Source organism: Melanotaenia boesemani, chromosome 12 (assembly GCF_017639745.1).
Source record: "Melanotaenia boesemani isolate fMelBoe1 chromosome 12, fMelBoe1.pri, whole genome shotgun sequence".
In the NCBI taxonomy this organism is placed as follows: domain Eukaryota; kingdom Metazoa; phylum Chordata; class Actinopteri; order Atheriniformes; family Melanotaeniidae; genus Melanotaenia; species Melanotaenia boesemani.
The window spans coordinates 34,502,229-34,574,317 of record NC_055693.1 but is presented as its reverse complement, the minus strand read 5'-3'; the positions used below and the strand labels follow the sequence as shown (position 1 = coordinate 34,574,317).

Sequence of the window (72,089 nt, the reverse complement as noted above, 5' to 3'; positions counted from 1 at the left end):
CCCAGACATGTTTAAGGACGTACTGGTACTGTGATGACAGTACTGGATCAGCATTTAGCGCGACAGCATTAATAAAAGTGTTTTTATTCCAGCTGTTATTTGTATTTGAGAGTGCAGTTTATCTCGGCTGCACGTGACCAGCAGGTGGCAGTAGAGGACCATGCATGAACGAGCTGTGGCTGAGTCACCCAGAGTTTACCATCTGTTGCTCTGCAAGAGTTCCCAGGAGACGCCAGACATGGGAGGTAGACCTAATGCTTTTACTTAGATTCATCCCAGTTTTTATTAATTTTATTACATTTATCTGCACAGTCCTCTCGTTCTCCTGGTCATATTTAAAGTTTATTTATTTATTTTTTTAACTAGGTCTAAGGCTAGCTGGGGCTGTCCAACCTCGTACAAAAGCATAAGTAAAAAAAACAAGAAAAAAATAAGAAGAAAAAAATAAAACTTTGCAGAATTATCTTTAAATAAATCAAATATATTATGAGCTTGAATCAAGCAAATGCATAAACCACTGGGTGCCAGAACAGTCTGCAGCTTGTTTTCTCACTTGGCACATCAAGTATTCACATAGGGTTGTTTTTACAGTAGCACAAACTGGAGGATGAGATGCATTCAGCTGCAGAAGCCAGAGAAACTTCCTGACCCCAATATGTGGTCGACTGATGAACAAGGTTGTAAAGATCTGAGATTAATGTTGACCCATTTCCCAAAGAGGGATTTTTCAGATTCATCAGCTCAGCTACATCATACATTTTTATGGTTATGGTAAAAAAAAAGGATAAATTCTTAGGAGGAAAAAGCAGAAGACATGTTGTATTGATGTTACATTAGAAAGATTATTTGTTAATCCAGTTTGCACCGGGTCAAGGCAAAAGTCAGTTTTGGTCAATTTCTTACTATAAATTTAAATTTAAATTTCATTAAATAAAGTTAAGGCAAAGATTACCTACAGGGAAAATGAATGTTAAAACTTAAAAAGAAAAATTTATAACTGAGGTTTTCTAATACAGCCATGCATATATGTCTGTCAGCTTGCATGTCAAAGCTCTGAGTTTTAGATATGATCAGGTGCACCACTTCAAGCTACTTTACATCTCACTAATGAATTAGTTCCTCCGGGATCCGCTGTTTGTCACACCACAACTCAGCCGGAGTGTTGACCTCGGAGGATGATCAGACTGAGGTGCTCTTCAGATGATAGTGAAATGGTGAAAGCAGTAACCCATCTGCAGCCCCCTCGGTGGGTGCTGTAATCTGTATGGATGACTGATCTCTATATGTGTATGAGAAAGTGTCACAGTGAGAGAATCCTTGGAGCAAAGGGAGGGAGGTGTATAATGAGAAAGAAGGAGCAGGTGGAGAAGCTCCAATCTTCCTCGCTGTGCAACTGAATGCACACTTTGGTGCCACTGAGGCCCCACTGGCTCATTCCCCTTCTTTGTCCTCATCGCTTCAGAGGTCAGCGGGGCTCCAGGAGGTGATGAGGTTCCTCTTTGGCCCGCTACACTGCCAGCCATGTTGGAATAAATCTGTCCTGGAGCTGTAAACATGATCTCCTGAGAGCTGTGCTGGCTTACTGAGCCGCCGCTCAGATGGGGACAACACAAGGTTAAGAATGGAGGGAAGGGCTGAGAAACTGATCCGGGATAGATTATGGAATTCTTTAACTGTTTGATAAAGTCGTGAAAGTAAATGAGAAGAGTGACGGAGCTAGACTTTTATACATGGATGAGGTAGTCTTTATCAGGGGGGTCATACAGTAAGGAAGGAAATGATTGTGTTTCTCTCTCCAACACTGCTGTGATGACCGTGGTCACATTACAGAGACATGAGAAATAAAACATCTTTACATTAATAATCTGGATCACCAAGTAGAAATATTTACAACAAGTTCAGAAAGGTCCATACGAAGGTAAGTTGGTTGTTTTGGGCGCAGTATGTGGATCTTGATGTGGTAGTAGGGGGATCGGTTCTGGTCTACTGTCTGGTGGTGGTGGTGGACTGGACCCTGATGTAGTAGTAGGGGGATCGGTTCTGGTCTACTGTCTGGTGGTGGTGGTGGACTGGGTCTTGGTGTGGCTAGCTCTACGGTGGGAGCTGTGGGGCTGCTCATACTGGGTCTGGGGTCCGTCTCTGACTGATCTGTGTCCTTCCTCTTTACTAAAAATCAGAAATAGCTCCTTCCTCTTCATTCTTATATCTTCCTCTACTGAACCAGACAGTTCCAGGATCTATTTCTCCACATTTTCATGCTGTAGCTACTTTAAAACCAGCTAGCAGCCTTGCTAGCCTCCTGTTAAAATGAAACTGATGTAGCGCTAGCTTAGCCAGCACTAAGTAATGTGGATACTGAGCTTCTCTTTGCGCATCTTTATAGTTTATTTTCAATTCCAATGTAAAAATCTTGATGAACTGAGTTGACGTGTAAATAAATACACACGCTGAAAACTAAACTAACAGCTAACTAACTAAACTAATATGTAGCTTCATGCTAACATCACGTTAATAGCCTTACATAACATTAGTAGTTGTAGCCGGACAGGGACGAAATCTCTTCCAGAAATGTACAGCCACATGTCAATATTTTCAAAGGAGGAATAATTAGGAAACTATTTTAACATTTACTTCAAACTGGTGTAGTGATACTGGTGATCCATATATAGCTCTGGAACGGTCTTTCTGTCCTCATTCTCATTGACCTACCTGAGGTGGCACCTGGGGTGTCCAGTCAGATTTCTAGCTCTGCACCTGCATGAGAAGACGTGTAATGGTGGAGAACAGAACTGAGATCAGGATGTATTTAGCCTAGCAAATGGTAGAAACCTACACAAGTTTGTCCCAGGCAGTTGAGAAGAGCAAGTTTGAGTTGCAGCCTGCTGTGTTTACATGTTATCAAGCTAGTTTTCCGATATATCTAGTCATGGAAGCAGTGCAACCTTTAAAATTGTTTAAAAAACCCACTTCAGACCCACGAGAGAGTGAAGTTGAGGCCGTTCAGGTTTACAGAATGCAGATAAATCAGTCATAAATCGGTCAAAACATTTACATCAAAAGTTTTGATGCAAACCCTTTAATCTTAAATCTTGCAGAGTTGTTGAATAAATGTTTGTATGTGGAGCCTGATGTGAAGCTTCCAAATGTCCCTGCAGGTCTGCAGTTTTAATGATTATAAAGCACACCGTTTATTTAGTTAAACCCTTAAACTTTGATTATTTTCCATCTGTAATCCTTCTTAATCAGCCTTAAAAAGCACTTGAGGTGTGTTGCGGATTTATCCAAAGAGACTTGTCCTTTGTTTCTCGGTCTGTCCTTCCGGGACATTTCTGGGTTGCAACCTTTGTCTTTAAACGTTTTAGGAGTGTATAAAAGGAGCAGTTGGTTGTCTCCTCCCACCGCTCTGCTCTGTCTGCCTAAATCTGGGCCACAAACACACATATATGAGCTCGTTCAGCAGAACTGGGACTATCAGCCTCTTCCCATTTAGACGTTGGTGTTTGGGGGGTTGTGAAATACAACGTGAAATACGTTGTGCAGACGTGTTTATTTGTGCTTTATTACCAAACCGCTGAGAAGCAGTCGGTTTGATTTCTTTGATTTAGTGCTTTGTTCTCAAAGGGATGCAGCCTTTTTTTTACTTTCTACCTGAAAACTGCTGCAGAGGAGAGATGAAATCTATAAGCTGGATGTGCTCATAGTAACCAATTAACGTGCTTAATGCTTAAACTGGACTTAACTGGGATTGAACTGGTGGGGACACTCATTCAGACTCGCTGCTCTTGACATTTCTGCATTATAATTGCACACATGCTGTTCCGAGACTTTGTGGTGGAGCAGCAGAAAGAATTCATCTGCAGGATTTTTGATTTTTAATTTAACTTTTAGTCCTTTCAAACCAACTCCAAACATTCCCTCATGTTTTTATTTCTTACCCATTAATGGTTTGGGGTTTGGAATTAAAAGTACACCGTTAGTGTCAAACATAATGTGCATGGTTTAGATGTTAAACATGTGGTGACGATTAGAAATGACACTGTTCTAAATATTTTAATATCATGGGCTGTGTTTCCTGGGCTGTTCTGTATAAACCAGCAGGCAGGTGGTTTGTTTCTATCTGATAAAAGAAAAACAAACAAACAAACAAAAAAAGAAAAACAAAAATGATCTTTTTCAAAATTTATTAAATTAAGAACAAAGGGATCGGAAAATAGATGTCAAACTTGTACTTATACAGCGCTTTTCCAGTCAGTTTGACCCCTCAAAGTGCTTTACACTACTTATCACATTCACCCATTCACACACACACACACACACACACACACACACACACACACACCCCCCGATAGGCACATCGGAAGGCAGCGTGGGGTTAAGTGTCTTGACACTTCGACATGTAGTCAGTGGAAGCCTGGAATCGATCCGCCTACTTTCCGATGAGAAGACGACTGCTCTTTCTCCTGAGCTACAGCCGTCCCTAAATATAAAACCTCTAATTTCTTTATTATACTTTATTAAGCCCAAGCTGGGAAATTCTTTCTCTGCATTTAACCCATCCTAGTTGCTGGGAGAAGTGGGCTGCCAGATTCCAGCGCCCGGGAAGCAGCTGGGGGTTAAGGGCCTCGCTCAGGGGTTTATTTATCCACCTCTGTAACCACTAGGCTACCGCAAACTTTTTTTTTTAAATTCTATAAAAACAGGTTAACAGAAATAATAAGAGCTAGTAAAAATATATTAGAGGAATATGTTATATGACAATAAGAATGATATAAAAGGTGTCTGGGACATATTAAACAAGCTAAAAAAAGGGGGGAAGAAGAAAATAATGCATCTGGAATATTTCACTGATAACCATAGTGAATCATTATGATATGAATACGGTAGTTAACAGAATGAATAACCTTTTTGTGAATGTGGGACTGTAGTTGGCAGCGACAACTTCAGGCCAAGGAAGAGACGCCATGTGTAGACACTGATGAAGAATAATTCTCCCTCCATCTTTCGCTCAGCAGTTGGAGGCTAAAACTGTAATAACAAATTCTCTATGGGCTGTGATGGTATTGATGTGGTGTTGGTTAAGAGAGTTATCGATGACATCTCATAACCATTAACATCTGCAATTTATCCTTCCAAATGGCTCATTTCCAGAGAAACTGAAAATAGTAAAAGTAATACCATTATTTAAGCAAGGTAATAAACTAACTACAGACCAGCGTCCCTCCTCCCACAAGTCAAAAATCCTGGAAAAACTTTTGACAACAGATTAGAAAACTTCCTAAATAAAAATTAAATGCTGAACCACAGTCAGTTTCGATTTAGAGCAAAAGGTACAGCATCACTGGGAATGATGGAGGTAACAGAAGAAATAATAAATGCATTAGATCAAGAAAAAGATGCAGCTGGTATGTTTATATAACTTTAAGAAAGCCTTCGATACACAAATCATTAAATACTCATTAAGGACCTGTACGGTATCAGGGTAGCAGCGCCGGACTGGATCACCAGTTATCGCTCTGTTTTATACACACACACACACACACACACACACACACACACACACACACACACACACATTTATATATATATATATATATATAAATATATATATATATATATATATATATATATATGTATATATAGATAAATGAGATATTTCAGGTTTCTAAATATCTGAAATTAATAAATTAATGCTGTTTGCTGATGATACTAATATATTTTATTCTAAAAAATGATTATAGTGACATAAGCAATATTATAAGTAGTGAATTAAATCAATTAAAATATCAATGATAGTAATAAATTATCGCTGAATATAAAGAATACAAAAGTAATAATATTTGGTCAATATAAAAAGGAAGATAATAAATACATGAAAACTTGAGAATGTAATTATTGAAAACGTAAAGGAAGGTAAAGTCCTGGGTGTGATACTAGATGATAAACTCGGGTGGAAGCACCACATCAGACATTAACAAAACATCGCAATCATAAATAAAATAAAGCAGCTTTTAGATTACAGTTCACCCCATGTTCTGTATTGCTGGTTAGTTCTTCTATATTTCACCAACTGTATAAAGATCTTGTAAAAAAAATACTCTTTTCTCACTGTCAGCATTGCAGAAAACGGCCGTCAGTTTCATACACAAAGTTGGGTTTCTTGACCAAATCCTCTGTTTTTTTTCTCTGTTTTTAAAGTGTAATATACACTTATTTAAATAATCATATAAGAACATGGTCACCAGAAAGAATAAAAATGAGGGGCAGTGATTTTCATTGGTCACATTATTATTATTATTATTATTATTATTATTATTATCATTATTGTTATTATTATTACTACTACATGTATTATTATGGCTGTTGGATACATTAAAATAAATAGTGTTCCTACCTTCATAGATCAACATGATGTATATCCACATGAAGGGAACCACAAAGTCAGCCTACTATCAGCTTAAGAACATGTCAAGGGTAAAAGATGTGATGTGTCAGCAGGACCTGGAAAAACTAGTCCAGCTTCCATCTTTAGTCGGCTTGATTATTGCAACTGTATTTTACAGGTTCTACCTAAAAAATCAATTAGACACCAGCAGCTGATCCAGAACTCTGCTGCTCCAGTTCTCACTAAGACCAAGAAAGTGAACCACATCAGTCCAGCTCTGAGGTCTTTACACTGGCTGCCTGTTTACCAGAAAATAGACTTTAAAGTTCTGCTGCTGGTCTAGAAAGCTCTGAATGGTTTAGGACCAACACACATCAGAGACCTCTTGACCCAGTATGAACCTACCAGAACCCTCAGGTCATCTGGATCCAGTTTCTTATCAGTTCCCAGAGTCAGAACCAGACATGGAGAAGCTGCATTCAGCTTCTTGTCACCCAAATGCAGACAGAATCATGCAGGAGGCAAAATCAGTGCAGGTAAAATAGTTTATTATCAAACACTGGACAGGGAACCACACATGACAGGGGGTGAACCACAGATAAGGATCTGACAAAGCAAACTGAAAACCATGGGGTATTTGTAGACAGGGGGAGTAATTAGGAGCAGGTGAAGAGAATGAGAAATCAAACCAGGTGAAAGAACGAGCCAGGAACAGAAAACTGAGGGAAAACAGGAAGGCTGAACTAAACATGACAAAACCAGAAACCAAACCATGATCTAAACAGAAACTAAACATGACAACCACCAGAACTAATAAACCAAGATCGAGGCATAACAAACCAGAACAGACAAAAACCAAACATACGAATCAGAAACCGCACCGTGAACCATGAAACTATGCTCCACATGTCTGGAACAAACTCCCAGAAAGCCTCAAATCAGCTGAAACATTCAGTTTATTTAGATCCAGGTTAAAGACCCACCTGTTCTCTGCTGCATGGGACTAGTTTTTATTTAGAGCCTAGATCTGCATCTGGTTCTGTTAAGCTTGAATTTATAACTTGATCATGTTTTAATACTGTTTTTATCCAGTGCTCTTTATGTGTCCTTTCTCTTTCATTTTTAATGTTAAATTATGCTTCTCGTATTATGTAAAGCTCTTTAAATCATCCTCTTGTTCCCTTGCCTTCCCTTCCTACCATTGATAAGGACATTATCATTGTAATTATTACTATTCATATGATACAAAGATCTTTTAATATTATATCAGTATATTATAAAATACATATGAGGCAGTCATCAGTGTGGGACTAGCTTCTTCCCACTCCCTTCGGACAAAGAATTATTTTACTTTTCCTTCTTTTGTATATTCCTTTTGTTCTACTGTTTTTTATTTGTCTTTTGTTTAAATCGATCAATCAATCAATCGATCAGATGTTTTTTAATGATGGATTAGGAGACTACCGCTGACGTTGTGGTGGGTAAAGCAGCTCATTGGTGGACCCTCCATGTGGTTGTGACATCACTGCAGAGGCTGAATGGATGTGGAAAGTACGGAAGCTGAGAGCGGCCATGTTAATGCCTTTATCTCAGGATGAGAAATAAATTATTCCAAATGCTACATTTTCACATGATAAGTTCATTTATGACATGATCTAATGTTATCAGTCCTTTGATTTCTCATGATCACAGTTCAGTCGAGTTAAGCTGAAAAACAAGTGTTTGGTGTGTTAGCGTCTACTTTGGTCTTCACCGTCTCAACTGTGATGAATCTATGGCGAAAGTTAAGACATGTATGTTATTATGTTGCTTTCCTGGTGATGGATTCTCTGAGCTCATGTTTTATTGTAAAAAAATAAAAACAGTAAAAAGTTCTTTTATTTGATCTACTGTTTCTTCCTGAAATCGCCTTGTAATCCTGCCCTCTGCTGGGATCAGGACAATCCTGTTTTCTTGGATCAATGGTATCCGGATCCTACTCAAAAGTTTTGAACAACTCAAACTCGGGGTTTTATCCAGATAAAACTAGGATTGGATTCGTGATCCAAGCCGATTTCAGAATCTGGATTTCCCTTTTGAGCAAGATTTGATCATATCTGAAAAGCGAATTCTGATCGGATTATGTTTGAACAACCGGCCCCACAATGTAGTTGTTAATGGATTAGTTTTATATTTGTTGTGGCTCTGATGAGAAGTCATAGTGGATATTCATGATTTCCTGTGTGTTGTTGCAAAGGGGAAACACTTAAAGTGACGCCATACCGGCTCTCCTGCCTGTTCTTCACATGGCCGGAAGCCCACACTGATTTACATGCTGGAAATTCAATTTTGGTGATTCTGTAAAATGGGATTCTGGATCAGGGTGATCCAATGTCACTTTGAACAACCGGAATTACGTGAACCTGAATAACGGGATTCCCAAATCTGGATAGCTTTTTTCCAGATTCAGCTTTTTGAACAACGGGCCCACAAAGTTTGGGAGTTTAACTTTGTGGTGGTAAAACGTGAATTTCTTTTTCAGACGGCCGCTGCAGGCAGGCAAACATGTTGATCTTTTATCCTGTTAATGGAGCTCAGATCGGGTATGTACCCTGTTGACGACCAAGCGCAGGTGATGGAATAGATTTGTTTAGCTGCTGCTTTTTGTGTCACTACTCGGCAGCAGATACTGTTCAGATGCAGCATGAAAGTTTGTTTCCTGCCCACAAAGAGACCAGTTTTACCCTCAGTCATGGCAGAACATTATCCACTTCATGATTTCTGGATGGCAGAGTTTGTCCTCCTGGTAATGTTTAATAGTGTTAGCTGACTGACAAGTGGTGGAGCCAAAAAAAGCCTGAAGGAGTAAGGCTGTTGGAGAAAGTGAGAGTTGAATCTGACAGAGACAGATGTTTAGAGAGCTGGAGAAATGAAAGAGTAATGGGTTAAATGAAAAGGACTGAGCAGGAGGTTTGCTCCCAGCTCTGTGGTTGCGGGTGTCTGTCCAGGCTCAGCAGCCTACAGATGAGAATAGACCACAGCCGCTGAGATGTGCTGCTAGCTTTGGCTGCCTCTTCTGGCCTGCCACCACCCTCCTCCTCTATAAAAGGAGAGCAGTGGCTAACGTCAATGTGGCTGGGCTTCTTATGGCCCAGAACAACCTCAGCCTCTCAGGAATCCTCATTCATCCCGATTTGACACTCAGAAAAAAACATGACTTTCTCATGATTTCATTTTCCTCTCAGAGACTTCCATCTCTTCCTTTCCATACTTTGAGTCAGGATCAGACACAGTTACGCATGAAGATTGATTATGTTGATGTGTTTTGATCTTGGTGTGTGGACAGTATTTTCTGTATGTGATGTTACAACATTCCTAACTCTAGGACACCCCACTCTGCCGCCTGGGCCACGGCTAAGTCTTGGATTCACTAACAGTGATCCAGTCAAAACTACAACTGTCCACATATGGCTGAAAGGTCAAACCTCAGCCAGCAAAACTCCAACTCAGCTTTGTTTTTCTTTGTCAAACAAAAACCCAGAACCAGAGTTAACAAAGCTGATTCTTAGGGTGCATTTACACCGTTTGTTTGGCCCGCTGTAAACACACTCTGGTCTACTTCCACGGAGAGTCTGGTTCAGCTGGAGCAGTGTGGACACTTATTCTCACTCTCGTGCAGAACGAAGAAGTGAATTCTTCGTGAAAATGTTGACCCCCTGTTTTCAAGTTGAAACAGGGGGTCATGAGGTTGATCATGATTTCATTTTCCTCTCAGAGACACTTACTTTCATCTCTTCCCTTTCATACTGTGAGTCAGGACTAACCACAGACCAACATGGTGGATACCTGGCTGCTCATACTGGACAGATTCTGCTGAAAACTGGATCTGGTTTGAACACCACAGTAAAAACAGAAACCAGACTGCAGAAATTTATTGTTGATCCATAGTTAATTAGCAGTGAACAAGAGGTTTTCAGTTCTGGATAATCAGTGAGCTGGATTTTCTTCTTCCTTCTGCTTTATCTTCTTGGTCAGTGGTCATTTTGAGGAATCCCCCCCCCCCCCCCCCCCCCGATGAACAGTTGATGTTCATTGTGGCGTGACGTGGTGGTTTGGTGTATTTGAGTGAAGTACAGCATGACAGCAAACCAAACCACAGGAAGGTGTGACTTCCCATCCTGAGAACCTTCCAGATCACGTCTGGCTGCCCTGAACCCGGGGTGGTGGGTCGGTGGCTTTCATCACTTTTCACCACTTTCCTTAAAAGTTATAATTTATTTAGAAAATTCAGAGCTTTCATTAAACAATGGAGTAAAATATTTTACTACTGCAAAGAATTTCTGTAAGAAGGTTTTTAGTGACATCATGTAGGGTCATTGACACCAGCTTCTTGCCTTCCTGACTGCTCTATGAACAGCTCATGACATTTCTTTTGGAGTATTTGGGATTAGCTCTTTTCTCCCGAGTGACTACATTGTCCTGATGTTTAAAAAAGCACCATTAAAAAAAAGCTAATTTATGCCTTTATGAACCAGGATTCCTGCTGACTCCTACTCATTATCTCTGTGTGCGCTGGACTGTGTTTTGTGTACTGGCTTGGTGAGGGGAGGGAGCTCACTGCTTGTAAAACTATGGACATTGGCAGACGATAAAGAAGAGGGTGTGGATTCACAGGCCTCCATACAAACCATGTGAAGAAGAAGAATTAGAATCCCTTCTGTCATTCAGCAGCCTCCCAGCGGTCTGCCGTTGCCATGACTCCTCCATCACTACCAGTAGGACTTTCTCTTTTGTTCTCTACCACCATCTCAGTCTGGTCCAAGACTTTCTGTGGCATGCTGGGATTTGTCATTATTCATTCTGTTAATATGTTTTCATCCACATATGTAAAAGTTAAGTCTTGTCTTTGTTCTAGAATCCAACCAGGCTGAATGAGCTCAGGTAAAAAGAGGCTGAGGGTTGATCGTGTCTGATGTGGTCAAATTCATTTACGCAGCACTTTACGCTACAGCTTGATGCTTAGCTGGGTCCCTGTTGGCTAAATGTTAGCATCGTGCTGCGAAGCACAGGCAGTCATGAATGAATGACAGCTTCTTGACGGCTTCATTAAAACCACAGATGGCGGGGGAAGTGAAGAGGAGCTGGAACAAATGCAAGGCTGCTGGTATGTGAGGAAGGCCGCGGGACCATTTCACAGTTAGCATGGCTGGCCCCACGCCCAAGCAGCCCGTCCTCTTTATCTGAGAGCTGGCTGCAGCTGAGGTAGTGGCGCTCCTGCAGGTGAGGTCTGATGCCATGGTGGTTGTTGTTGGGTCAATTCCACTTGCTGCCCCCTACAGACAAGGAGGAGCTATGAACAGTGGACAATGATGGTCTGTTCAGACATTGATCCAAAGAGTAAATATCGTTCATCTTATTTACTTTTTATTTCATTATGGCTTGTCTGAAAATGACAATGGAAGTTCTTGAATTTTTGCCTGTTATAGGATGAAATCATTGCATATGGTTTGTTTGAAATCATTTCTGATTATTAAAATATTGATAAGATGTTGATTAGGAAATTAATTCACATACACACACGCACACGGACACACACACACACACACACACACACACACACACACACACACACACACACACACACACACACACACACACACACAAATCTTGGAGCCTCCTGGTAATCTTTGACATATCCTAGGCTCTAATAACTGTGTCAGACCCCCCTCCCCCAAATTCTATATTTTTGTAAAATGATTAAGTTTTTGTTATTTTCTCTTTTATTGTAATAAATGATGCAATAATTCAAACGATTAAACTGGCATTTCAAGGGTTAAAATCCTAAAAATGACTGCTCAGTAGTTTAAATGATCCATATCCTGGATCATTTCCAGTCTGGATTTCGCAGGTCTCACTCCACTGAAACAGCCCTGCTCAGAGTCTCCAATGACATCCTGATGCAGAGCCATGCAGGTTACTGCTCTGTGTTATTGAAACTGGACCTGACCTCAGCTTTTAGATCATTGTGTCCTGCTTGATAGGCTGAAACACTGGGTTGAGTTTTGAGGGTCTGCTCTTAAATGGTTCTCATTATTAGATTAGTTTCTGTGGCTGCTGCAAAGTTAAATCCTCTTCTTCATCTGTGGATTTTGGTGTTCCACAGGGATCTGTTATGGGTCCTTCATTGTTTATTTTATATTTGCTGCCTCTGCAGCACATTATAGGTTCTTTTAATGGTATATCTTACCATTATTTTGCTGATGATATTCAGCTATTTATTTCTTTTAAACCTCAGGATGCTTTTAAGATTCAGAGCTTGCTTGGTTGTTTGGATGCTGTCAGGAGTTGGAAGAATAACTTTCTTCAAGTAAATGATGCAAAAACTGAAGTCCTTGTTTGTGCCCCTGATAGATTTCTCCCATCGATCGCTAAGAGTCTTTGCCCACTTGCCTCATGTATAAAGCCCTCGGTTAGGAACCTTGGTGAAACTCTTGACCCTGCATCGTCTTTAGATGCTCATTTAAAATCACTTGTTCGCTCTTGTTTTTTAATCATCTCAAAAACGTTGCCAAGCTGAGTCCAGTTGTTTCACCATCTGAGATGGAGATGATCGTCCATGCCTTCATCTCATCCAGAATAGATTATTGTAATTCCATCTTCACTTGCTTAAGCAAAAAGTCTCTCGACCGTCTCCAGATTGTTCAGAACGCTGCTGCAAGGCTGAAAACAAAATCCTCCAAATTTACTCATGTTACTCCATTACTAATCCAGCTGCACTGGCTTCCCATTCATCACAGAGTGCACTTTAAAATTCTGGTTTTAACTTATCGAGCCCTACATGCCCAGCACCTGAATATGTCAAAGACCTTCTACAGCCCTACATGCCCAGCAGGTCCCTGAGATCAAGTGATGAAGGTTTGCTGGTTGTTAAGCCAACATGGCTGAAAACCAAAGGCGACAGAACCTTCACAGCTGTGGCTCCTTCCCTCTGGACCTCCTTCTTCTCAGCCTGAGATCTGTGGACTCCATGATCTCTTTTAAAAAGCAGCTAAAACCACATCTTTTTAAACTTGCTTTTACTTAGTTTTATTTGTTTTTATGTTCTCTGTGTTATTGTGTTATTTTGTGTTCTGTTTTATTGTTAAGCACTTTGTGATTTTCATCTTGAAAGGTGCTACATAAATAAACATTTACTTACTTACTTACTTACTTTTGAGCAGGTCTAAAGGTGTAAAAGTGATATATGATAAAAAAAACAAAAAAACAAAAAAAAAAAACAAACAAACAAACAAAACGATTTTATGGCAGTTTCTTTGTATTTAAAAACCCATCTCTCTTTTTTTACTTAAACAATTAATAATCTCAAGATCAATTACTTAAAATACTAAACTTAAATACAAAATAACCTCTTCCATGAAAATGAAATTTATAATCTGTGGAGAAACAAATCAAATCTCAGTTAAGACACCATCAAAATCAAAATGTTGTTGTATTGTGAGCATTATCATCATTAAATCAGAAGCAAATGGTAAAATAAATGAGGTAGGCTCAGAAACAAAACATAGCGGGACTTCACATGGTATGTTATTTTATATGAACTGAATGTAAAACGGTCACAAGTAAACCACTGTGGAAATTTACAGCCAAACAACGGCTGGGAGCGTCTTTAAAGTTAAATAATCATATTTTAAAAGGTAGAACTTTGTGTAATAAGATATCAAGGAGAGGTAAATGTACACTATTGCTGAGTCAAGCTCTTACAGTCCCATTCACCATCACTGTCCTTACTCAGCTTTTTCAGCAAGAGCCCAGGAGTCTGGCAGCATCTGCTTCGGCTGCTCGTGTCAGTTTGGAACATGCGTGATTTCTTTTGGCAGAGCAGCTTAATTATCGTTTGCCTGCGTTGATTATTTGACTAAAACAACAGTGAAATGAATAAAATCAGAAATATGAGCTAATATGGAGCAAAGTGAGCTAGCTTATATGGACAAAGTTTAGAAGAGACAACAAGCTGATGTTCCACAACTTTCCATCAGACGAACTAACCGACCACCTCGCCTCTGAAAGAACTGGGTGACATACTGTCCACCCCTCTGTTCTCTCTCTAGTCTCAGCTTTTGTCTTTTCCTTTTAAACTTCCTGATTTTGAGGCATCCCGCCTTTTTAGCCTCCACTCACTGTCTATAGCACTGATGAAGCAGCTGATGGAGCAGCTGATGGAGCAGGTGGACTGAACCATTTAAGCGAAATATTGTGGGGGAGGGGGGTGTTCAGAAATGCTTCCAAAACAAAGAAACTTAGTGATACCAATGCATTGTAACTAAAATGTTTGCATGACTGTAAGTTTATCATTGAGTATTACATAATTTTGTTAGTATTACAGTTGCACTGAGGGCCTTTCTGGGCCCCTGTCAGCCATGGGCCCCTAGGATCCTTCTCCTTTACCCCCCTTTTCGGCACCCCAGTCTACAACATCAGCAAAATGAACAGTAATAACAAAAATGGTGACAGAAAATTGTTAAAAAATTCCAGAAGAAGGCAAAATTATTAAGTTAGTTGTGATATTGTCTCACATCGATCAACAGATCCTGAATCTAACTGAATCTTATTCGATTATAATTTTTGATATATCAGCAAACATCACATTATTATCCACGGAGTCGATGATCAGACTTGTGATTTAAGTCCCTAACCCTGTTACCACTGTTTCATTTACATTGTGTCCCAGGATTCACATTTAAGTCCACAAACTCCTTCAGGGTTGTTTCTGTTTCACAAATGGCTTTTAAGGAACTTATCTGTTGCTATGCTGCCATGTTAGCTGAGCTCCATTTAGGTTTTCTTATGAAAACAAAACAGAAGAAGCCAAGCTAATAAATACAGATGTTAATGAGCTCGCCATCAGAACTCATAGGACAGTGTTATCTTTTTGATCTGCATTGTGACTGCAGGCTAATGAGTCTGCAGTCACTAAGAGAGTAAATACAGGATGGGAGAAATGGCTTCTGGGGAATCGTGGATTTCGAATTTCCAGTTCGACCAAAACAGCCAAGCTGCAGACTGAGAACATACATCTGGAACATACATGATCCAACCAGGTGCTGCAGTGGCTTTGCTGAAAACTGAAGATGAAAAGAATGCATCAGACTATTCTAGGGTTACGTGTTGGGTTTGTTATGAGAAGACGACTTAAAAGGTACATAAAATGTGGATGGAAAGGTGTCACTGTTGTTATGGTCTATAGCATTCCCATGGATGCTCTTCAAGACTCGAAAAATTTAATCTTTAATGTGTTATATTCACCAAAATGATGATTTCTGGTGGTCTAGAAAATTAATGAAAAATTAAAATATTCATATTGATTTATTCATAAGTGTGACTTATTTATTTTTTCTGAGTTGATTAAATAAACTTTTTGTTTCTTTAGCCAGAACAACCCAACTAAAAGATTTTACAAAAACAAACAACACCAAGAAAGTATAAAAATGTATAAAAGTTTGATTGATTGAGGCATCTCCTATCATTCATCCCAGTCTGTGGGTGCTCCGGGTTTGGCCAAAGGTTTGCAGCTCCATCCTTCAGCTGGCATCCCACGACACCCTGCCTTGTAGTGAAGAAAGCACCACAACAGTCTGACGGGGGAGTGCTCCTTCACTCTATTCTGACAACTGAATCAGCTTCTACACAAACTGAATGTTTGTTTAATCCTGTTTAAGGTCTTGACATGGACTGTGTTGTAGAACGCCTTCGACAAAATGACAAAAAACGAGCTGCAGCTGTGCTCTCAGCAGATAAGGCTGAGCTCATCAGGACTGGGTCTGCTTATTTGCAGAAGCGTGCTGCTCACAGTGCTGGTAGGTTGTATTAGTTATTGTTGAAATGTACTGGTTGTGTCTGTGGTTAGAAAATTTAGCAGTTATCACATGACCTGGCCTCTCTCACCACTCCTTCGCTGGAATACAGCCTCCTACTCTGTGCATTATATCCAACTGTAAATGTATAGTAATTAAAACTTCTAGCCATTTTTTAAAATATTTTTGGTTCACTTTTTTTTTCTGCTTGTACAAAATCAACCATTTTAATCCCAAAAGTGAGTATGCTTGAAGGCACCAGCTCTAATGGAGTTTTAAGGGTTAAAACAAAAGAATAAAGTAACTTCAAATAACACAACTAACATTTTTAAGATTTTCCCAGTTGGGCGTCTCCCCTAATGACGGGCATCGTCTCCAGATGTGCAGCCACCCAGCCTAACGTACTGTGGTCTCTCTGAGAGGTAGTCCACAATCCAGGAGACCAGATGTGAGTCCGCTCCCATGTTATGCAGCTTGTCTCTCAGAAGAGTGGGCTGGATGGTGTTGAAAGCGCTGGAGAAGTCGAAGAACATGACCCTCACAGCGCCGCTGCCATTGTCCAAGTGAGTGTGTGCCCGGTGAAGGAGGTACAGGATGGCATCATCCACCCCCACCTTTGCCTGGTAGGCAAACTGCAGGGGGTCCTGGGCGTGTTGAACCTGGGGTCTGAGGTGGTGGAGCATCGGCCTTTCCAGGGTCTTCATCACATGTGATGTTAGAGCCACCGGCCTGAAGTCTCCTGGTTGAGTCTCGTGTGGCTTCTTGGGGACTGGGATGAGACAGGATGTCTTCCACAGGGTTGGAACTTTCCCCAGACTGATGCTCATGTTGAAGACCCGCTGGAGGGGGTCCCCCAGCTCAGCAGCACGGGCCTTGAGTAATCTTGGGCACACCTTGTCCGGACCTGCTGCCTTACCAGGGCGAAGCCGCTTCATCTCTCTGCTGACTTGCTGACCCGTGATGGCGATGGGTGCTGTGGCGCTGCCTGTGTCCTCCTGCTGGCTGATGATGATGGGTGGTGAGCGGGTTGGGAGAGAAGGGGAGCTGCTGAATAACTGGTTGAACTGGTTTGCTCTCTCTGTGTTCCCTTCTGCTGTGCTGCGGCTCTTCTTGCAGCCTGTGATGGTCTTCATCCCTTCCCAGACCTCCCTCATGTTGTTCTGCTGCAGCTTCTGCTCCACCTTCCTGCTGTAGGACTCCTTGGCCTCCCGCAGGTGAATCTTGAGCTCCCTCTGTACCTGCTTCATCTCCTCCCTGTTTCCATCTTTGAACGCCCTCTTCTTTTTGTTGAGGACCTCCTTGATGTCGCTGGTAATCCAGGGCTTGTTGTTGGGGAAACAGCCCACAGTCTTAATAGGGAGAACAGTATCCCCGCAGAAGTTCACATAGTCTGTGAAACAGTGAGTCCTCACTGTGTGGCTCAATGAGTACGTTCCAATCTGTGGAGTTGAAACAGTCCCTCAGGGCCTCCTCTGCCTCAGGGGTCCACTTCCTGAAGGAGCGGGTGGTTGTAGGCTGCCTCTGTACTTTTGGCTTGTACTGAGGCTGGAGATAGACCAGGTTGTGGTCGGACTTTCCCAGTGGGGGGAGGGGTATGGCGGTGTATGCATCCTTAGTGTTTGCATACAGGAGGTCTATTGTCTGATAAAAGTCCTGCAATGTATTGCCCAGTGTGACATGGTTAAAGTCCCCAGATATTAGGACGAACGCGTCTGGATGTTGTGTTTGCAGCCTGGCAACGACGGATTGAATGACGTCACACGCGGTGTCAGCGTGTGCCCGTGGAGGGACGTAAACAACAATGGCGATGGTGTGGGAGAACTCTCGTGGCATGTAGTATGGTCGGAGACTCACCGCTAAAAGCTCCGTGTCCTGGTTGCAGACAGTCTCCTTCACCGTAACATGCCCAGGGTGGCACCATCTGTTGTTCACATACAGTGCGAGTCCCCCTCCTTTCCTCTTGCCACTGAGCTTACAGTCCCGGTCCTCTCTCACCAGGTAGAATCCAGGTAGATCCACAGTGGTATCGGGCATGCTGCTGCTCAGCCATGTTTCAGAGAAACACACTAAACTGCACTCTCTGTAGGCCCTCTGGGTCTTAACGAGGGCGTCCAGCTCGTCGATCTTGTTTGACACAGAGTTCACGTTCCCCATAACTATCGAAGGAACTGCGGGCTTGTATTTCCACAGCTTTGCCTGTAGCTTAGCCTTTAGCTTAGCTGCAGCTCGGCAGCCGCGATACGGGCAGCGCAGCTCTGCAGGTATAGGGTGAACAATGCAGCTCGCCCCATTGTCCGTAGTTCGAGTAGCTTCTCCTTTGAATAAACACGGATTCTGCTACAACTTTGCCTCTCCAAATACTCCATATCCTTAGGATATAATATAAATACACAGCAGACGCGTGTAGAAAGAAAAGTAGAGAGTAGAAAAGTGCAAAAAACACTTAAATAAGGAGAAAGAAGACGGAGCTACTGGCGAGGCCGCCGACTTCCGCCAGCGCCAAGAAAGAAAATGACTCCTGTAACAATGGCTTTTGTTGAACAAATGTGCACCTCTAAACATGCACACAAAGAGACACAGACAAAGTGGACAAAGGTCATCAACCATATACAACAGCTAAGCTGGTGTTTTTCAGCACTCAAACTAAGAAGAATGAGAGTTGCCAAAGACTTGGTCCAGGCTGTTTGTTGCCACCTACACAGCATATGGCCCGGGCTGATAAGTGAGGCACTGGCCAATGAGACGAGTGCATGTTCACAAGGGAAAACAATCAGATGTGCTAATAAATGTGTCCAACAGGAGCAGCGGCAGGTGAAGACAGAGGATCAGGGACAGGTAGGTTGCTATCAACAAATCCTCCAGGGTGTAGTGTCAGTACAATGTACTGACTCTTCTATCTCTTGTTTCCACAGCTGACATCTTCTCTTAAAAATAAATGATCCTCCCTAGAGCCACAATGAAGCCCCCCCGCCCCCCTCGCATGGTGGCTGAATCATTTTGCTGCTGAAGGTTTGTACATATCAGTCCCTGTTGTCGTGTTTTCTTTTTTGTAACTCTTCTTGCCAGTCAATATACTGTATTTTTGTTCCTAATGTGGCTGTGTCAGAGCTGTGCGGTAAGCTGGCATGGGCTGTGGCCAGAGGCGACTCATAAAAGCCAACCACAGCGTTTTACAACTTGACCGGCCGTCAACTCACACTAGGCTCCCACCATTAGTGGTTGAAATGGGCCATAATGCATGCGTCCCACTGCGAGCGTTATCCTTTCTCTCATATATTTTACATCTTTGTCCACTATTTAAGGATAGAACCTCACTTAAGAATTGAGTGGAATATAAAGGATGCACAGCCATACAACATTTCTTCAATTTCCTCAAGTTTCCACTTTCTTTATGTATGCTCCTTTTCTTTAGGGTGTACTGATTGCTGCCTGTAAAGGTGGCTGAGTTTTTCCATTTTCATTCCTTTCATGCTGTTGAGCACTACACATAATAACAGTGAGGGTGGTGCTTTGAGCAGATGAACTCCTTTGCTTAATGATAACTTTTCATGCATAGCGTGAAATGGAAGTGAACAGAAGGATCGGAGTCCAGAGCAGAACTGTGCAGTCTTATAATAACACCAGACCTTTCACTTGTGACAGACACTGAATTGCAATCACTCCCACGTCCATAACACAACCGCTATGATGTGACTCCGTATGCATTTCAAAAACCTGCTGCATACACAGAAATGTGCAGTATCCTGGATGTCCTTGTGCATTTCTGCAGTCCCTCATTTCACAGTCGACCCATCACGCCGTCCTTTGCACTCCCTTGGACATCATGTATCATCCGCCCTGTTCTTCTTCCACCTCCTCCTCCTCCTCCTCCTCCACCTCCATCCCTACCTGCAGGACCTGAGCTCATTGTTTTCGCCCTGCTGATTAACCTCTCTCTGCCTCGAGCAATGTCTCACATTGTCTTTCTGGGTGAACACGGGCTATGACAGCACCAAAACATGCTCAGCTTATTCTAATGAGTTCCAGCCGCTCAGGGCTGCAGGCGAGTTAACCTGCTGTGATAGGCACCTGCTTAGGTGGCTGACGCGACTGGGAAATGGGATGGAAGCAAATTGCAGCTGAAGGAAGACTGAGTCAGTGCTGCAAGAATTATTTGGTAGAGGGAGCCTGAATAAATGATATTATTAGATATGTATTCTTTTTTTTTTTTTTTTAGCTCTCAGAAGCATTGAAAGCTACATCTCTATAAATAAACTAGTTTCATGAACAGTTGTTACAAGCCACTTCCATTTCATTCCAATTGTTAGCTGTTTGGGAAATGAAGAAATAAACTGTTTGAGTTTTTTCAGAGGAATCTGAGTAAGTTTCCTTAAAATGATGCTGCAGGGGTTAGATCCAGACCGCAGGCAGGCAGCACACATGAAGCACACATCTCTTGGGAAATGACCTCACCTTAACAGTAGTATCCACCTCTTTGGATGGTACCTTCACACAGACGAAGTCGTGCTTAGTCTGGATGATCTTTCTCATCTTTATCAGGTGGAGGCAGCCGATAGTCACATTACTGTACTGGTTATGGTGTCACAAGGGTTTCTGCTGCCTGAGGACTGGAAGGTCCCGACCATCCACTGGTGTCAGTCCTTTTCCTTGTCCTTTCCACTCTGAAATTTTTCATACTCCGTGATTATTCTCCCAATATTCTGCTCTACAGCTGCTGAAAGAATGAAGTTCTTTACAATCTGTCACTGAGAAATAGCTGAGCTAATAATACTGTTGATATCCAGTTGCTAGCATGGGTTGTGTTGTCGTAAAGCGAAACTCAGCTCTAATGGGTTGATTTTTGCTGGAAAGAGCAGTTATGAAAAGTGGTTTCTCAGTCTCAAGATGTTGCTAGGCAACGACTGATCCAGGAATGCACATATTAAATGTCAGTGTGGCATCAAAATGAGTCAGAAACACAGTTTTAAGCTTGGGAACTTATGTGGTGTTATTTGAAAGAGAATTATTGTTCTGGTCTGATATTTTGGTTCTATAGATTTTTGTGTTTTATTTTACTTCCTATTTATTTAGTGGAATTTATTACTTGCTGTGCACACCTGTTTCTTCATTTGTCATTAATCTCTCTGTAAATTGTCTGTCAACATCCTTTCCTCTCTGCCAGTTGATTTCTGTTTTCTTGCTCTGCCCGCTCTGAGTCGCTTCCCTTCTACAGATTACTTCCGGTCATCTGCACCGATTTAGCCTAAACTCCTGAGTTCTTTGTTCCTTATTATTACCATTTTGTGAATAAATCTTTTCATGTTCATCTGGTTCTGTGTGTCTGCTATTTGGGTCCAGAAAAAGTTCAGCCATGACAACTCCAATGTCCAACTACCTACTGCTTTGTAGTCCAGCATTTAGGTCCTTGCTCTCCTCCTCCCCAATAGATCATGACAACTGTATTGAGTCATGTCATGTGCTCTCCAAGCACCTCTGGTAGATTTCACAAGGTACTTTTAGTGTGCTCCAGTTGTCTATGGAGATGGCTTTCTAAAAGAATTTTTGCTAGAAATGAAGTTACCTTGTTTTTCTGAACTTAGAACTTGGAACTTGCAGAGAACCCCGAGATTCCAGATATCAAGATGGCTGCGTTTGTGGCTGTGTATATGGCAAAGTTGGTCCTTGAGGGTGGCTTTCTGGAAGGTTTTGTATGTTTTCTGTCACAGTACCTGAACCAGATTAATGGGTCAACATGATGGGCAGAAGAGACATTTAATCTGGATCAGGTGTGTTGGAGCAGGAAACATCTAAATCCTGCTGGATTGAGGTCTCAAGGACGAGTTCTTCATCCCTGGCCCAGTACCACCTGTAGTCCATTGTGGTCTTTATTACATTTCTTTGTAAACTGTTTAGTGTCCATTATGTTTCTGGAGTAAACAGCACCCAGTCGTTATTGATGATTAGGTTGTGATGGTGGGGTTGTTCATGAAGTGTTGGGTCAGTACGTAAAACGTGTCACCAGAAACTTGCCTGTTCTCATGGTGCACATTTTTACAACTCGTTTGTGATTTTCTAGTTTTATCCGGCTTATAGATTCTCTATCTTTAATCAATGGCATAATTGATGGATTTGAGAGCAAGATGTCTTGTTCTCACACTCAAATATCATATTGCTCTCTCTCAGAAAGTCCCGTCTTGCTCTTAAAGACATTGTTCTTCCTTTAAAAAACTCTGCTCCTGTTCTCAAGTTTAGTTTTGCAGGTTCAAACCTCCTGCGGTCCAGCTCGGTCTCTTTCCCTCACACTCAGATTCATTCTCTGCTCTCAGAACTTCTGCTCTTGGATATTTTTCCTTTCTCTTGGGTTGCTGAATGAGCTGTCTGAACAATGTATTTAAGAGCGAGAAGGGACTTTCTGAGTGTGAATGCAGAGTTTTGAGAGAGAGAGCAAAATGACATTTGAGCGTGGAAACAAGTCATCTTGCTCTCAAATCCATCAATCATGCTCTTGATTAAAGGTGGAGAAATACCCCCATAAATCAGCTGTTTTATATATGCATCAGTAGAGCCACCTCCATCATCTAGGACCTGCTCCACCCTCTCACCACATTTTCTTCCTTTTGCCAGAAGGGAGAAGCTTCAGCAGCATCAGCTCAGAGACTAACAGGAAGCTTCTTTTCCCAGACTTAATAATGGACTGCTTCCTATCTACGCACATACACTCACCACCAGAGATGCCAGTAACGCGTTACAAAGTAACGCATTACAGTAATCTGACTACATATTTTAACAAAATATAATCTAACGCGTTAGGATGTCCTACAGTGTAATCAAATTACCGTTACTCTTCATATTCGTCCTGCGTTACTTCGGCACTCCCCACTCCTTTCACATATGATTTGAAATCAAGCGCCGTGGACGAAAGTGTATTTATCTAACTCAACACACCTTCTCATTAACGGTGGTACAGAAATTTTATGTACTCGTAAGCATGCAGTTACCTTTCTTCGCTGAAACTTGACCTTTTTTAAATTGACAAACACAAATCATTCACTGCACATGACTTTAGAAAAAAATATGATATAGAAACTTATTACCCTGGTGCATGATGGGAGGTCCGCCTCTCCACTTCCGTCCGTCATTTTTTTGTTTGGGGGGTTTTAACTAATAAAGTAACTAGTAATCTAACTTAGTTACTTCTAAACCTTGGTAATCAGTAAAGTAACTAGATTACTTTTTAAAGAAGTAATCAGTAATCAGTGGTCAGATTACTTTTTCAAGTAATCTGTGGCATCACTGCTCACCACTGATAGCTAGCCACCTGTCAAGCTTAGAGACTGAATGCACAGGAGAGGATTGATAGTTTTTATAACCCTTATCTGATTTTATCTTTTTTTTTGTCTGTTTTGATTTTATTATTGTATTATTTATTTTGCTATTGCACTGCAGTCACTGATAAAATTTCTGTCCATCTTTCCATCTGAGAGACTCTGCTTCTCTGAAATGCTCCTTTTATACCCAGTCATGTTACTAACCTGTTGCCAGGTAACCTGGTTAGTTGTCAAATGCTCCTCCAGCTGTTGCTTTTGTTGGCAGTCTTTTGTTGCTCCTGTTACAGCATTTTCCATCAGATTCACTATCAGCTCATACTTTCATCACATGGTGTAATGTCTGTTTCAACATCTAATATGTTGTTTATGTTCTACTTTTTTGGACATAGGTTTGTAAATGTAAAATATCTAATAAAAACTTTCCACCTCCGCCTTATGGCCGGCACAGCTGACAGTATTAAGCTGGAGATATGATAATATTATCTGCAGATAGTGGGAATACTTTCAGAAACTGGTCACACCACACAGCTCTGCTCTTTACTGAAAACAGCAGCATTTTAATGCGTGTTGACCTCTCTTTTTCTGACTTTGGTAAAGCATCTGTTCTTGATTTTAAAAAGAAAAATGTAAGAACTGCTTGCTTGCTTTGTTTGGGGCTCCGAAGAACAGCTAATGCAGCAGCACACCAGCCAAGGAGATGGGAAACATGTCTGCTTGCTTCCTGGTCACCCTGACAGGACCTCCCCAGCAGGGGCAATGCTTCACATAATAGGAAATCAATTTTATTTTTGTTGCCTGGGTAAGTGGACGTAAGCAATAATGACTGAGTCAAGAAGCAAAGGAAAGAGAGGGAGAGAGAGGCCATCCTCACAGCTTATCGGCTGTGGTTTTTCTGCTCCTGTGCTGATGTGAAACCAATGCCATTATCCAGTTAAATCCGCCATGGAAGGCTCCAGCTCAGTAAGAATAACAGCGGTGTAAGGCTGCACCATCGACGTGTGGAGTTCCTTTAATGAGATTCCTTGGGGTGCACTTCCAAATCGCTTGGATTTCATGATTCTTCCAGAGTTGACTTCTTTCCATCTTGCCAGTGGGTCCACAGGGAGGGGAGGCAACAAATGATTACACACTTAAACACCCTGATGCTCTTACCGGGATACTTAATTTGTTCCAGTCATACCCCTGAAGTCCAGCCCGGCTTACCTCCACTAACACTGAGACAAAGGCAGTCACAGGCTTCACCATTAAAAAGACCAATACACACGCAACACACTGATTTTCATTAATCTGGTGGCACCTGACATGTCGGTGTTACATGTGTGACATGGAAACAGGTAATTGCTCAGTTCTTCATAGTCATTACAGGGAAACTGCTGCACAAGTTACCATCTATTCTTTTTGCCTCTGAATGTTTGGTTTAATGTAAGATCACCAGGAAATGATAAGGAAACAGGTAATAGCATATTAGTTTTCAGTGAGTTATTACACAAAACTACGTATGCAACAATAATTGTTCAGTTTCTACAGAAATACCTTGAAGCCCTAAAGACTTAAGACCATGAGTAATTTATTTAATCAATATAACATATGCTATTATCTATTTTTACTCCTTAATGCCATATCAATGGTTGCTGATAGTTAACCAAAACAATTATAATGCCCTTTAGAGTCAGCATTTCTACCATCCTCCAGGCATCTGATTCTGGTTATATGCGATTCTTGTCCTGCTTGACCAAACCACCGGCTTAAATACAGCAGACCAGGACATTTTAATATGTGGTTTACAGCATCTACCAGATCTTTGTGCCACTGTTCTGAAATGGTTCTGATGCTGTTGGGCAGATTCAATTATTTATGTAAACTTCTGGTTCTGAAACATCCTCTGTTGGGGTCCCACAGGGCTCAATTTTAGGATCCCTGCTTTTCTCACTTAATTTACTTCCTCTGGTTCCATTTTCACAAATCCCGGACTCTCCTTCTCAAATTCATGAAAGGTTCATGTTCAGTTGATGCAAAGACATCCAAGAGGACATCCTTCAGCTTTTAAGGTTGGGTGGCTCTTTCAATAACAAAACAAAAAAAACAACAACAACATAAAAATAATAAATAAATTAAAAAAAAAATGGAAATGATTGTGTTTGGACCCAGTCATTCCTGTGTTTCCCACCACTGACCTGGACCCCTTGGCACTGCAAGTAAAGCCTACATTTACAAATCTGGGCTTTTTCAGGCAGTCAGTAAAAGTGAAGCTTATACTTTTGAGACAGTAATCCAGAGACAGAAAGGTTTCATCCTCACTCCACTGGCTGTCTTAGTCTTTAGAGTTATTCTTAAACTTAATTTATTTGTTTAAACAGCCTGTCCCTCTCTGTACTGACCTGAGCTGCTTCACCTGTAAACTCTGCTCGGTCTCTCGGGTCCACGGTTCATAGATGAACTAAAATTTAAGGCAAGATTTACAACGCAGGTCTTGATGCTCAGTTTAAATATTAGCTCAGATCCACTTTGATTGTTTATTTACATAATAGTACAAATACGACCACCATCAGACTCTTCTGTCTACAGTCTACAGCCTTGAGTTGACCTGCATGTGCAAAGAAGACACAATGTTTCACACAGCATGCTGTGTTTAATAATTCCATAATAGTTTTGCAGTGATGCAGCTGCTCTCTGACAAACACCTGTTATGGTGTGGAGAAAGTCTTCTCACATCACATTTTTCTTGATCTGATCAGAACTATGTAGATACAGTTGTGGAATAAAACCCAATCATTATAAAACTGCTAAGACACGACCGTGAACAGTTTCCCAGGTGCTTTAATAGAGGTTTTTCTACAGGTAAATGTCTCAGGAAGCCATCGGCCGATATTAATGATGGACACCTCTATCAATGGTCAGAGTCAGGTGGATCCAGGGATAGCCCCCACAATCACCTTAGAAACACCATGAGGACCCAGAAGGAAGCGAAGCCCAAGATAGTCTGATAGGAAGAGTGAATCCTTCAATATAAAATGTCCTTCATCGCCCTGGAAACCAGCAGGACCTTCATGATTCATGTCAAACAAAGGCAAAGTCATAGGAGAACATGTTAGCAGAGTTTCTAGAGCCGGAATCAAACTTTTCACCACAAACAGCAGCAGTAAGACCTGGTTTCTGGTTCTGGCTGCTCGCTCCAGAGTTTCTGTCCCACAGTGATGAGGCAGACATCTTTGGAACCAACATTACATTCCTAACTGATTGGGGTTTGAACTGTGTTTGGTTTTGATGCCAATGCTTGGTTGAGTCTTTCAGCGGAGTTTCTCCACATCATGTTGCCATGCTACATGTTAGCATTGCTGCTTCCTGGTGTCTGCTAACATCTTCTGTATTGCACAAATGTCATGCAGCCTCATGTACAGGGGACTAGAGGAGATAAAAGTTATGCAACATGTGTCTGAAAAGAGTCAAAACAAAGATGATAGTTTTGTCAGTGAACCAGGTGAAAGGATGGACTTCGTGTGCAAGATGAGCGTCACATTACAGATGGAGGCAGCTAGCAAAATCCAAAAGTTTTAGTTAGTTCAGTTAGTCTGGCTGTTAATACCTGGAAGAAATATGGTAACATCAGTAGTTGCTTAACATTGTTGTGACAAATGGAAAACAAAAGCTGTTTTGTTTAAGGCTGCAAGAATCCAGAGAGCGGTCCCCCCCCCCCCCCCCCCCCCCTCCGTCACAGCAGGCTTTGCATCTTTTGTTAAGTGTATGAAAAACACAATGAAGGTTTAAGATGATTGAACTTGGGGTTGAAATCTGGATGCATCTCTATCCCAACCCAATTAACACACAGTCAATAGAGAGCAAATTAAATAGCCCCCGGGTGGCAGACCTTGCTAGAAAACGCCAACGATATCAAGACAGTCAAGGCCAGCACAAAGGCAAGAGCGGCTTGGTTCTGTGAAATCCCTCTGAGCTTGCCTGATTAGAGCAAAGGGGGGATTATTAAGAACCTTTTCTTTCATGGTGAAAGTAAATGAGGGGAGCGGATATCCACTCACACAGGGCAAAGGGCTGGGAAAAATGCCCGACTTCAGGTTGAAAACCATTGAGACTGTTCACTGAGGTGTGAACAACCCACCTCCCAAAGACAACACCAGCAGAGGGAAGGAAAAAAATGAAAATGGAAAACAACCTTGTTAAGCAATGTCAAGACAAAGACTAGAAACTAACAGCCTGTCCAGCCAAACCTTTCCTTTTAGCCGTGTCTGTATGGACAACAGTCAGCACCGTACAGTGTAACAGTAATTACAAATGTGTTTATAGTTTATGTCGGTACATTCAAGCTCCAGAAGGTTTGGATTTCCTCCATGGAATGATCAAATGTTTGACACGAGGTTCGGAAAATCACATTGAATCTTTTAAAGTTGATTCTGTTGATTCTCTGCACAGTCTTTGATTGGAAGCTTTTGTGACAATTGTCCTGATGTAACTAACTCCATTCATATGTGTTCATTATGCTCAGCATTCTTTTCAATTACCAAAAGCTGGGCTAGTTAGTACAGCCAGGTTTCTTTTTAATAGATTCTTGACCTTTTTCTAAAACAAAATACACAAGCAGGTGTCAGCAGCTGCATGAATGCTCAGCATCCTCCATTACTACCTTCATAATTAGGTCCCTTTTCTCATCTAATCACCTATTCTGACCTAGGCCCCCTCGTCCAATTTAGTCACAGCATGTCAGATGGGGGGGTTAGGGATCCCTTCTTCCTACACAGGATCTTTAGTAAATGATCTCCCCTCGTTTGGACTATCGAGCCCTGTGGAGACATCTTTTACTGGGCATAGTCCTGTCCTGGCAAGATGTGAAGCAGCAAGGAAGCCAAACTAATTACAGCTGGTCCCGTCTCCCGCTCTGTCAAAGCCAGCGGCTTACCCAGCACAATGGGACCTTTACAGAGTGCCGACCCTCCTCGCTTCACAATTTGGAAGTGCCGGGACCTACAAAGGAACTTCCATTAGTGTAATTAGAAGGAAAACTAAATGCACTTTGGTTCAGTATCTGCACTTAGTTGTTTGGCTGCTTTGAGTCTTTTTTTTTTTTAATTGAGGGAAGTCTGGATTCTTGAAGCTATTGTTGAACAACCGGGTGATTATGAAACATACTCAGGACTGAGCAACCATATCTGATCATGTCCCTTTACTGTTTGTTTTCCTTTGTGATGACACAAACAGAAAATAAGCTAATCTTATTCCCATAGCAACCAGCCTCAAGGGGTATTTCTGAGGGAAGCTTATGTTGTAAAAACACGCAGCATTATCTCAACAATAGACATCTAAAATTAAGATGCTGACTACTTCCCTTAAAGCCTCTTCTCACTCTTTGAAGATGATGCAAGGCTTAACTGGAAATAACTGTGTATATTTTACTGGAACTGTTTGAGCTGCTTGTAAAATATGCCAGAGATAGATTATACTTCATATAGAGGAAATTAGCTCGTCACTGAGAGGGTCAACACTTTATGCAAGTAAATATATGTAATGGAGACGAGTAACACCTGTTACTCGTCTCCATTGTCTCCAAGCAATGAAAAGATGTTATTGTTTATTGTTTAGAGGGATATTTATAATTGGACACTGGAGCCTAAACAGTGTTGCCTGTAGTCACATGTTAAATATCGTATGCCAAGGAGTTAGGTGTGGTTCTGACATTGGTAGGGACATAATAGTGTCCCACAGAGGTCCCTGGAAGACAAGAAAGGTCCCAAATCTGAACAAACATAAGTTTATAATGTAAAATATTCTATCCAGAGATTGACAATAAGGTTGTTTTTGTTTTTTTTTCTTTTACAAAACTGAATCCAGGATTATTTTACTTCATGAATTCTGTAATTTTATGAGTTGAAGACATCTGTTGTTATTTCTGTTTCACATCAAAACTGTCCAGACGAGAAAGCAGCTCATATGCTTGTTTATATTGTTTTATTTAACTTATCTTATTGTTATTTATTGCATTCTATTTGTGCTTTTCTTGCACCTGGTTGCCTCTATTTTGCTTTGTACCTGTATATATTGTGTCTTGTGCTTGTCCTGCTTTACTGTTGGTGTTGTATTGCTGCTGGTACCCAAATTTCCCTGAAGACTCCCCAAAGGGATTAATAAAGTATTTCTACTTCCTCAATAATGTTCCTTAAAAACACACTGATAAACTATTGTTACACAGTGCATCACCATCCTTTTATCTGTAATCATTTTGCCCCATAAATATTTTACATGTAATCATTTTGATTCAATGTGTAATATTAAAGGAAATGTTCATTTTTACATCGTTATTCTCATTCTAATTTAATAAAATGTTGATATTATTATTGTCTTTTTTCAGGGATCTGGATCACAAAAATCTCTTTTTGAGTTTGTACAAGATTATGTGAAGATCAGATAAATACTTCAGAATTACATATCATGACTTATTACTTACGTAGGCCAGGTCATAACTCTGCATACTAAAACTCTCCCTCCTCATCCTTTTCTTCCTCTCTCTGAACTGCAGCTTTGATTCTGACAAAACGACACATTGAGTCATACTGAGGAAAGCTGTTCTTTGTGTAGTAACTGTTATTATCACCATTATTAAGGACACACTATGTAACTTTCTGACCTTAAAACTCTGCATTTCGGATTCGTATGATGGCACAGTGATGTCCATTATGAGCATTTCTGGAGCCACCGCTGCAGCAGCGTCCCGCAGATGAGAAACCCAGCTATACAACCTTTTTATCCGGGACATTGAGGGACGTTGCAGCCAAGTTTCACTTTACACACCGAGACACACGCTAGCAAGCAGATGTAAACACACCTGCCATTTTGAACACACACCATGGCTGATTCAGCCAAGAAATGCAAGAAGACATTATCAGAGGCAGAGAGGAATAGAAAGAGAGAGACAGAGCAAGAGATAAGACAAGAGCCAAGATAAGACTTTACTGGCTGGAGAGATCTCACAGTACAAGCAGGATGACGATGACGCTGGATTAGACGCCGATAGGGGACGCATCACTGAGAAAATGGCAAAGGTTCTGTTCTGCATGTTTAATGACACAATAGAAGTTGGAAATTAATATATGATTGTTGTTAACTTTTGACATTGACTCACTGAAAAATACCTCCTCATGCCCTGCTTGACTGACCGCTCAGGACTTGTTGGATGTTGGTAGGGATATGTCCCTACCGTCCCTACCCCTAAATCTTTGGCCACAGGATGCAGTCTACATGACAGATTACGTTCAGCGTTGTTAAAAAGCTGAATTTCAGAACAAAAAATGAAAAAAAAAAGCATGCAGCCACATTTGAGGGTCCTGACATGAACTGTGTAGTTATCCCAGAAACCTTATGGCCTCTCAGCCTGTCAGTCCAGAGCTACAGAGAAGAGCTGAGAGTGGATGATTGGAAAATGGTCCCCATGGAGAGATTGAGGAGCTTTGTGGGATGTTTATGCTGCTGGTGTCATTTCATTGACCTGTTACGACTAAAGGCAGCAGAGGAGGAAGTACTGGGAATGTTTATTGTATCCTCATATATGAAGCTATTAAAGAAAGTCACAAGACTTGAACTGTTGTGTTGTAAGGGTGTACGATGGCAGCCATGAATTCTTTCTATCTCTTAAAATCACCCATTACGGTGCTTCACATTAAACAAAAGCATTTTACAATGAAGCATGAGAACCAATAAATGGTGTCTATAAATGCCTTCTGAGAGAAAAATGAGTTTGTGTTTTAGACAAACGGCCAAAAGACTGCCAGTGTAAGTCCATATTTTACTGTTCTCTTTATGTCTGTGTTTAAATTTTATTGAAGTAAATATTAAAATGCACATTAAACTGGATCACCTCTTTGTATTTCCCTGTATGGGTTCAGCCTAATTAGTATGAGGATGGAGGTCCATTTTGAGCTGATGGTGTTGATGACAGTCCCTGCTGCCCCCTTCAGCTGTGCTGCATCTTATACTAACCCTGTCAGCTTTGGGGTCCAGCATCCATCTGCTAATGAGCCCTTCCTCCCTCACGGTCAACCACCTGGACATCCATCAGCACCAGGGATCTGGGGCCTTTACAGGCGCTGAGCTGAGTCTCCAAGAAGCCAGTTCCCAGAGGAGGAGGGGGCGGAGGTGTGAGTCACAATCTGGCTTGAGACCTTGTCGTCATCTCCTGCAGGCACACCTCCAACTCTGTCACTCACCACATTTCCCTGCTTGATTTTCATCACTACAGTGATGTTGAAAAGAGGCTGTCAGGATTGAAAACTGAGGAACGCACAGATGAGGGAGTTTCTTGTATCTGTGAAGGTCTGCAGGCATCAATTACACAATTATTTCAGCAATTATGTCCATTTTATTATGTTTCTGAAAATTCTCTTAAGGCCAAAAATACTGTGTAAAATTAAGAAAACAGACAGATGGCGACCCTTCCTTACTCTGCTTCCACTATGTCTGCTGCTGCATACTGCATGCTCACCATAAATCCAGCTGAAGGTTTAATGCAGTAATGAAATGTGACAAATTAGACTGAGATTAAATTATAATGAGTCAAAATGAATTGGACTGTATTTAAAAATCCAGATGAGTTGGAAAACATACCACCTAATGAATTATTCTGTATGAATTTTGTTGGTTCATTGACCTGAAGATTTCCGCATTGGTTCTTCAGACAAAGCAATGAAAGTCACAATTCAAAATAAACTCATAGAACATGAACCTCTTCATAAGTCCCCTGTACAGGAGGCAGCGAAACAAAATTATAATAACACATTTTATTTAAAAGTGCCTTTAAAAAACATCAAGGACACCTTACATTACATGCAGACACGAGGAAGCAGCAGTGCTAGCATGCAGCAAAACAACACGACAGGGAGAAACTAAGCTATTGACTGTCATGATCTCTGGGTTTTGATTTAGGTTTTTGTAGTCCTGTCATGTTTACTTCTGTGTTTTCTTTGTAGTTCTTTCCCTTGTGTATTCTACGTTGCTTTCTGTTTCCTGGTCATTAGTACACTCTGGTTTGAGTATACCCCTTGGTTTCCTTTTCACCTTGCCAGTTCATTGTAGTCTTCATGTCTCATTTTGCCCATGTAGTCTTCATGTCCTGTGCCTGTTGTGTTTTCTGGATCTTCGTCATCAATAAAACCTTCATTCCTGCACCAGTCTGCCTCCTGCCTCATAAGCCTGCACTTGGGTCTTCACCCCACCACCGCCTCAAACCCTGAATGAAATGGCCACCCATGGACCCAGCAGGCTGTCTTAGCATCACCTCAAGACTTTGTGAGCTTACTACAGGGACGTGACCCAGAGATGGATCATGCTTCTGCGAGGTCGCCGTTCTGGGGGTTCAAACTGCCAGACAACTCCTGGGAGACCCAGCTCTTATGGGTCTGCATGACAAGCTGCAGTTACCAGAAGGAGGCAGGGCTCCAAAAAAACCTTGCCTCATACCACCAACATGGCCCATGTCTCCTGTATCACCACGCAAGCTGGATGAGGGGTGTCCCACAAGGGGGGGAGTCCATGTTTCCGAGGGGGTCCGAGATGGGACGCTCCTCATCCAGCTCGAGTCCATGTTTCTGAGGGGGTCCTGGGATGGGATGCTCTTCATCCAGTTTGAGTCCTTGTGTCAGAGGGGTCCCTGAAAAGGATGCTCCTCCATCTTCTGTGATTCCTGTTTCCAAGGGGGGTACCAATGATGGGATGCCCCTCTGTCTGCTGTGGTTCTGGTTTACGAGGGGTCCCAGAATGGAACACTCCTCAATCTCCTGTCATTTCTGTTTCAGAGGAGGTCCTGGGTTGGGACGCTCCTCTGTCTGTTGTTTCTGTTTCCGACAGGGTCCCGGATTGGGATGCTCCACCGCCATTGGTTCCTGTCTCCAAAGAAGTAAACCGTAAACCAATGAGGTTTTTGCTTCACCGGCCCTTATCGACCTAGCATCCATCTAGCCCCCAGAGGCATCCAAACCAAACACAGTTCAAACCCCACGCAATTTTATGCAAATGTAAGAAAAACATGAGAAAAGCACTGTCCACTTTAGAGCGTCCGCTAATTTCTCCACTTCAAGCAAACCACACACATGAAAGTGGAAACTCTGCTGATTACAAAGATGTCTACAACTACCTCCCTATTTTAAAACCTTGTTCTGGATTTAAAGGTTTGGTCAGATCTGGTTCAGCAAGAAACGGAGCATGCACCAGTAGAGATTTTGTGCTGATCCAGGTATACACCTGTAATGTCTACTCTCATGAAAAGACACGAAGTCCAGCACGTTTCTCTCTGGAGATGTGTTGGGCTCTTTTTTTTTTTTTTAATCCCAACAATTCCTGAGGAGCTTCGCCAGCTGCAAATAAAAGAAATGGAATGCCTTCGACCCAGTTCTTTTCTTTCTCAAAACAATACTAACGTAGCATCACTTTTAGCGTCTGGTGCCATCTCTTCAGGCCCTCCTGGCTTTCAGGATGGTACGTGCTCAAAGTAACAAAGAAGTCACAAAGAACTTGCTTAAACACTTTTGACATGAATTTAGTTCCTTGATCCATCTGAATCCCATGTAGAAGACCGAATGTCAAAAAAAAAAAAAAATATATTGTCACCTAAACCACCATGCCTGCAGTGATCCGGCGTAAAAGAATGACTTCTCGGTACCAAGTTGACACACACATTAAGGTCAACAAAAACACGTTTCCTGATTTGGTACGAATAAGAGGACCAACACAATCTATAATAAGATGCTCAAATGGTTTACCTACAACAGGGATTGGGTGAAGCGGGGCATGAAGAATGGATTGGTTCGGTTTCCCGACAATCTGGCAGGTGTGGCAACTGCGACAATAGTTAGCCACATTGGCTTTTAGACTAGGCCAGTAGAAATATTTCAACACGTTTTTGTTATTCCTAGATGTCCCGACCAGTCGCCGTCATGTGCCAAATGTAAAACTTGATATTGAAAAGGTACTGGTACAAATATCTGACTGACTACTACAACGGGGGCACCAGCGTCACATCAAACTGTCTTTCTCAATGTAAAAGCCCCTAGGCTGAATGTTTGCTTGCTTGGAAATCACCACTTTAAAAACATTTATGCAGTGCAAGATCGTTCCTCTGCTCAGCACTCAGCTGTGCATGTGAAACCGAATTGTAAGGTCAACAGGGCTTCTTTTATTTTCTTTTTATGTGCCTGAGACAAGTAAGCACACATGTCGGGGTGATATTTTTGGTACCAGAATTTACCGGGACGTCAAGATGCTCAAGGGCAGAAATTAGTGTGCCACCAGCAATGTTGTTTCCTAACAGAGAAGAAACACCATCAACTGGCAGAGCTGAACACACAGCCATTGGATAAATTCCAGTAACCAAATTTTTTTTCAGCTGCATCAAATGCATGGACCAGGGTACATATCCCATCTCTACCCCTCTGAGGATGATGCTGTACCCAGCATAAGATACATCAGAAAATGGCAACGTATCAGCAAGTATGACAGTCTGAGACGCACCTGTGTTGCGCATAACATGTACCTGTTTCTCCTCGGCTGGGTGGTCAGACAGAGAAACTGTTCCAGAATTCATGAAGGGCTGAAAACTGGGATCAAGGGTGCAGTCACTTGAGCTCACTGTGCCTGACTCTGGGTTTAAAGGCCTGGGCTGGCCAGGGAATGCCTTGGGATCCCTCCAGATGAGCTGGTGAATGTGGCCGGGGAGAGGGAAGTCTGGGTTTCCCTGCTTAGGCAGCTACGCTCGCGACCTGACTCCAGATAAGCGGCAGAAAATGGATGGATGGATGGAAGGGTTTAAAGGGTGAATAATTAGGATTTTTTCTGTAAAAATAATTTAAAATGTTCTCATTTGTTGCGAGGGATAAAAGGAAGCTTCCCTATAAACAATCTGTGTCCTACATCAACAGTGTCTTTATCAAGTTTCTCCTTTCAAAGTAAGAGTTACGTGATGGAATAACTTCGGTGCACTGTGTAGCTCTTTCCTACTTCCTGGTTCCTTAACCAATCATATGCGACTCCCCACGGTTGCCAAACAAGGCAGAGTTTGGTATTTTATGTCGGCAAAAGAGCAGCAGCCTGCAGGTATGGAAGCTAGTGAGAGAAGCGGACCAGAAATAGTTTCAGAAAAACCTCTAAAAGCCTCGGCATCCTACTAAAACAGCAAACGACTAAAAACGGAATAAAACGAGGATCAGTATTGGAGAATCTTTTGAAAGGTGGAGAAGTCTGAGAGACCAAATTAATTTCAAGACGGATGCAGAGCTGGCATAGTTTCTCCTCAACAAGTAAACACCGGAATTCTGCTTAAATTGACTGAAAAGTTTACAAACCAGCAACCTGGGGGGGGTTCCTTCGACTGCACTTCTGATTTGAAGAGCTAGGCGTCAATGCTACCTATTTTGCCTTTAATAAACCCACCCCTTTTGGTTTTGATGGAGAGGTCTGAGTTTTACACTTTAAAGCCAGACAGAAATCAGACGTCCAGTTTTGTGGCAGTAAAAACATTCCCATTTTTCCGGGTTTTTACAAGAGGGACCGTCTCCTTTTTAGAAGACATTTTTTGTTACAGTTGAAGGAAAAACTGTTTTATGTGTCAAAACATATTTGTCTGCCAATACAACAGCAGATGATAACATGTTCACCTTCTGTTCATTTAAGTAAACTATCACACTCTCAGGAAGACAACTTTAAACTCTTGTCATTTCTTTGACTCTCAAAGTTTGTGATGCCACATGACAAGCACTATTTGTCAACCAGATTGCCCTTTTCCCTGGCAAACTCCACATAAGTCTGATTCAGGCTTTTCTCATAAGTTCTAAATTTCTGTCTATAAGCTTCCAGTACAAGCTCATACGCTTTTAAGACTGCAGCTTTTACAATATCATAATCCAAGCTGTCAGTAAGAGGAAGTGCTGCCACAACCTCTTGAGCTTTTCCCTGTAGCTTACATTGAATGAGAAGAGATCAACTGTCCTGATGCCACCGCAGTGAATGCACAATGCATTCAAAGGCTGCAAAATACCAGTCTACTTCAGAGTCCCTGAATTCCAGAACCAAAGCAATAAACTTGGGTTTTGACTGAAGGACCGGTTGGCGGTGACGTGACCAAAGACCCATTAGGTCTAACAAGAGCCTGTGAAAGGCTGGCCCTGGCTTGGGAGTCCAGCTCTAGCTGGCGTAAGCGCATGGCTTTCTCAGCCTCGATTTCCAGCTTTTTGATTTCAAGCTGCATTTGTCTCTGTTGGGCTTTCTCTTGGGCCTCTAACTGCAGCCGGGCAAGACACACTCTTAACCGAGCCTCAACTCGAGAGCTGACGGAGTCACTGCCAGAGATTCCTAGATTCCCAGAACCAGGCTGAGTGTTGGGCTCAACTTTACCAGGCTCCCACTCTATGGAGGGTTCTGCCATCACAGGTGACACAGCTGTAGCTCCAGGAGCCCCAACGTCAGACTTAACCAGAACCTGCAGCTGCACCACATGTGTCACAACCAAAGCCTTAAGATCCTTTTTAACCATCTGCTTTGACATCAGAATCCCAAAGTGGGCTGCTATGAGGGCCAGGTCGTCTTTACAACACATGTCCAGCTGATCTAGTGAGGGATCATTAAGGAACCGTAGAAACGAAAATATTACAACTATGCCATTATATGTTTAAATTATAACTTGTAACTGTAGGTCTATAAATAAAATGTTTTAACCATCTATCAATTTATCTACTGTATGCTTATCTGATCCATCTGTCCGTCTATCTGTGGAAAAACTAAAGCTGGCTCTCGGTGCTCAGCTGACTGGACTTTGCTTAATGAAACCATTACTACTTGGCATTTTGGAGCACTAAAAATGACTGGATATGGGTAAATTTTCTTTTTTCTGCCATTTTAACTGACCTGGTTAGCTAACAATTGGACACACACACACACACACACACACACACACACACACACACACACACACACACACACACACACAAACACACAGGGGATATCGTCATTAACACACACCTACTCTTAAACTAAAAGAAAGTTAATATGCAAAATTCTCCAAGATTTATTTTTCCCATAGAAGCAAAGCAATGTTTAGCAACAAGTGTTTTTAACAATTACAACAATGCGAGAGAGAAATGAGATATCTGATATGAGATGTCCGGCGTCTTGACTAAAAAACAAAAAGAGGCTGATTTTAGACAGTCAGGAGAAATGTCACTTTCCATGTTACAACCTTGTGTTTGTGGTGTGATAAATGACTGACTGGCTTCTACACTTCGCCGTGGTTAACCCAAAAATGTGTATTTTGAGCTGTAAACAACACAGAAATACTTAATTGTGATGAAAACCACGGATTCTGTTAATAAAATTTGTATACATATATTTTTTAAAAGAGATTTTATGGGTAAAAAAATGGCTCATAGCACCCTCTACAGGATAAAACCAGGTTGTGTTTTTCATGACAGAGGGGTTATCTATGTCACAAGAAAATTTTAAAAACCCACAGCCCCTCCCCCCAGATGCAGGTAGGCAGGCCCTCGCCTTGCAGGTATAGAAAACCATGCCCACCAACACATATGAAGGGATGTGAATTTATATGGTGTAGGTCTGCTAGTTTCTGACTCCTATTTTTTCTGATGAAATATTCTTGCAATGGGACAGATTTGTGCTTCTGAGGGTGTAAAAGTAACACTTTATTCCTTACCTGCTGATGCTCACCTGGCGACAGACATCAACTCAAATCGTAGCAGCAGCAACTTCCAGCAGCACTTCCTGCAGCTGACACAACCTGCCGCGAGTCTCCACAGCTTTCCAGAGCTGTTGACAGGCAGCTAACAGCGCTAACGGCTCACACTGATACGTTCAGGACCACCTGGTTCATGTGCAGCTGAGAAGATTCAGGGAGGAAACGTCTTCCACCTCAAAAATGCTCTGTGGTGTAGCTGCTTTGTGAATCTCGCTTTGCATCTTGCCAGTGAGCTGAGCTGCTGTCTGTCAATCATTTGTCCCTGTGCATCCTGACCCCTGATCACCCCACACCTCCCACCCCAACCCTCGCAGTTTCAGGCATTTTTCAAATTCTGCAGTGGGTGGAGTTACGTAAAAAGGAGGGGGTGGAGCTACACTTTAAAAATGGCAGCCCTGCCTGTTGGGAAACGGCAAGTGGACCAAACCACTTTTAGGAAAAGGGGGTAATAATCGTTCAACAATTAAAAATCACATTTTTTTCCATTTATAATTTGCACCACTTGTGTTGTGCTATTTTGAACATGACTATATTATTATTAAAATAATTATTTGTATTTGCAACATCCCCTGTTTCCTTCTCACTGATGAAGGGTTCGACCATGGTGATGATCTACATATTATTCAAAGCTGACAGTTTCTTCCTGAACATTGACACCTCCTCAGTCTTCCCCTCCCCTCAGGTTAAGAGTCTGGGTTTCATCCTCAACATGGACAGTACATGGTCAATAGTGATGTGCAATACCACTGATTTTCATTTTTATCTGATACCAAGTGAAATTCAAGCCAGTATCAGCAATGCTGATCCGATGCCAATACTTATGAAAACTTATTGTGTTTGGAAAGTCACTGTCGAAGAAGCTTCACTGAGGGGAAAAGAGGTGATTTTTACATTTTTATAGAATACTTTATGACTTAAACTGAAATGATCAGGGTAGTACCTGATAGTCCCTAATAGTACCTGGTAGTCCCTGATTGTACCTGGATAGCACCTGATATTATCTCACAGTCCATGATAGTAACTGATTGTCGCTGATAGTACCTAACAGTCTATGATAGTACCTGACAGTCCTTGATAGTGCCTGATAGTACTTGAAAGTCCCTGATAGTACCTGACAGTACCTGCCTGCATCATCTCACCCTATCATCACCTGTACCTGTCCTCTCATCCTTGTAATTTCATTATATTCTGTGTAATGATTGGCTCTCAGATGTTTGAGGAGGTTTGTGGTGTTGTTATAGAAACCTCTGTGTCTTCCCACACACATCATACAGCACTGTTGTTCAGCTTTACACATGATGCTTTGAACTGAGTGAGGGATTGGCTGCTGTGCCATCTTTCACCTATGACTCTAGAGGGGAAGAAAAAATAGTTCCTACCAACTAGGTAGGAACAAGACAAGACAAGACCCTGATTTTAGTTACTTTCCATTGTGTTCCAGTTCGTGACCAGAAATTGCTTAAATATCTATATTTTCACATGGAAATTGATTGTAGAAGGTTAGATTACAGCTTTTTTTAGAAGTTCTGGGAAGACGCCCGAAAATAAAGACAAGTTAACAATCTGTAACTGATCTGGCTCCAGAGTCTTTGAGACATTCTTGAAGAAACCTGTGGACAGGATGTCCAAACAGCAAGAGGAGAAGTTCGGCTGACGTAAGATGTCGCTCAGATCTTTGCTGCTAATGGGATTAAACTGTGTTGTAGTGTTTAAACTGGTTTTTATGGACACAGTATGTCTCTGCAGCTTCTGAACCAACTACTTGTCTGATATTCTGGATTTTTTCTGTGAAGAACTTGACAAACTCATTGCAGCCTTGGTGGAATAAAGTTCAGGTGCTATTGACACAGGAGGGTTTGTTATCCTGTCAACAATAACGAATAAGACCCGAGCATTATGATAGTTTTTGCTAAAAATGTCAGAGAAATAGGACTTTCTTGCATTCTTCAGTTGTAGATTATAAGAGTGAAGTTTCTCTTTATACATGTCATAATGAACCTGTAGATGTGTTTTTCTTCATCTACGCTCGGTTTTCCAACACTCTCTTTTTCCATTTTTCACCAGTGTGGAATTTCTCCATGGAGACTTTTTCTTTCCAGAGACAACTTTCACCTTAATACAGCATCCGCAATACTCAACATTTTAGCATTAAAACTAATGACAAGCTCATTGGCTGAACCGCCTGACAGGGCAGGTGTTGAAGAGAAGACCTGGTTAAACATTCCACTCGTGTTTTCAGTTATAAAGTGTTTTGTGATCACCTCTGTTGAGACATTTCTGTGAACAGAAACTGTACACTCAAAGAAAACACAGTAATGATCAGACAGGCCCACATCACACACAGTAACCTTGGAAACATCCAAACCTTTAGAAATCACTAAGTCTAGAGTGTGTCCTTTAATGTGTGTGGGCTCTGTTATATGCTGAGTCAGCCCAAAGTTCTCCAGACTGTTAATCAGATCTTTAGTCGCTTTGTCCTGAGGGTTGTCTCCATGGATGTTAAAATCACCAACAATAATTACACAGTCAAAGTCTAAACAGATTGTAGCAGCAGGTCACTAAACTCTGTGCAGTGCCCTGGTGGTCTATACAAATTTATATATATTTATAATAAGCTTTCAACTGAAGAGCCACGTATTCAAAAGAAGTCAAATTTCCAAGAGATAACTGCTTACACTGAAATGATTCATTAAATAAAACAGCTCCTCCTCCTCTCCTGTTCAGTCTGACCTCACTGATAAAACTAAAGTTGGGAGGGGTTGATTCGATAAGAGCGGCTGCGTTGTTATTTTGTTTTAACCAAGTTTCTGTTAAAAACATAAAATCAAGGTTGTGCTCAGTTATAAAATCATTAATTAAAAATGTTTCCCTGCTAATGACCTAACATTTAATAAAGTTAACTTGATGGGTTTGGAATAGTTTATTCTATGTTTGGGGGCACGCTGTGGCTCACAGGGTGTGTTAACTCTACTTAGAAACCTTTTAGAAAGCAGCTCTCTGTGTTCTGACCGAGCTACTTTTCTCCTAGGATCACATTATTCATTCCTAGATTATTGTGCTGCTATCCTGTTTTCCACTGAAAATAATGTTCTTTTCTTTTAGGAGGAGATTTACATTTTCTCCTGTATTTATTCTGGCACAGCACCACATCTTCATTCTTCTGTAGTAACCTCACATGTCTCAATTTTCTGTGGAGACCAAGATAATACACTATTGTTCATAAGTTTTGGGAAACATTTCCATTAAATCAATGGAAAAGTTTCCCAAAACCTATGAACGGTAGTGTACATACAGCCCTTGTAGTTGTGAAGATATACTTAATTTATGTTGAGAATGTTATTCAGACAGGAGGAGGAAACAATGGTCCTCATCATGAGGAGGTTAACAATGCTGACATCCTGTCAACGGTAAAGTTCCTTAAATTCAGTGTGTTAAACCAGCTTCATTCTGACTGCAGGACGTCTGGACTGCTGATAGTTTGGGGTTTTTGGATAAAGGACTTCATGCTGTAAATGTTCTGCTGGTTTTGGAACAAAGCTGCAGCATGGCTGCTTCTCAAAGAGATGAGTGAACAATGAGGTGGATGCGATAGCTTTGAGGCTGAACTCTGGTGGAAGAATTAATGTCAGGGTTGAATTAAAAGACTTAAGTGCCCCTCAGCCTCAGTGTGAGGATGATGTTCTGCTAATTAATAGTAAAACAAAGAAAGGATGATTAAAAAAAACAAACTTGTATTGAAGCTAAGCTTATAAGATGAAAGACACTAAAGCTGCTTGTAAGAAGAAGCATAATTATTAGCTTGGCACAAAGCTGATAACTTGCAACTAGTTTTCTCCTCTGTGTCGTCCACCTTTTCCTAAATCCAGAAGACTGATGTTTCCACGCTGTAAGCTTCTGGAGGTGATTTTAAATGGCCTGTGATGCTCTGAGAGCTGCTGTTCAGGAAGTCTGATCCAACGGTCACTCCACTGACTCTGGCTTGTTACCCGTTGTCAAGGAAACAGCATTGCTCTCTTCTTCGCTGGTTTATTTACAGAAAGGAACCGTTAAACACACTAAATCCTAGTTTCAGAGAAGGGGATTGACTTCATGGTTGACAGCGGTCTACAGAGGATGGTCAGGAATATATCTCCTCACATGCTGCTCAGTGGACGCTGCAAAGGGGGAATTTGCAGAAAAACCAATTAAATTTTTAATTCTAAAATGAAATAAAAGGGGATGTCCTGGGCAAACTGGGGAAAAAACAAAACAAAGTGAAATCCTGAACAGTGGTCTGGTTTCTCCAGCTTTGGATTAAATTCATAATTCTGAAAGCAGACCACAATAAACCTTTATTCATCTGTGTTTATGCTTTAAAAAGTCTGGAAATGTTTGTTTGCACAGTTTAAAAATCTGATTATTGTTTTATTTAGTTTTTTTTGTGAATGTAAATTAGGGCTGCCACAATTAGTCGACTAGTCACGATTATGTCGACTATTTTAATAGTCGACAACTAATTTAATAGTCGAAGCTTCGTTATTTTAAAAAGAAACCTGCAGCGGCATTTTCCACTGCCGCCTCTGCGTTTCTGTCCATGGCACACATGCGCAGTAGAGGTAATCGGGGTCAGACGTGATGTCACCGGAAGTAAAACCAGACGGGCTTTTGTATCATCATGGCTACCCGGCAACGGACTTCTAAAGTGTGGGAACATTTTAAGAAAACAGAAGAAAAAGCTGTCGAATGCGTTATCTGCAAGGCAAAACTTGCCTTCCACAACAGTACAAGTCCGATGCACGACCACCTGAAAAGGAAGCACATTGTGGCTGATTGCGACAACGAGGAAGGTGGACCGTCGTCTAGGTAAGCTAACTGGCTAAGCTAACAACATTAGCGTAAAACTTACTTTCTCATACCGATGATGGAAAAAAAGTATTTTGTGTTGTTTTGGCCAGTGCCTTATCCTTATTCCATCAACTGTTTGCACTTTATGATACGTGTTTGTTGCTACAGGCTGCATATTTCATTAAAGGTTTAATGAACTACCATCTTAATCGTCTTTATTTTAGTTAGCATATACCTCATAATATAATCATATGTAAATTAGATGTAAAATCTAGGTTTTGTATCCAATTTATATATGATCCGATTAGTCGACTAATCGAAAAAATAATCGATGACTAATCGATTATCAAAATAGTCGTTTGTGGCAGCCCTAATGTAAATGTGGAATACTGTTGATGCAGAGAATTCTTTTTTGTGCTGAACGTGGATTATAAACTAAATGTAATCACTAAATTTCCTGTTAGATTAGTGATTCTCAAAAAGTGCCTCTTTCCTCATCATCCTTCCATTAACAATATATCAGTTCTCTCTTTGTCTTCCAGCTCCTGAAACAGGCATTTCTGATCCGGGTCCAGCTTATATTGTTTGCACCACCACCATCTGTCAGACTGGGTAATAATGAGCTGAACAAGTCGTTGCAGATTCATGAGTGAAACTGGTTCTTGGACGCTCTTAATGTAATTCTGCTTTCCATCTCATTATATTTAACCAAAGTTTGAATACGTTTGTTCCACAACTGCATGCTCGTTGGCTGCTGTGAATGTAGGAAAATACATTTTTGACTTGAAACGTCTTTTACTGGAAGACCTTCAGCCAATGAATGAACTTCTGACTGGACTCTGACTCTAAACGGAGATTTTTACTCAGCCTGAACCCAAAAATAGTGAGGGTGTGTTTGCATCTAAATGTGAGGTAAACCATAAATACTTTGGTAAATTCAAAGTGGGATCAGACCTTTGTTTGAACTGGTTCAGACTGGAAGAAACAGCTGAAAACCGTTTCCATAGCTTCATATAAACATCAACAAATAAAGGTAAAAAAAAAAAAAAAACCCTAGTAGGTGTGAAAAATTCTCTTGTGAAGCTGAAGGTTTCTTTTATTTGTTTATACTTTTTTTTTCTATTTCCATTAACAATTTTTGATGCCTGAAGTCTGACGCTGGACCGATATTTAGAGGGACACTTCCTGTCAGTGTAGCCACCAGTTAGCATCTGTCCAAGGCTACAGACACACCTTATGTCACATCCAAGGTACAGATGGCTTAACTTAATATTCTTACCTTAAACAGACTTTAGTTTTATTATCTGATGGATATGGATGGTTTCTCGTATGAACATTCGAAGAATCTGCATTCTATGTAACTCAAGGAAATAAAGATTTAAATGTATTTATTATTGAATTCATGGAGGTGGTCACAAAAAAAACCCTAACAAAAGTTTAGTCTTGCATATAATTAGTGTCCTTGAAGGAAAAATGCTTAAAATTGCTTTAAATGACGGACGCTCAGCTCTGAGAAAAAAACCAGGAACATGTCTTCATATATTTATTAATGGATTTCTTTGATGGAAAAGGGCACCTTAATTATTTTTTCTTATGTGTCTAATTTTTGCTCGATTAAGCATGATGACAGTGTGATTTAGAGATGAGTAATGTAATTACTGATAAAGCCCTGCAGTACGGGGCCCACGTCTAATTTAAAATGCCTTACTTTCTTTGAACTTCCTGGAGAAAGATCTGACATACCTGCATTCCTCTTATTCTTCTCTTCAGGTGGGCATGGGCACAAAATCACTGCAAAGCTTTTCCTTCTTTCTGTTACCTCGATTAAAATCTGACATCTTCCAGATTTAATTAACTCAGTTGTACGTTTTATTCTGAAGCTTCATGGCAAGAATATAAATAAAAAAAAAATCATTCCAAAGAACAATTGGATGCAGAGCGTCACTGGAAATAAAGTTTAACAGAGTTTGACTATAATGAATTTTCATATCACACGTACACACAGATGTGCAACACAAGGCTCGAGATTCAGGACGAGAAGGTGCTGTTGTTTCATTTATGCATATTGACTGTAAAAAATAAAGTCAGTTTTACGCAGAGATAAAGAAAATTATCATCTTCATGAAACTTTTACTGCCTTCAGGACAAAAAAAAACTGACTTTCAACACATTTAATTCAATTTAAATACCAAATAAAAAAGAAAAACAAAATATTGGAATTTAACTTTGGGACATTACTTCAAACATTTAACCCTTTAAACCATGCGCACCTGCACGGGAATAACCTGGTTTAAAAACCAACAGCTGACCCAAGAAATAATGGACACACAATTCCAATTTTTCTTTAGTTACAGCTGGAATTTTACTCCTTTCAGAACAGATGACCCAGCGCTGCACCAAGCTGAGCATTTACTGTGGGTATAGCTCTTGTGACTGTAGCCAAGTGGAACTGTATAAAGAGTGGTACAGTCAACAAATGGAGATATTAAAGATTAAAGGTATTAATGCTTTATTTTAAATTTGTGGAACTGGGATGACTGACAGCGTCACCTGTGATGTAGGACCCGGGAAATAAAAGAACGCAGGCTTGTTCCTGCTGAACAGACAGAGACGTGGGTGCAAGTTAAGTATTTATTTCAATGCACAAATATAAGTATCCAAACTGAAATCAATCACGAATGTAAAATCTCTATTCATGATAAAAAAGGCTAAAAGCTAAATAGCTAAACAAAATCTGAGACTAGCTGGGTCACCAGTGGAGGGCAGCCCAGATGGGCCACCACATGCACATCGTAGAGATCCCCAACCACGAGTGCCTAGCCCGTCCACCTGATGGCTCCCAGCAGTCTGAAGGAAAAGCACAAATTAAAACCACAACAGAATCAACTGATCAACTCTGAAAGCTGGAATTCAAGTCTGCACTAGAAAACCAGCTACTTCCTGGATATATTTGCCATCGCCTCATGACTAAAGCAGATAACATTTCCTTATGTGGGCACATTCTCCAGGCACGGCGTGAACATAAACTGTAAAAACAGCTGGAAATACAAATAATGCAAAACGTTTGTTGCAAAAACGAAGCATCCACATAAAACCTCAATTAGTTTCGTGTTTAGCATTTTTATAACTAAAGTCGTGTTTGTTTTTATTTGTCACAGCAGATTTCTTGAGAAAGAGAGAAACTAACTATGGGCTTCCTGACTGTGCAGACTGTTGAGAGCCCACAGTGGCACTTCTGTAAGCAGTAAACATATAAATGTGTCACTGAACAACAACCAATCTAACGGGGAGACGAAGTGGCTTTTTCCTGAAATGATTCAATCAGTCCACTACAGTACGGCACCAGTGGAGACTTTATTTTAGGCTTCTTTGCTCCAGTTAGCTTCATGCTGGCACTTTGAGAGACACTTCAACTCAACACGAGTTACTCCCAGACACACTTCTTGGTTGTGAAATGCCATGACACATACACATTGTGGCTTTTTGACGACAGACTGTGCAGACATGAAGACAAGGTCTTAAGACGGGGTCAAGGGGAGACGGAGTCAGGAAGAGGACACAGATGAGCCATGGACGGGAGAGAGAGTGAGGAAGATGAATGAGACGCAAGGGCCTGTCCGTTAATCATTACAGGACCGCGGCTGTGTGTTTCTTTCTCATAGACTGTGTTTAGATTACAAGTTCAGTCTGATTTATGTATTTTTCTAAGGTCTAAGTATGACTTTTAATTCAAAACCACCTACTGGTATTTTAATGGTGAAAAGTCATTCTACAAATATTATCTACCTTTCTGTCAATCCGACAGCAGCTTATTTATCAAATGCAGAGTCAGTAATATCAACCTACCAGAGAACAAATATCTGACCAGGTGAAAACCACGACAACACAAATCTTACTTTTTTCTTTTTCTTCTTGCTCACTTGTTCCACTGTATCCTTGCAGTCTCGTGACAAGCAGACTGAGCCTTTACCCTCCATGTCCCAGTAAGAATCTTCCTTCAAAATGTTTGTAGAAAAGCCTAAAATCAGTCAAATATATTTAAAAGAAAACTCATGAAAATTTAAGCTTCTGCTGCTTGAATTACAATGTAGAGAGATGTCTGTCTGTCTCTATGTTCATTTTAAAGGGTTTTCCATGAACCCCTTTACTGCCACATCCATTCATCCATTCATCCATCCATCCATCCATCCATCCATCCATCCATCCATCCATCCATCCATTCATCCATCCATCCATCCATCCATTGCAATCTCCCTCTGGTATGAATCAGGGCCGGTTCTAGGAATGCATACATGAGGGGGCAGGCATAAATTTGAAGGGGGCACTATGAGTACATACTTCAGCATTTTCTTGTTGTTGTTTTTTAAGTGTTTCTTTAACGGAACTGTGCTGTTAGTGGAGTCCAACTTCAAAGAAATGGATTGCACTTTGTCAGGCCTCTACTCTAAGACCTGTCCAGCTTGGGTGTCCCACCTGAAACCAAAGCTCCTGCTGGTATAGCTCTTAGAGTCACTGAGGCACGCAAACCCCCTGACCACAATAAGGTGGCAATCCCTCAGGGGGGGAACAGAAAATATCAATAACAAAATGAAGTAAGAAAAAAGAAAAGAATGATCCATTATCAAAGCTTTAACAACCAACAAAATAACAATTGCCCTATTGGACAGCCATTAGATGTCTAAGCATTTTGAATAAATTTGAAACTAATAACAATAAACTCAACTATCTGTGTGTTTGTTTCTGTCTGTATATAGACCATAATGATTAAAGAATCATAACTATCAAGCACAACAATAACAGAGCAAAAAATTAAACCCCCTACCAAAATAAGGCAGTGAACCTTCAGGGGGAAATAATGATAATAATAAATGAAAATGAGTAAAAACTAAATGATCCTTCATCAAAATTTTAAGAACCAACAAGGCATACATGAAGCTCTGAGCTGAACTGCTGAAAGCAGCGGGAATGTAGAGTGAAACTTTCTGTTATTTTTTTCTTCAAACTAGCATGCTGAACTAAAGGCTGGGCGGAGCTTGAGGGGTCTCATATGCGCAGCTCGTTTTCCCTCAGTCTAGTACCGAGGAGGCAGTCACATCTATGGCCCGTGCGTGATTGATCACTGCTCCTACTAACAGGCGTAGACACGTTTAAATAGAACAGAAACAAACCCCAGTTGACAGAATAGATGCAATAAATACGTCTGTTATTATAAGTATTTATTCAGTATCGCTACAACACATTTAACAGAGCTTTACTCTATAAGTTTTACCGCTGGAGCTCAGCAGCCGCTCTCTCTACGAGGGGGAGAAATATGACACCGCAAGATCAGGCTGTATGTCAACTCATTTGCATACTAAACACTGATTGGTTGTTTTCTGTGGTGGTGGGAAGGACTTGTTGAAGACAGTACAATGGATCCTGTGAAGCTCCGACACACAGAGTTCAGTACAGAGGGGAGAGAGCGTTTGGAGAGATTTGCCCATTTCGGCGCATTTGATTGAGGGGGCAGAATGTTTGTTTGAGGGGGCACTGCCCCCTCTTGCCCCTGCGTAAAGCCGGCCTTGGTATGAATAGAGTATTTTTCATCATACAGCTTAGGGAAGTCCAGACTTCCCTCTCCTCAGTCACTTCTCTGAGGGAATCCTGAGGCATTTCCAGGCCGGTCGAGACACATAAGGTGTAACCCAATTCAGGGTCTGCACACATACGTCATCACGGTGTGCGATGAACTGTCCAATTCACAGAATTTGAAGGATCCTCCGAATCCACCCTTCAAATCCGCACTTCGTTTAGCCCCAAACGAAGGCTGCTGGTAATGCATCCTTCGTGGAATTTTTTCTCCCAGAATTCATTGCACACAAAACGGTGGTGAATCAGCAACCTCTAAAGAGTCGTATTAAGTTTAAATAAAGTTGTATTTAAAAAACTGTATGCTTTTTTTTAACTACACTTTAGTATAAGCGTTACAAAACCAAGTACATTTAAAGCATGTTTGTTTAATGGTGACATTAAAATTCGATAATATTTATATTCAAGGACTTTAAAGGGTTAAAGAAGTGTGTACCAGCTGGAAAACAACAGAGCCTCCAAACGAGTTTTTTTTTTTTTTACTGTCGGTGTTACCTGTTGGTGTTCAGCGTCCACTGAAGTGTCCTAAGAGTAAGTTCAGAGGTTTAAGTGATTCAACGTCCTGTGTTGTTGCTATGGGAAATTCTTGTTGACTAGGTAGGCTGTCCCATTTCACCAAAGTTAAACAGAAGTGTGTAGACTATGGAGGACACTCTGTAGCCTACGTAGTCTGCGCACTTCAGAGTGTGCAGACCCTGAATTGGGACACACCTATTGTCCTGGTTCTTTCTCAGGGCCTCCTCCTGATCGGGTTTACCAAGCGCACCTCCTCAGGGAGGCATCCAAGAGGCATGCTGACCAAATGTCCGAGCCGCCTCTTCTGCCTCCTCTGGATGTGAAGGAGCAGCAGTTCTACACTGATCTCCTCCTTCTCACCCTATCTCTAAGGAAGAGTCCTGACATCCTGAGGAGGAAACTGATTTCAGCCGCTTGTATTCATGATCTTGTTCTTTCTGTCACTTCCCACAGCTGGTGACCATAAGTGAGGGTGGGAACGTAGATGGACCAGTAAATGCAGAGCTTCTCAGCTTCTTCTTCACCAGGACAGACCGATGCAGAGTCCACATCACTGCAGATGCTGCACCGATCCTCCTGTAGACCTCACACTCCCTCCGTCCCTCATTAACGAACAAGACCTGAGATACTTAACTCCTCCATTCAGGGACAGACCTCATTCCTGACCCAGAAAGTAAACTGCACCTATTCCAGTTGAAGACCATGGTCTCAGATTTGGAGGTGTGTATTCTCATCCCACCCACTTCACACTGCGATTTACTAAGATAGAGCTGGAGATCAGGGTCTGATGAAGCCAACAGAATCACATTATCTCCAAAAAGCAGAGACCCAATCCTGAGTCCACCAAACCAGATCCTCTCAACACCTGGACTGATCCTAGAAATTCTGTCCATTAAAGTTATGAACAGAATCAGTGAGAAAGGGCTGCCTTAGATAAGTTTAACCCTCTGAAAACCATCCCATGGTTGCATACTGTTAGTAATTCCTGTTCGGAGGTGAAAAAACTAGTGCTGGGCAACAATTAAAATTTTAATCGTGATTAATCGCCTGACATGCTGCGATTAAATCCATGCACCTTCACTGCTTCATTATCCACATTTCTGCCTATAAATTCTCTAAACTTTCATTCTTAGCTTGACCTCACCTGCAGCCTCCGCTACCAGGAGTTAAAGGGTTAACATCTTGTTTCCGGGTGTAGCTCAGATGTGCAACTAAACGTGTGTAGTAACCAAAAAAGTCCAGAATTTCAACTACCAGCTCGGCAAATTAATTTCTATCATCAACAAACACAAACAATTCAAACACCAGCTACACAAAGTCCGAAAAAATGTAAACACAAGTTATAGTTTCACCAAACGCATGAACACAAACAAACGGCTCCTCTACTGAAAGCTCACATCTCACAGATTCCACAGCTGGAAGTTTCATCTCGCTACGACCAAGATTCACCGAACCAGAGGCAGAAGAAGACCTGATTTATGCTGCACATTTGTAAGTGTCAGAAAGTATGTCTTACCTTTGCTGTCTTGCCTAAATTAAAACCACATTTATTAGAAAAAAAATAAAATAAATAAATGAAAAATTTCTCGTTGTCTTTTGGGAGCAGTTTCCCATCCAAAAATCATGATATTCTACCATCTGCATGAGTTTAGACAGACAAAGAGAAATGTCGATTCTTCCTTTTTCTTAAGTTCCAGACGGAAAACGTCTCTTCATTTTAATAAATCCGCTCGCTCCTGATTACATCAGAGCACCGCTGCAGCAGGGAAGGGAGACATGGACGCCATGTTTCTGTCATTAAAGCCAGTGAGCAAAAAAAAAAAAAGAAAAAAATTGTTGCGTTAACGCACGATTAACGCGTTAACGTGCCCAGCACTAGAAAAAACATAATGAATTGTGAATATTAGACTGTCTTCCTCCTACATATGAATCCATGAGTCATATGCTGACACAGGCCAATAAATGTGGCCTTTAGAGACAAAAAGAACAATGTATGGAAAATGGCGACCATGTTGGTAACGTTCATGCAGTAAAAACCATCACCCTAACAAGCAGTTTGATTTACCATTTCACTTCCTCACATAGAAAAAGCTTTGTTATTGGTAATTTATCAGATATCTACTGGAAAGAGTCATGTCAGAGATGATTTTATGTGTGTGCATTTGAACACACACATGTATGTCTGGTGTTCTCCTGAAGAAACTATTCACATTTTGTTCAGAAGAATGCATCGAAACTAGACAACTACTTGTTATGTTAACAGGCTGCTCCTCCCCAAGAGTAGGACCAACCGGCTCAGAGACTCCTTTGTCCCCCGAGCCATCAAACTGTACAACTCTGCATTAGGCAGGAGGGGGAGAAGGAGGGGGGAGAAGGAGGGGGGAGAGGGAGGTGTGCAGTCCGCCTGATACAACACCTGCACAATAACCCATACAAACAGTTGCTATAACTTATACGTGCAATAGTGAACTGGGAATCTGTACCACCTCTACTGTGTGCAATGCTTGTTTATATTGTTTTATTTAACTTATCTTATTGTTATTATTGTTATATTTATTGCATTCTATTTGCCTCTATTTGCTTTGTACCTGTATATATTGTGTCTTGTGCTTGTCCTGCTTTACTGTTGGTGTTGTATTGCTACTGGTACCCAAATTTCCCCGAGGGCTCTCTGAAGGGATTAATAAAGTATTTCTATTCTATTCTGTATCGGGGATGTCCAGGAGATACAGGTTTGTTACTGGGATACAACCAGACAGAGACAAAAGTGTTTCAGTGTCATCATGTTATTAAGTGATGTGCTGGTCCTGATCTTACTTTAAAAGACATGAAAGATTACCACAGCATCCACCATCCTCCACCTCTTCCATCACGGTTTCATGACTTCCTAAAGGAAAGACTTCAGAACGATGTCCGCTTTGATACAGGAACATGTGGTACTTCCCTCCTGCTGCATCTGAGGCTTTACAGGGTGTTATGGGTTGTATTTAAGGGTATGAACAGACTACCTCTATGATCATTTTCATTAGGAGGACTTGACTCTGGTGGGATGGAGAAAAGTGTATATCTTTGTGAATGGCTGGCAAGCTGTGGACATAGATGGGAAGAGTGGTGCAAAGAGGGAGAATAAATAAAGAAAAGTCTTCTAATTCTGTCTCAATTTTTAGGTTTAACTGCAATTTTCCTTATTAAAGTTCTTAGTGACCAAGTTGCATTAGATGTAAAATATTGTCAAATTTTCCTCTCCTCGTTGACCCCCAGCCGGTCCAGGAAGATGGTTGCTCTTCCAGGTTCTGGTTCTCATGGAGGTTTTCCTTTCTGGTTCTGGTGAAGGTTTTCTTTCCTAGTTCTGGTTCTGATGGAGGTTTAGTTTCCTGATTCTGGTCCTGATGGAAGTTATCCTTCCTGGTTCTGGTTCTGATGGAGGTTTTCCTTCCTGTCCAGACAGAGGATTGAATCAAAAGGAAGATTTGAACTAATCCATTGGTTTCCTTGGCTACGTCATTATTTTATGAACGGGTTTATATGAACACAGTTATTATAAACTGGACTGATGTGGATCATATGATGGATTTGATTTAATTGGAATGAATTTGACTGTGTCTGTAAAAGTTCCTTCAGATGACTTTGTAGTGAACTGGCTGAAATGAATTAAAACCCTGTTTCTACCTAACAACTACTGATAAGAGCACATTCTGAAAGATGAAGGCTCATCTTCTAACAGCATCTTTGTTACATGGCTCACCTTTGCATTTATAAATCCTGTAATTTCATGAATATTATTCTTTGTATTAAGAAAAAAATATATATATACACATATATATAATTACTCTAAATATGATATAAAAAAAGTAATAAATCTAAACTGTTGCTTATCAGTGATGTAGCACTGAAAACACTGTAAAGACAATAAAATAGGAGCACAGCGTGGATCCTTAACAGCCTCAGTGTTCTTCACCTACAGTGAAACTGCAGAGACCATGTGAATCCCTAAGAAAACAGCACCAGGTGTTCCCATGAACAGCCAAGGAGCTTTACCTCTACCTGCACCACAGGCTGTAGCGAGTCCTCACAGCAGTCAGTACATGGGCTCATTACAGAGCAAGAACCCATCCTTCTAGGCTGAGACTAGAGGGAGGTGAGTGATCCTCAGAGTTTGGTGTGGAAGCCAGAAGTCCTGCATGACACCCTGTTCATTTCTACACATTCGTGTGAAGGAGCACCAGACGCGTCTTGTGGTTTCTGCAGTGGGAATTTGATGGAAGCTGTGATAGATATATGTCATGCCAGATGATCCACTTTAGCAGCGGCGCAGGTTGATGCCAATAAATATTCTTCCAATATGAACTTGGCTGGAAAGCTGTCAGAAAAAACTCCCTCATCAGTTTGATGTTCATGCTATTCCAGCAGACCTGAAACAAAATAACATGAGCTAGTGACACATGCATGCTTGTATACTCCAGGAAACTCTGAAGTTGGGTCTTCTGATGCATTATTTATATTTTGTACTTTTAAACTGACTATAACACAAAAACTGCTGTGTCATGTTAACTTTTACCCTGAGTTAACACTGATTTGTTATGATGCTTTCAGTTTCCAAAGTGAGTGTGGGAGTTCCAGCAGACAGTATGGAGGCGCAGTACACAGACATGAAGAGGGCTGTCCGATGAGATTCATTGTCTCCTTTATGGAGAATCTTTGTGGTCTGGAAATAATTCACAGCGGTGAAATAGCTGTGAAGTAAGAATTTATCGTCTCGTTTTTGTCTGCACAGCTTGACTTGACTCTAGAACACACAGATTCTGCAGATGGAAGTTTAGAACAAAGGTCAGTCTATGGTCTTAAGTGTTCGAGGCTGAATGCGGCTGACAGTGGTTCAGCAAAGTTTGCATCTGCACAGTAAGAGCTGGTAGAGCAGAGGACATGATGCTTGATGCTGTCTGCAGCTTGCATATGCATCTACTGTGCTCCAACTCTGTGTGTGTGTGTGTGTGTGTGTGGTTGTTAAGAATCTCCTCTGTGCAAGCCCTGAAGGTTGGCCCAGAATTCGCTGTCATTTCTCATCCTAATGGTTCCTGCCACAATCTCTTGCCAACACACTGCTGGAGAAGAACCAAGAGCCAGGAGGAGGAAAGAAAACTCAACACACATTCAATCCGTCTCTTCCTCTCTCAGAACAAATATCACTGCTTTGGAAAGAGAAACAATAAAATGACTGCTCTCTCCACTCCAGAGTTTTTTCTCTCTTTTCTTTTCACACACAAACACTGAAAAGGTGAAATCAAAAAGCTTATTGAAGCCAAATCGTAAACTAAATTATCACCTTTTGTCTGTAGTGACAGACTTTGTGGTTGCAAGTACAGGCTGCAGTTGCATTTATAGCTGGGCGATATGGCCTTTAACTGATGTCCCGATACACAATATATGGTTTAAAAACTCCACTAAAACACTATAAATGATTAATTTAACATTATCCTGCATAAAAAGACACCAGTGGGATTTAAGTAAACTCTGCTAAATTTATCATTGTTTTGATTTTTCTCTTTTAACAAACTTTTTATTCTGAACCAGGACCTACTCTCATAAACTTAATAAAACCCCATGTTTCCCCGAGCATTATAATAGAGGGGCGCCCCAACCGCCTGCACCAGATGACAGCAGAAGTAATCCAGGGTTCCCTTTCCTCTAGAACAGGTTTATATTTTATTTTTTTATTATAAAAATTAAACAACCTTTTTTTTTCTCTTAAATCTTTTTCTCATGTTGACATGTAATTAAGTTGCATCATGTCTCTACGTGCCACATGCACATGCTGGTGAGCATCCACCAGCTGTAAGACAGACAGAAATACCTGTTTTATTAATAACGTCGGCTCAAAAGAGCAGCAGGAGGAGTTTCCTGTTCCTGTGTACTAAGAACTTCATGTCCAACAAACGTCTTGCATTTAGCTTCCATCTGTTAGCGCTCTTAAACAGCTAGCTAGCTAGCTGCATGCTCCTGGTCTTCATGCTTCTTCCTGTCTCTCCTGAAACAACTACATGCATGTGTGCTGGAGAGTTTTCTGGATAGGGGGGTAGTTTTAATTTCGCTTAAGAGAACTAAACGAAAATATTTTCGTCAACGCAGATTTTTCACCGGACGAAAACTAGACTAGACAAGACTAAAACCCCCATGAACAAAGAATAACTGGGACAAAATCAGAAAGCTCAGGAGAAAGAGAAGACGTGATATATGGACCCATTTTTGCCACACTGAATTAATCAATCATTATTAACATGTTAAAGTCCCATCCCCTAATATATATATAAATATATATATATATACATGTGTGTGTAAAGGATTTAATGTTGTGTTCAGTAAGCAGTGTATTACATAAAATTAACACCTTAAAAAAAGGTCTCATTTGTGCCCCCCTTTTCCTGGTCAGTGCTCCTGCCTGGCCCCCCATCAAAACCTTTCTAGACCCGCCCCTGCATAGCTGAGGTATCCTTTCTACCACCTGCCAGCTACTTCGTTAGTGAAGGTTCTACTCTGATTTGTATTTCATAACCTGTTATTAGTGTCTCTCACCTGAGTCTCCCGAGTCTCCAACATCTGCACAGCACCAATGATCTAGAGAAGACGTTTTCCTTTTGCTGTTTAACTGTCAGTAGATATCTGAACTTGATCTGTCTTCATGTGTGCATGACTGTCTGATGACTAGTAGATTTTACAGCTGGTAAATGTCAGTAGCAAACTTCATTAATACTGAAAAGTTATAGGACATAAAGGAAAACAATATCTAAATAAAATAGGCTGCTGTTCTCAACATGTTCCATTCTTCAGCGACAGCGACGTGGATCTGATTGACACGAGACTGATAGATGTTGCCTCCTATTGCTAGAGCTTCTAAAAACAATAATTTGGGGTAAACATGTGCTGATGTGAACTATAACGCTAATTTCCCGCGTCTCAGGTGAATGGTTAACAAACACACCAAGAAAGACGGTGCTAGCGACAGAAAAGCCGATCAGCTGATCACTAACAGCCGCAATGATTCACAAAACGAGAGGGAGGCGGACAGAGAAACCACCAGAACAGATGTTTGTACAAAACTACGTGAAAAGTTTTGCAGGTAAAATGCTGGTGTTGAACCCTGTCACCAGTAAAAGTGTGGGTGTTAAGTCCCCCTCATCCCTCACATCCAGCTATAGAGCCAACCAGCTCATCATGTTCCAGCTTATCACCTCCATGTCTCACACGCAGCATTCCTTATAGGCGAATCTTTGTTTACATCTTTTTGCGCATGCGCGTGTGGTTGGGTGGCAAGAAGACCTGTTGAGATGGCGGAACCTGCTAGCATAAACAAGAAAGTAAGCGGGCGAAATCCAAATTATATAAGTACGCTAAGCTCCGAAGACCAGAGGAGGTTTAGAGAGAAACTAAAAATTTGTGTTGCAGACAAAATCGAACAAATACAAAGCCCATATGAAGTCTGGGATGACGAAAAATACTGGTCTGACTCACCTGCATCTTGGCCACAGATGTGCTGGGGAGATATTTATTCTTATTTAGTTGAAAGCCCTGGACCCTTCACCCACGAGAAGTTAAAAGCTTTTAAAAGCCTCGAAGCTTATAACTATTTTGTTTCAAGAAAGGTTGGGCCAATCTTTTCGGTGAAACAAAAATCAGTGGTCGTGCTCAAAGCGGAGGTCAGACCCGGCCAAGCAGAGTCACAGCGTGATTCGCATCTTCCGTGGGTGATCGCCCAAGAAAACGGTGAAATAATCACATGTCACTGCGACTGCAAAGCCGGGTAAGGCTTTATTTATCAGTGCCTTTGAATTTTTCATTTTAAATCTAATGACTGTTTTACAATTTTATTGGTCCTGTTAACTATAATTTAAATGGCGTTTGGTCTATCGTGAAAAACGATCATAACATCTTACAAAATTTTTCTTTCAAATCCAGTCTAGGAGAAACATGCAGTCATGTAGCAGCTTTAATGTTTAAAGTAGAAACAGCGGTCAGGATAGGACTTACAACAGCTGCGTGTACCAGTGAGGCTTGCAGGTATGCAGCTTCTTGCCACCCAATACCGTGATGCAATGCGGCAAAAGGTAAACACTGACGTCACGAAAGATTCGCCTATTAATGACGGCTGCTGCCTTCAATGCGTTAAAAATTTTATGCAATTAAAAATAAGTTGCCCATCCATCACAGTCAATTAATTCATTATTATTATTATTATTATTATTATTATTATTATTTACCAGATATTGTAAACAAAAACTAAACAAACATAAACCCTCTTGAGGTTTTATTATGAGTGGCTGCTCTGTAAAGTTTTTTTCAGCCTGAAATGATTGACTTATTTCCAGGCTTCGTAAAACACTCCAGTCTTAAATAAAGTGGATGGATGGATAACAATAATGAATTGAAACCTTAAATAAATCCCAGCTCACCTCACTGAGGAGTAGAGTGAGTGCATGTTATCTGACTATGTACATTTTAGGTATGTTCCCTGATTATCAGCATCCGCCATGTGGCTTTATTAAGTTTAATTAAGTTTAATATTAATACAAACTGTCTGAGGAAGCTTCTTTATTTTTGCTCGGGTGGGAGACCTCATGCAGAACAACTTGGCTTTTTCATCAACTCAGAGCAGAATGGGAACGTGAGAAGAGATAATCCTCATCACACCCCAGTGGTTCAGGTTTATATTCCAACACCAGTACTGAGACCAACACAGAACCTGGTAAATGTCGGTCCAGCAGGATACAAACTGTCTGTTTGCGTTTCTCTGCCTTTCACACACAAAATTAAAAGAAAAAGGTGACGACCTACATGGGGCTAGGTCAGGACCCCAACCAGATGTGTGATGGACCTCCAGCCTCTGCAGATGAGACACCCATCCAACCAGACTAATGCAGCTCCACACAGACACCGTCTGTTTTATACTGTGTCTTCAGTAGTTCTAGTTAATAAACGTGTATTAACTCTGTGGTGTCGGTGACCACTGGCCTCTACATGGCAGAAACTATACTGACACTAATATTAATCTGTTGCATTCACAGAATGATGGCGCACTGAAGAAAAGAGAATTAAATGATTTGCTTCAATTGATAACAAGTAATTGAGTTTATTCCAGATCAGTTATTAAGTTCATACCGAGCATCATTTCTCCCCCCAGTTCTTCAACACATGGATCAGGGTTAATGGTGGTGGTGGAGGGTGTCTCTCCCTCATCCTCCTCACTCATGTTCCCACTTCACATTCAAACAGACCAGAACATCCCAACATTGTCTAGATGGAAACAGGAATACAGCCGATAACTTTACAGGGTAGCAATCATAAAAGGCTCAAATCCTGATAAATATGAATTTCCCATGAGCCTTTGCATAATTGCTACTGTGAATTTGCAGAAAAGTGGAAACTAATTTAATTTTATTTAATTCTTAAGTTGTATAGGTTTACAACAAAGTCACCTCAGGGCACTTTACAGACAAAACCAATTCAATCCAATTCATAAATGAATTTATACAGCACATATATATATATATATATATATATATATATATATGTATGTATATATATATATCTCACAGGCCTGATGGAACATCGCTGTGTCCCCTGCGCAGAAAAAAAGGACTTAAACTAACTTCTTAACCAGTTTTGGATTATTGGATAAATTTGTGTTGAGATTTGAGCTGAACTGTAAAGTCAGAGCAGAGTTTCTCAAGCTTTTTTTCAGTGTTGTACTCTCTGTGGAATATTTAAACCAACACAGACACAACCCTGGGCCATCAGTGAGTCACTAACACCTGGAAACAAGAACCTTCAGATCATCATCAGGAAAATCTCAGACTGTTTTCATGGTAAAATGTGTTCAGTCATTTGTTTCCCTCCAAACTGTTCCAGGTCAGGACGTGCTGGTAAATATCATCATCTGTGGCTTCATCCTGCTGGAGAGAAAATGAGCCTCCGTATTAGATCCAGATGTTAAGTTTCTGTCCATCATCATCGTCTCAGCAGGATAACAGCAGGAAGGTTTCTTTTTCAGGTCTTAGCTGCCAGCAGGGCCGCTGCTAGCTATTTGGGTGCCCTAAGCACAACTGCCCCTAGTTTTTTATTTTATTTTTATTATGTAATAGATATTACAAAATATAATTATTTATTCTGGGATGTTTGGGGTTTATTTTTTCGAAAAATTGGTAATTTTACTGCCACATGACAGGCCTCTGCATAAAATGTTATTAGATAAAATTAAAACTGAATTCTAAAATCTGTGAAGAGACTTTCTTATAAAGATTTGTGCCACATGCACTAACACACCCAAAATAACCGATTTACAGGAAAAATTGGCCTAAATGGACAAAAGGTCCACCATGATGCGTAGTTTAAAAGTCTCATATTATACATATTTTTAACAACTTCATATGAGTGTCAGAGGTCCAGCAACATTGTTTTCAAGGTGTGTTACCCCAAACTCAGCCTTGGTCTTAATTTCAGCCGTTCCAAAAGTGGCCTTAGTGAGCTCTACGGAGAACAGACTATTTCTGTGTCCGAACCTTTAAATGTTCACGAGTGGCGCTCTGTGATTTTAGAGGACATACTCAGCTAACTGGGGGCGGGTCAATAACAGCATCCACTACCAGGGCAATGGTTGTTTTCCCTCATGAGGTCACAAAGGGAAAGGTCTCAGACTCACCTGTTTGAGCACACATTCACTAAAAAGTGGAGCAAACAAGTGAGAGAGGAGACAGAATTTTCTCATTTTTGGACCTCATACACAGAGGACACATATGACTTTAGAAAGTGGATTTGGCATAATATGAAACCTTTAATGTTCTCTACGTGCTCTCAGAGAAGAGTTCCAGACGAGTAGCACCAGTATAATAAAATCCCACCACAGAACTGTGCAATGAGAAGTCAGAATATTAATAAAGGCACAAAGCTGCTTTTGCATTAACAATACCAACAAACACTGAATAGATCAATAAAATAAACATAAAATTATCACAAAAAAAACAAAAAAAAACAGATTTGTGTAATGTCTGAGATTTTAGGACAAAATGGAACAGAACAAACCACCAGAAGTTGGGACAGACTCTGATTGTCTATGTTAATCATAATCAATAATAAGCAATCAATATATTATATTAAAGGTTTCTTTTTTCAGACAAAGGCAAAGGGAGAAGATGCTTGTTGCTTTACCATGACATGTTTCGATGCTCACCTCTTCCAGCCCTGAAGTGCACTGAGGTACTCCTTTGTGATTGGTCAGTTTGGTTCAAGTGATGCCAGATATCTGGATTTGTGTGGTAACCGCCATTTTTAAAAACAACCAGTGGATCAAGTTGATATGAGGTTGATCGAATTATTTCTTTGTTTTCTTCCACAAGCTAATAAAGAGACTGAACCATACTGGACGCCATTGTTGTCTTAAAACAGGAAATACCTACCGAACTGAAGTTAACCACCAAAAGAACTCCGACCTGGTGAGTTTACTGGCCGATACCACCGCTGCTGCCACCTTCAGGTTAGGAGGAGAAACTGCAGCACAACACCAAAAAGACGCGCACCCCCTACGCTGAAGCGCAAGCGCGAACTCACCAGCGTTAGCTACACTGTAAACAACCATACTCAGACCATAAATCTTTACTGAGAGTCAAGATCAGAGAGGCTAAGGACAATTACAGGAGAAAGCTGGAGTGGAAACTCAAACAAAACATCATGAGAGAGGTTTGGAGAGATATAACAGGGCCAGGGCCAACGAGCTGAATATAGTTTTTAAAACAGATTGAACTCCGCAGCAACTGTTCAGCCCCATTCTAACTCGGCAGGAGCAAGCCTGAAACCCCCACCACACCACCCTCTCATTACTGCACCTCTGGCTCCGGTGACAGACGTGACAATCCTCCTTCACCTGTCAACTTCACATGTAATCAGGTTTGCAGGATCTATCCTGTATCTGTTTGTTTAGATATTGTAACTGTAATTTGTCGTGTTTCTTATTGAGATTTTTATCTTATTCTTTCTTTATTTTCTATGGAGCAGCTGTGTGCACACCGTTTTAATAAAGTATTCTGATTCTGTTCACTAAACAAAGAATTAAAAAACACTTATTTACATATATGACTGGACACAGTCTCAGGTTATCCAGAGTCCCATTTTGTGTTCCTGTGCACCCAGGACCCATCCATCTTCCTCTGTTGTGGCACATTATTGGCCAGTGTGATGTACCGTCCATACGGACATCCTGATCCGGAATAAAAGCCACGGACCCTTGTTTCTGTCTTCTTTCATATGTTTGGGAAATCCCACCACTGGCCTGCTCTCACTTCTTGTTTTATTTTTTGGATTTGCTGACGTTGAGCAGTTTGGGATTTGAATGCATACAAATGTGTGCCTGTGGTTGCTTGTTGTTGGCGTGCAGTTAGATTCATGGCTGGTGAGGCACTGACTTCTTCAGAGTCGGATTTTTAACTGGCAGCGTATTGACCACTGGAAATGTTTCATACCTTATCAGCATTCCCCTCTCTCATTCACACACCAACACAAGCGCACACACAGAGGCATGTGTTCATGTGTTCTAAACATTTCATATTCATTCTAAACAAAGTATAGACATGTGAACACAAATTCAATTTTGACCCTTTTCTCATTCTTAGTTATTTTTAAAAGAAGAAATTCTGGTGATTTAATCCATTTTACAGGTTGCTCATCAAGAGGATAACAAGTAGAATAATTCACTTAAGGTCTCATTTTTGTTTTCAAATATTGATTTTTTTATATTTATATATTTATGCTCCCCCTTGGCTTTCTAATTAGACAATTTACCGATGTATAATGATGGTAGGAGAGGCCGTAGGCGCAGACTGGCAGTCACGTTTCCGTCAGCTTGCCCAGGGCAGCTGTGGCTACACATGTAGCTTACCATCACCAGGTATGAGTGAGGAGTGGATGAATAATAGATTCACAATGTAAAGCGCTTTGGGTGCCTTGAAAAGCGCTATATAAATCTAATCCGTTATTATTATTATTATAATATCATTTCTTTGCTGATGACATTCAGTTGTATTATTCATTTAAACCCTCGGAGCTCCATAAACTATCCTCTTTAAGTGACTGCTTGACCAGCACCAAACAGTGGTTAAATGATGATTACCTTCAGCTGGACTCTGATGAAAGAGAAACTTTGATTATTGACAATAAAATTTCTCAGATTAAACAGTATATTGGAGTTTTAAGCCCATTTGTCCTGCCAAGCCTCAAGAAATTTAGGGGTCATTTTTGATTCAGCCGTGGCCCTGGAAAGTCCTTCTAGACTTCTAGACAGAAACTGCTTGTTTCACCTGAGAAACAGCAAAGCCGAGAACTTTGATCTTAAAGACTCAACTTGAGATGGTGGCTCATGCTTTTATTTCTTCCTGTTTGGATTACTGTAACAGCCTGTTGACCTGTTTAAATAATCAAGAGTTAAACCGTCTTCAGGCTGTACAGAAGGCTGCAGCATGGCTTTTAACTCGCTCTCATAAAGAGCGCATTTAAAGAGCGGTTTTTATATTCATTTTAAATTCTGGTCCTTAAAAAAGAAAGTCTTTATTGATCTGTTTTATTCCAGCTGGATGCTTATGTAGCGGACCCTGTCAGCTAAACAGGGCAGCTTGTTAGGGACTATTTCCTTATATGGGCAATAAGACACATTGGTAGCAGCTGAGCAAGTTGGTGCAGGTGGTTAAAATGGGGAGGAATGAGTAGAGCAGGGAATCCATTTCTCCTGAGTGGATGGTGAAACAGCACTGTGTGGATTATCCCTGCTGAGGTAGGGGTTTACACTGTTAGTAATCACAGCAGCACTTCACTGGTTTGGGTTTGAAGTGTAGATTTTAACAGGTTGCATCAAGGTCCTGGCTTTTGACCACCGTTGTTAGTTGCAGTGCCTGGGAGAAGTCAGGTGGAGGAGGAAATCCCAAACTTAATTGGATTCCTTTTTTTCCCAAACTATTTGATTTGGGATTTTGATGGTTTTAATTTATTAGCAGCTGATATTTATTTTTCTTTACAGGCTAGCCCGCTGCATTTTTTTACATTTTATTTCTGAAGTTTGTCTGCTCCTGTAGTTAGATTCTGTGCTGTTATTTTTCAAGCTGACAAATCGACCCAATGGTTTGGTTCCTGTGCTGCTTCTGGGTTTTCATGTAGGGGATTTACCAATCCACCCATTGGGTGAAGAGGCTAATCCCCCCCCCCCCCTTTTTTTTTTTTTCTTCCGGTTCTCTTTGGTTTGTTTTGTGTGTCTCTGTGGTGTGTGTGTGCATGTTGTAGGGGAGCACCTTGGTAATGTTATGCGTGTCTTTTTAGGGGGTCCAGATTAAGCTGTTTCCAATGGTGGATCTATAGGAGTTTATTGATCTAACTATTCTCTTCCTCTTACAGATCACCCAGAGCTGGCACAGGTTGAAATCATTTTATTTTGATTTTATTGTTTTTAATAATTACTATTTATAATAACTCTTTTGCTTCTGAAGGCCATGCCTCATTACACTTTGTAAAGATCCTTCCTAAAGTCCTGGAGGTTTAGGGTGGGACTGGAGTTAACCAGGGTGCCTCCGGCCACATTCATTTTCAATCTTATTTTTAGGGTTGGATAAATCGTCCATCTGGGGAGTCAGACGAAGCAGAGCTTAGAACAAACCGCTGCACCACATGACCTGCTGACCTTAGCTAACACTTTAGCATGGTAGCAACCAGCACCTGCCAGCTCACCTGCACCCCCTTTCAGGTGCAGCAGAGGGGTCGGTCATTCAGAGTTGAGGAGGCTCGCCTCATCTCTGGTTTCTGCCCTGGATTTGGTTGGGAGCTGTGTAACTTCAGTGACTTAAGATAATGTCATACAGAAAACACATTGACACAGATAAATGAACAAAAATTTAAATTTTTTTTTTTTGTTTTTGTTCATGACAGGTGAGTCTGCCTGACTGCATGTCGCTGCTTCCTGCTCACCCCACAGATCCATCTTTTTAAAATCTGTAAAGAAGAGTGAAACTAGAAACTATTGCATTTAAAACTACTTTTGTGCACAAATACATGAACTATTGTAGGATTCATTTCCAGCTCAAAGGTTGGGAAGTCTTCCTCTAAATGTTTCCAAACTCACACAACTGGATTTCTGAACATGCAAAATAAAAACATAAAATTGACAATCTTTTCTGCAAGTTCCTCCTGACTCCTGATTTTGTTGGATTGAAATTTGGTTATTTTTGAATCACTCTGGTTTAGTGATCCAGTCCATAAATACCGGCCATGAAGCTTCAAAACCGTTGTTGCCCAAGAGAGATGCTGTGCAGTCGATGGTTAACAAGCGTACGATGTAGGAGAATTTGCACTGACTGACTTTAAATGGGAGCTTGTAAAGATTAAAGAGTGATTTTGCTCATAGAGTTAATGAACTAAGATCATAACCACTGAGTTGCATTAAACAGCTTTGTCAGTTTTCATTCGCTGACACCGACGGTGCTGCACACAGAGGTGATTACAGGAGGGAAACATGCTTGATCACATTATTGAAATAAGAAATCTACATGAAGTATTAAAAACAGGGTTAATATGTTTAATAAAACTCAACAATTCGTTTTAGTACAAACTCTAAAAGTGCTGGTTTGATCCATCCAGAATAAAAAAAAAAAAAAAAAAACCTGATGCAGCTCTCCCAGTTATCGCTGCCTCTTCATCCTGCACAATAAATTAAAGGAGTGTGTCCACAACATCCTTCTCACTCAGATCCAAAGTAAAAAATTCAAAGCTACGCTTGGCAAACTGAGTGGCACCAACTGTCAGCAAGAGATAACTTAATATTTAAAATGCAAAGGATATAATTATCTGCACTTGTTCAGTGACAACCTGAAGACTTTTGGACTTGAATCTGGTCCATAGAGGGTGCAGACAGCATCAGAAAGCTAGATCAGCAGGTGTGTCATTGTTGCTGCATCCATCTTTCTCTGGACGGATGACACTTTTCATTTGCTGCTCTTACAGAAACTGTTCCACATTTTTCTCTGAAGCTTTCGTGCATCACTTCATCTGTTCAGATAAATCTGTCAACAATGGTTCTAGAAATATGTCTAAACTATGAATCTAACATGTCAGCCAGGAGTTCTTGGATGTTCTTAACTCCAGCAGTTAATTTGTGGTCGGTGATGTTAGGTTTTTTATTTTTACATATAAAGTTTGTTCAGCCCAGTTTTTTTTTTTTTATGCTCCAGCACCAAAGACGCTCCCAGGAACTAGCTGAGAGCGTCTTTGGAAGAACTGAAATGTCAAATGCAAATGCAGCTGCCAGGTGTTTGGATACTCTGTGTTCTTATCTTTCTTTTAATCTGTCAGTCAGTTGCTTTTTCTCTCATATCTTCACATCTCAGTGTGGGTTTCTCCGTGGGGACATCACACTCTGGCCCATCATATTTTGGTGGTTTTAAGTGTCACCACCACTCTCTGCCTCCCTCAAAAGAACTTGAAGCAGAAAAAGCACATTTTGTCCTACAACATGTCCAACAACACACACACACACAAAATGTTGAAGATGGCGCTGAGGATGGCTGCTGTGTCTCAAGCTCTCTATCCTAACATTATTTATTCCTTATTTATTCTTCCTTTTATTCTTTCTTTTCTTAGTTTTGCAACCTGCTACAGTGAGCCCTATCATACAGTATGATAGAGATAAATTACTATGCATCAGGTTTGTGGTGGAAAAAACTTTTTTTATCGCCACCGCCACCAGCTTACAGCAGGGAACCTCCATGGCGGTGGCATGAAGGGACAGCTTCATACCGCCACCTTTAAATAACATCTTCTCACTGCTTATTATACATTTTATTGTATAACTTATTTGTAGTATTCCTGCTTTTTGTGCTCGACTATTTCATGTGGTTTATATATTATTTTTAGCTTTGTTAGGAGAGCCTGGGATCTAAGAATTTCACTGCCAGTGATTATTGATGTAATTGTTGTGCAATGACAATAAATTCATTCATCCATTCAACATGGTTTTTTTCCCTTTCTTCTCTCTAAGACTAATTAGCTGAAAACATTAAACGCATAACAATTTGTTGAGACAAAGGTTTTATTTTAGCTTTATTTAATCATGAATCACAAGATTCTTAACTTGCTAGGATTTCGTGATCTCGTGGATCCTGCTAGGTGGACTGCACTCACGGCGCTCCACGCCTGACACGTTACCTGTATGAAACGTCGCGCCACGCAGGTCGGAACAAAACCATGGCACAGCCGTAACGTGCTGCACACACACATGGTTTCAAGGAGGGGTCACGCTGCTGGATGTCGTGTCTCCGTCTCCTCCTCAGGAGATGAGCTTCACCTGATTCTTTCTGCTTACAGCCACCATGGTTTCACATTTCTCATCACATTCTTGTCTTTTATCTCTGAGGGGAAAATGAGGTCTGTGGTTTCAGGTTAAAACTCTTCCAGTTTTCTCTGGACTCGTTGCTGCATCTCCTGGTCATTTTTCTTATGGCAAGCCAAAAGGGTCAGAATTCGCCCCTTTAATGGCGCATTTGCATTAAACAGTGGAAAAAACGCAGTTACGTGAAGCAGACAGAGCGCGCTAAAGCTTCGATAATCAGAAAAAATACCTTCTCTGATAATTAAGTGCTGCTTTTTGTGGCGCTCAATAAATATGCAAAAAGCGCCATTTTTTAAATAATATAAATATAGATATAACTTAAAAACACATATGCACATTGGAATGATTCACACACACACACACACATATATATATATATATGAAATTTTATGTGGAATTGAATCATATTTCTTCCAGGATGAATGAAATTATTGCTCTTTTGTGGGCCTGGTCAGTCTGCATCCAGTGCATTCTCTACCTCTGAAACAATATTTTATTGTATAGAAACATCCAGGCAGGAGTATCTTCCCAGAAATGCTTCCTCCTTAATGCACCATTAAAAGTCTCCAGCAGCCTCTACTGGGTGGAACCTAACGATCACCTTATTCTCATTGCCTGCTGACTTGGTAACGGTCTGGAACATCTGATTTCTTCCTGTGAGCTGGTTGGAGGTGTGCTGCGTATCACATGTACAGTAGGGTGTGAACTGCTACATTAAAATAATTTTCCTAGAAAGAAACCAGAGATGGAGAAGTTATGATGTCAGGGTTGTGTGACTGTTGCCATGTCTTCCTTAAATAACCCCGATGACTTGGCACAGATACATGCATTCCGCATTAATCATACACCTTAAACATCCATCATGAGGTGTTCACTTGGATCTCTGACAGCTGTGTGCACTTGTTTACAACCTCCAGCATATGCATGTAAAATAGACGGGCCGGTTATGTTGAATAATGTGAGCGTACATGTTAAATAAGGAACAATGTGCATATTGTAAACAAAACTCTATGATATTACATATTTTACTGTGTAATTTATACAATTTTCCTGTATTATTTCTTAGTTTTGTCTTGTACTTTTGAAATACGAGGAAATGCAGATCATATCACAGAAACAGATTATACGTGCTAAAATCATTAAAAATTAAAAAGTCAAAATAAAAGTTCCCATGTAAAAGTAAAGGTATAAACTGAATTCTTTTACTCAAACTGCGCTTTTTTTTAAAATTTTTTTTTTATTTTATTAAACTTTTTTTTTTTTTATACAGGTAGTCCCGTTGACACACAGTTTTATTTACAGAACAGACCTGTGCTGGACAGAAAAAACAACATTTATTCACAGTTACATTTTACAGACTTGGATGCATTGAGACCCTCCTGAAGATGGCACCTCCCTCCCACAGACTGTCCGCTGTCTTGTGAAAGTTAATGCATCATTGAAAACCATTTGCTACCATGGCCTTAATTGTAGCTAATAATCCTATCACACTCCCAGTATCAGTGCACCAGCAGCCATTAAGATAAAATGGGGACATTGAGTAGGGAAGGAATGATGGCAGACTAATGATGCACAGGAAAACGAGTGCACGGTTGTAGCTGGAGGTCCTGGGTGTGACTTCGAACTGACATCATTGAGATTAAATGTCTATCAAACAGATATTTTCTATTACTGACATAAAGAGGATCATTTTCATTCGACGCCTTGAAAATAATTTCACTACATCAGTTTCAAACTGTCGGCTCTAAACTGAGAACCCGCATCACGCCATCAACCATGTGTGCTTTTAATTCTCATGATTTCCAGTGTTTCTTTGGTATATTTAGCAGAAGACATCTGCAGCAGCAAGTTATAAAACATTTCTGTAATCTGATGTCATCATGCAGCTGCAGCAACTGAAGGAAAAAGCAAAGACGATGTAAGAAGAAAGCAGCTGGCCCTGAGGAGTTTGCTTTGGCTGGGGGGGGGGCGTCTGAACTCAAAGCCAAATAAATATGAGACCATTACAAAGCTGTATGGCACCTCAGTGTTTTCTGTTGCACTCCAGCGATTTCAGTCAATGTATGCATCTTTCCCTCCAAAGCAAACACAGTATTTTAATTAGGCCGGTGACAGTTGACCGTGTTGCTACAGAGAAGACTTTGATGTTTGCTTTAAAACATGTTTGGCCACTATTTTAAAACACAAGCTGTCTCAGACACCCCATCATATGCTTGACTGCAGCAGTACAAATGTGCCTGGGAGAACCTGATGGCTAATTTACCACATTAATTTTAAAACAGCTTCTGAGGTCCGTGTTGGAAACTTGAACGTTCTCCAGCTGAATTAGCATGGGTGGAACGCTTTGCTCCAAAAACAAATGTGGTCGAGTTGGAACTCCGACAGAATGCTAATTCTCATCCATGGTTGAGGGAAACAAAATAACTGATGCTTTGCATTTAGCAGTGTTTGAGTACCTGTGTGTGTTTGGATATCCACGTCTGATTCGGAGAAGAATGTGTCCTCTGTTTGCTTGTTGGTCCTCAGTGTGGAGCACTGCTCGCGTAAATTACTCATGAGGTGGATGAGCGTGGAGAAGGTGACCCATTTCCCTGTTCCACTTCTCTGTCCTCTCGTCTCCGTGAATCAGAGTCGCTGTCAGTTAAAACAGACTGGATGGAACTGGATGAACATTCATTTAGTGGGAAGAGAATCTGGAGAATTAGAAAGAAGCTCTTCTTTTTTTTTCAGTTAATGTCTCAAAATAATAACACAACTGGTTTCAGTGAGTTAAACATTTGCAACATGCAAAACTTAAACCTGAAGTTTAACCCCAAATACAAACACCACCTCATTAACGTGTCATCATTTATACCGGGTGATGGTAGGTCTGTAAGGGAGCATGGCAACTCTGATATGTTATTAAATCATTATGCAGTAATTCTGATAGTGATGTGGACAGTAATAAGTGTCAGATAGTTAAGTTGTAATCTTCCAGTCCTTTCACGTGTCCCTATGTCCTTTAAATCCACACTCCATGTTTTGCTTTTGTGGTGGAACCCGTCCAAGATGAAGGCAGCTTGCGTCTCACACTCCATGTGCTGTGATGAGTTCAGGTCATGTCCACACCCACGTGCTGTTTTGACAAACCTTCTGCAATTTGTTCACATGCAAACACAGTTTTTGGGAATTAATACAGGATAAGTAGCATTGCAACGGCCGGCATTACTATGTGTAACTCAGAAACATCTTAAACTGTGTTGGTACTAATCTTGTTAACAGCATTTTTTACATGTTTATATATAAATACTAGTGCTGGGCAACGATTAAAATTTTTTAATCATGATGAATTGCATTGTTGCTCACAAAATGTCCTTTCCTTTTAAAGGAAGGTCTGCTGCTGTATGAAGAAAATGCTGTAAATTATGGTTTACAAACACTAAATCAGGGATGTATAACCTGAGGCTCCAGAGCTGCAAGGGGCCCTCTGGACCTTCCACAATGGCTCTTAACAGATAACTAAAAAACTACAGAACAAACTAATGTTTTTAAATAAAAATATAATAATAAATGCAGGTTTTTAACAATTTTCAAATTTTTTTTTCATGAAATAATTGCATTGAATTTCCACAACATAATTACACTAGATAACACTAAAAATACCATAACACACACACACACACACACACACACACACACACACACACACACACACACACACAAATATATATATATATATATATATATTAACATCTACATTCCATAGAAGAAAGTCTGAAAGTCTGTCTATCCATTTTTTGCAAAGGTAAAAAGTCAGCAGGATGGATTTAAAGCTGTGAAGCTGCTTCCTTCTAAACACAGAAGGAACAATATGTGATGAATATCAGCATCAGGTGAACAGACAGAAAGCAGGATGAGAATCTCACAGCTTCTAGATGGTGAGGAGAGAGAAATATTCACAATATGCACAATAACTTCCATCCATGCAGCTTCACTGCTTCATTATCCAGATTTCTGGATATAATTTCACTAAACTTCATTCTTAGCTTGACTGTTTAGCTTCACCTCTGCACCTGCAGCCTCCGATATCGGGAGTTAAGGGGTTAACATCCGATTTTAAGGGAACAACGTCAGGTCTATAGATGTAACTATAAACATGTGTGGTATCCACAGAAAGTCCAGAATCTCAGCTACCAGCTCAGTAAAACCATTTCTATCACCAACACACACAGTTAAGACAACAATAATTAAAAGACCAGGTACACAAAATCCCTAAAAACTAAACACCGATGATGTCTCCATGTTTCCACCCGACAACATGAACACGAACAAACGGCTCCTCTACTGAAAGCTCACATCTCACAGATTCCACAGCTGGAAGTTTCATCTCGCTACGACCAAGATTCACCGAACCAGAGGCAGAAGAAGACCCGATTTATGCTTTACGTTTGTAAAAGTCAGAAAGTATGTCTTACCTTTGCTGTCTTGCCTAAATTAAAACCGCTTTTATTAGAAAATAAATAAACAAATAAAAAGTTTCTCGTTGTCTTTTGGGAGCAGATGTTCTGACAGACAAAGAGAAACGTCAGTTCTTCTTCTTTCTTAAGTTCCAGACAGAAAACATCTCTTTATGTTAATAAAGCTGTTCTCTCCTTATTCCATCAGTGCACCGCTGCAGCAGGACCAGATATGGAGGAAGAGGCCTGGTCTGCAGCCTCTGCATGAGCTTTCTCTGTGTTCAGAGCCAGTAAGCAAGCATGTTAATGCACAATAATAAAAAAAGGCATTAATGAATGCATTAAAGTGGTAACATGTGCAGCCCTAATAAATACACACTTAGTCATTGACAGTATTGAAGAATGAAGGCGCCATGACAAGTTATAGATGTCAGTGATACAGAATTTTGGATTTGCCTGAAATAGATTTTTGTTCAGTTCTGATTGGCCAACATGGCTCCAGAGGCAAAGCTAGATCACCTCATTTTATTTTGACATAACATTTAAGACCTAAAACTCCTCTAGTCCTCGAACACTGTCCCTATATCCTATATCCTATATCATCATCATCAGTGTCTCGGGAACAGTGGTGTGTAGCTCTGTGGGGTAAACATGATGGATAGTTACCCTTTAGATGATCTACAGAAGTTTTTCCAGGTATTTATATGTCATCCAGGAGGTTTACAATCCAGCCAGTGTAGTGTGGTGTAGTTTTATTCTGAGACTAGCTGGTAAATCCACAATGATCCATGATAACAGCATCACATTTCATCATAAAAAGATCACTATCACTACTATGCTGCTAAGAGACCTCTATTTAGACCTGGACATGATGATGAAGCCACTTCCTGTCAGACTTTCTATTCTATTCTATTCTATTCTATTCTATTCTATTCTGTTCTATTCTACAGTCACTTAACAGACGCTTTTTATCCAAAGCGACTTACATTTGAAAGTAAAAACAACACAAGAAAGAATCCAAACAAGAT

At 40.8% G+C, this 72,089-nt stretch overlaps 1 long non-coding RNA gene across 1 annotated transcript; it reads right to left on the bottom strand.

Annotated features, from left to right (window-relative positions):
- Positions 1-17,092: 17,092 nt before the first annotated feature.
- Positions 17,093-40,197, bottom strand: LOC121649753. Its single transcript, XR_006012166.1, has 4 exons — positions 40,187-40,197; positions 36,205-36,215; positions 28,086-28,091; positions 17,093-17,162 (listed from the first exon to the last, which is right to left on the bottom strand). It is a non-coding gene; the product is annotated as an uncharacterized LOC121649753 (long non-coding RNA).
- Between the last annotated feature and the right edge of the window lie 31,892 nt (positions 40,198-72,089).